The following is a 72,089-nucleotide window of genomic DNA, read 5'->3' on the forward strand; positions in this document are numbered from 1 at the left end:
CAAGAGTAATAAGGAATTTAAGTGTGCATAATCTAAATAAGACAAAAAAAATGACAGGCTATTTCCTAGGAGAAAGGAAAGATAGAAAATTGATAAATTGATTTGCCATTAATGCTCAAGCTTGAAATTAGGAGTCTTTCTTAAATCAAACAGCCTAGATTCATGACAACTTCCTCCAAACTTCATTAATGAGATTAAATGGAAAGAGTAATTTCATAAATCATAGTAGGAAATGCAACTTTCAAAATGCTCTACACTCAAAGATTTACGATGAGGTTTTTCCTTTATTTATTTAGGAAAAGTAAAACAATTTGACCATACCATTTTAATTTTTTGGTTTCAAAAGCTATACTCATTTTGCATTAGAGACTATGAGTTTTCTAATGTTCTGCAAAAAATATTAAACTTCGATACACTTCAAAACTTTTCCAAAGTAAAATATGTAAACCTATAATTACTTTAAAATAATATTTTCTTCAAAGACTTTTCTTTATAGATTTATGACTACAAACCAAAACATCATTAAGTTAATGCTGTGAAAGTATATTACAATCTTCTAAGAGTGCTGAAAGACCTAATTAGCAAGGGCTTTCTATGTTACTTACACATGAATTGTCTATAAATCAAACTGTTTGCAACTATTGATTAGCACATACTTTCAAAGTCTTGAACAAGAGCCTTTAGCTGTCCACTTTCTTCTTTTAAGAGGTTCCTTTCTTCTAAAATTACAATAGTTAGTGAAACAGTGAATAATGATTTTTGTGAATTCATCCTAATTGTTGGAAAGATGGATAGAGAGGAGCCTAAAGAGGTTCAAAAGACTCGCCTAAATATAGAAAAGTATCAAGTCAATGAAGACACTTTAGGTAATTAATTGAAGGTGTGGGAAAAGACTAGAAAATGACTATATGGTACCGTAATGTTGACCTTGCCATGCAAGCAATATACTCTCATGGTGACTTTTATGTTATCTTTAGTGTGGGAATCAGTAGGATTTTTATAATACTTAATCGTCAATCTCATATATCTCATAAGAGGTAATAAGCCTCTCTTATATACAATTATGTTACAATTAGTTAGAGAAAAAATGGGAAACTAACTCCTAATTTATAGCCAGTTACAAATCAGCAACTAATTCTACCATACAAAGATTACACACATTTCAAAAATAGAATTTCCTAAACAGTAGGAAATAAACACGCTTTTCCAGCACTCCTCCTTAACTTGGAGCATGGATATCAATCATGTCTAACTTGGATAAATGTTCTTCAAACCTAACTAATGGTAGACTTTTGGTAAGGAAATCAACAAGTTGTTCTTTGGATGTAACGTAAGATATACATACACATAAGCCCTTCTTCGACCTTTTCTTTGATGAAATGTCTATCCACTTCCACATGCTTAGTATGGTCATGATGGGTTGGATTGTGAGCAATACTAATTGGTGACTTGTTGTCATGATATAACAGCATGGTGTTCTCACTTTAAAGTGATAATTCATTCATGATTCTGTTCAACCATAGAAGTTCACATATTCCTTGTGCAAGAGCTTGAAGTTCAGCCTCAGCACTACTCCTTGCAACCACTGGTTGTTTTTTGCTTCTCTAGGTCACTAGATTGCCCCATATAAATGTGCAGTACCCAGTAGTAGACCTTCTATCATTGGCTGATCTGGCCTAATCTGCATCAGTAAATCCCTCAATTTTCCTTAAATTATTTTTTTTTAAAAAAATAACCTTTTTCCTGGAGTTCCTTTGAGATATCTTAAAATGCAATGAACTGCTCCAAGATGTTCTTCATATGGCTCGTGCATAAATTGGCTAACCACATTAACAGCATAGGCAATATCAGGTCATGTATGGGACAAATAGATTAAACACCCAACCAACCTCTAGTGTCTTCCTTTATCAATGGGGACCTCTCATTTCTTATATCCCAGCTTGTGATTCTCTTCAATAGGTGTATCAGTTGGTTTACTCCCCAGGAAGCCTGTCTCTCTAAGTAAATCAACAATATATTTTCTGTGTGACACATAAATACCTTTCTTTGATCTTGCAACTTCTATACCGAGAAAATACCTCACAGGCCCGAGATCTTTGATTTCAAACTCTTTGGCTAGAACTTGCTTCAATCTTTCTCCTTTGATTGCATCGTCTCCAGTAAGTAGGATATCATCAACATACACAATTAGGACTAAAGTTTTCCCATCTTGGGATTTCCTAAAGAACAAAGTGTGATCAATGTGAGCTTGAGTATAGCCATATCTCTTCACCATTTTTGAAAAATGATCAAACCATACTCTAGGAGACTATTTTAATCCGTAAAGGGATTTTTTCAGTATGCACACATTATCTACACCATAAACATCTTCAAAACTTGGAGGAACATCCATAAATACTTTTTCTGCCAATTCCCCATTTAAGAATGCATTTTTGATGTCAAGTTGTGAAATTTTCTAGTCTAAGTTTGCAGCAATAGAGAGAAGAACTTGAATAGTATTGAGTTTTGCTGATGGGGCAAAGGTTTCTTGATAATTTATTCCATATGATTTCGTGAATCCTTTTGCGACCAAGTGAGCCTTGAACCTTTTGATAGAACCATCCGAATTATTCTTTATTGTAAACACCCATTTGCATCCAACTGTTTTCTTTCCCTTCGGTATTGATACACATTCCCAAGTTCTATTTTTCTCCAGTGCTTTGATATCCTTCATCACTGCTGCCCTCCATTCTAGAATGCTCAATGCCTTTTGAACTAACCTAGGAATCACTACATTAGATAGATTAGTAGCAAAGGCTTGATAGGATGGAGACAAATTGCTATAGCACATGTAGTTTGAAATGGGATGAGAAGTACATGTTCTTTTTCCTTTTCCTAGGGCAATAGGAATATCTAAGTCCTGAACTAGTGTAGAATTACATGGACTTTCAGAGGAGGCATGATCTCCAGGAGGGTTCTAATTTGAAGTATCAAGAACTGGCAGATCCAATGATTGGTTCTGCTTAAGTGTGTGAATTTCTTCATTTTCCTTTCTTTTCCGTCTCTCATAGACAAGTAATTATAGATTTTAGACCTCTTCCCCAGTTCTTTTAGTGAGTGGAGTAGACTCGATGATATAGCAATGGGTGTTCCTGAGAAGGAAATGGAAAAAAAATGATCCGATTGAGGAATGAGAGTAAAAATGGAACAAGGTTGAGGACTAATAGGATCAAGTTGATTTGATCGAGAAGTAGGCATAGGTTGGGGACTTTTGGAAGTGAGAAGGCTCATAGAGGTGGGAAGTGTATCCTAAAAATTCTAAAAAATCTCTTCTATTGTCATACTCTCCCTTTGAAGTGAGTTTTTGGTAACGTAAGGCTAATTCTCAAAAAAGAAAACATCCATACTAACAAACATTTGCCTAGTTTTTGGATCAAAGCACTTATACCTTTTTTTTGTTGGTGAGTAGCCCAAGAAAACACATTTGACTGCCCTTGGATCAAATTTACCTCAGCTATAGGAATGGATATCGACACATGAGATGCACCCAAATATCTTAAATGGTAAATTAGAAATCAGATTGTTTTTGGAATAGATACTTTGAAATACTTCTAGAGGTGTCTTGTACCTTAAAACCCGAGTAGGCTTCCTATTGATGAGGAATGATGCAGTGAGTATATCTTCGCCCCAAAAATTTTTAGGCACATTAGTGGTTAACATTAAGGACCTAACAACTTCAAGTATGTGCTTATTTTTCCTTTCAGCCACCCCATTTTGTTAAAGGGTATCCACACAACTACTTTGATAAACAATTCCCTCACTTTGAAAAAATTTGCCAAGAACAACTTTAAAGTACTCACTCCTATTATATGTTCTAAGAATTTGAATTTGGGTTTGAAATTGAGCTTCGACCATTGAATGAAAATTTTTAAAGACTTGCTTTGTTTTGGATTTTGCTTTTAAGAGATATAGCCAAAATAGTCTAGTATGGTCTCGATGAAAGTCATAAACCATCTAGCTCCTGAAAATTTTGTAATTGGTGAGGGACCCCATATGTTACTATGTATTGCCAAGAATGGTGCTGAATGTTTATATGATTAAGATGGAAAAGATACACGGTAATGTTTGGAGTATTGACAAATTTCACACTGAAAGAAAGAAGGATCTTTATTATTGAAAAGAGATGGAAACAAATTTTTCAAATATGGAAAGTTGAGGTGGCCGAGTCTATAGTGCCACAACATGATATTATTTTCACATAAAGAACTAGAAAAGGATTTGCAAACTAGATTTTGTCTACTTGAGTCTTCCTTATCAAGGTAGTAAAGGAAAGGCAAACATAAACAATAGAAAATCATGAGAAGACACATTCCACCATACAATGTTTGATTATTAAACAATATAACTTGTTTTACTATATTGGGTTTGACTACTAGTATAGTTTAATTACTACCATTATGATGAAAGATGGAAATAACTTTTGAAAACCAATTCAAGGAGAGGAAAACCATACTCTAAAGCCCAAACTTTGAATGTAGCATGACCTAGGATGAAGATGAGCTTATTTGAGACGATCAAAGTAGTTTTATTTTAATTTAATTTTCTTATTTAGTTAGGGTTTCTTAATGTTTTGGTTTTCTTAAGTTTTTAGAAGGTTTTATTATCTGGTTTCTTTATTTAATTAGGTCTTTTATATTTTAATTTTCTAATATTGTTAGGTGGTTTTATTATAAAGAGGGGTTCTTGTAACTCTTTTACATAAATAATTAACAATATAAGTATTTTTCTAAGATTAATTTCTCTGATTTTGTGTAATGAAAACCAAACTTAGGTGTGAATGCCTAAAGATTTTAAAAGTGATTCATAAAATTGTTCTAGTATAATTCTAAAGCCTTATCGTTTGATTTTGTGCTGTCTTGTTTTACCTACCTATTCGACATTATATTTCTTATTAGAACAAGGTTTTCTAGACTTTTGTGAACAGTATTGTTATGTGAACAGTACCTCTGACAGCACGCTTAAACAGTACTATGTAAACAGTAATCTTGCATGAACAGTAATCCTACGTGAATAGTACCAATGATTAAATTGTTTTCAAAAAAAGTCATGGCTACATGTTTTGGAAAGAGTTTTAGGGCAAATTATGTGACAGTCAGTTTGAAGAATTAATGATACATATGCAAGAACAAGTGGAGGATCTTAATGTTTGGGTTAGCAATATTGAAGCGTACATATTTCGATCTAGTGACTCAAGTAAAGATAAACAAGATGAAGCTTCTATAATCCCGAAAGTTCAAAATCAAGAAAAACAGCTAGTTGCTCTAGCACCCCTTCTTATAACGCAAAAGACAATCAATTAAGTGAGAGATATATTTCAATCAACACATGGACATCACAACAGTTTTGAGGGCATCATAACGACGGTAAAGATTGAAGTACTAGATTTTGAAGGTACAGTAAATCCAACTAAATTTTCCGATTGACTTTCTTCCACTGAAAAATGCTTTGATAGTTATAGATGGTGATCAGACAGTAAGATGCGCTAGAATGAAACTAATACGTCTTGCTAAAATTTGGTGGATGAGTTTTGAAGGAGACATAAGGAGAATGACACTCCCATCCATTGGTACTTGACAAGAGATGAAAGCTAAATTTTGGAAAAGATACATGCCTAATAATTATCATGACAAGTTATGTGAGTTGCTCTTGATTTAAAGTAGAATGACATGTTAGTTGCTAAATATATGCAAAAATTTGATAATTGAAAACTCAAAGCCAAATACTTGAAGACCCAAGACAAACACTTGCAAGATTTAAATATGCTTTGAGGTCCGACATTAGAAAGGAGTTGTTACAATAAGCCATCTATAGCTTAGAGCAGGCCTTTCAAGTTTGCTTAGATTTAGAGAAGTATTTTGGAAGTTTCAAGAAATATGATGCAGTACTGAATCACACACCCAAGCAATAGCAAATTGTACATCTAATTACCCTATAAAGTCCAAGCTAGCTACTATCAATGTTGCTAATTTTAGAGAAAAAAAGCCATACATGTTTCAGGCGTGGAGGTGCACATCTATTTTTCAAATGCTAGTTTTTTGTGAAAATCAAGCACTAAAGCTTATTATGGATAGAGGTAGCAGTTCTATGGGAAGAACGAGAGGGGTACTGATCACTATTCTAATATGCTACTGAATAAGAAGAACCTCTTCAAGATTGATCTTGGGTTAGAGTTAGCTAGACTCTGGGATAAATAGACTTTCCTTCTCTATACGTACAGCCTCTCTGTCCTAGATGACGGGGCCTCGAAGAAGTTATCACCTTACTATACGATGCCACCCAAAGTAATAGGAAATGAATGTTGTTTCAGCATCTATGGAGGGCGACTTAAACTTCTTATCGAACCACAGCCGCATCCATATAAGGTAGCATCGATTGATAGTACTTCCATTTCGTCACCCACACTGCATTATTTCTTTTTCATGTGGAATTTATAGTGATTCTATTTGGTGTGATGTGATTCCAATTAAAGTAACACATATTCTTCTTGGATGCATTTGGCTTTATAATAGAGATGTGTTTTATTATGGGAAAAAAAACACTAACTCTTTCATGGTCAACAATATAAGGGTTGTGTTGAAACCTATGATGGTAGCTGAGATGGTGGAAAAGCCAACTAAGGTTTCTAACAACTTACAAAAGTCGCTATACATTCTTACCAAGAAGAAATTTGAACGATTAGGTAATAAGAGATTGACTGAATCACCGGTTCTTCGTTCTATCAACTTGTCAAGATTGAGTTTTCTTAAGTCAGGTGGAATTGATGCAATCTTTGAAAACTGATCAAAGGAAAGGAAAACTAGGTTCTAAAGCCCAAACTTTGATTTGGCATGATCTAAGTGAAGATGGGCTTTGGGACCTCTAAGGATCAAAGTAGTTTTAGTTTAATTTAAGTTTCTTATTTAATTAGATTTCTTAATATTTTGGTTTTTTTAAGTTTTGAGAAAGTTTTATTATTTGGTTTTCTTATTTAACTAGGGTTTTTTATTTTTATTTTTATTTTTTATCATTTTAGTTTCCTAATGTTGTTAGGTGGTTTTTTTATTATAAATACAGGGTTTTTGTAATTCTTTTAGACAGCTTATTAATAATACAAATATTTTTCTAAGATTAATTTCTCTAGTTTTATATGATGCAAACCAAAACTAGATATAATACTTAGGAATTTTAGGAGTGATTCCTAAAATTATTCAAACGTAATATTAGAATTTTTTTCTGTTAATTTTTTTTTTCTTGTCTTACCTACCTATCCTATGTCACATTATATTGAAGTCATAATTCTACCATACTAAGCAGCAACAAGATATCCAAGTAGGGAACCAAAAATTACTGATTTACTTTAATCGGGGAGTTCCATAAAACAGGATTTTTAAAGGAATAATGATAAGGAATTAACTGAACAAGGATAAAATTAAGGAGGATATAGAGTTCTTGTTCACACAAGAAATTTCATCCAATTTCATTCAAGCTTAGTTTATTAGTTGTTGAATTTACTTGTGAACTTATCTCCTTAACAAATCTGTAATTTATAACCTCTTTCCACTGAAATTAGAAAAGATCAATAAAACAACCTCACATGTGATTAAAATATATGCAAAGAAAAGTTCTTCTATGCATACAATGTATCCTGATTTAGTTTTCTCATCAATTCGCTAGTGACAGTAATTCTCTAAACTCAAAATTTAGAAAAAAATGATTATTTTTCTCCCATTGTGATTTTAAAATATTAGCCTATATTTAAATTCAAATAAAAAAGTGTCGAGTGCTTAAAAGTTTCAAATACATCATAAATATTCGTATTTGCGTTTTCAATGAAAATGATATTTGTTATATGCGCATAATTTGAATAATGTTACATGGTTTGCACTTTAGAAATTTAAGGTTATTATATTGTTTGAAAAATAAAAATTACTAATTTCTTTTTGGATATTTTATAAATTTTGTTTGCCTCAATTGATAAAATTTTTTTTTTCTAATAAAATGGTATTTGAAATTTATGTAAAGCCTAAATAAATAAATAATTTGTATAATGTTATATAGTTTAGAGTTTAGATAAATAAGGTTATTATATTTTTCTATACGATAAAAGTAATAATTTCTTTTTGTGAATTTTACAAATTCTAGTTTGTCTCCATTGATAATAAAAAGAAAAAAAAGAAAAAAATTCTAATTCATCTCATACAGAAACTTCTGCAAGTTTGTAATTCATAGCCACAATATATTTGTATACCTATCCATGACTGAAAATGGAATTATTCATAATGCAAAGAAACCAACAATACTGGATTGTGCCAAATTATTCCAAAACACACTTTCTCCTTTTTGTTTGTTTTTTATTCTTCCATTTTCCTCCTAACTTTTTTGTAGCTTCAACCAAGAAAGCAACAAAGATCACATAAATGAAGCATCATGGCATAATGATAACAGTACACAAAAAGAAAATGAGAAACTGAAATGAGAAAAGCTTTCACATACTGCAGCAGCGAGGTGATCAGCGTGTTTTGATTGTGTAGCCAAAAGCCGCATTTAAAGCATAGTAATTATATATATATATATATATATAAAATGTTCAAAATTGGAACTGGCACAAGGCTTAAATGTCTTCATCCATGCTTACTCCATTGAGCATTCGGTCAACTAACTAGCTGACTTGCTAACTTGTGCTTGCGCCTGTTTTTTGTTTACCTTTCTCTGAAAATATTATAACTCCAAATTAGTTCGGAGAAGAAAATAATGCTAAATGCATAGATAGTCTACCAATATATTTAGCAAGCGATAGAAACACGTTGAAAACAATGTGATATTATAAAACCCCTATACATTAATACATTTTGACATCAAGAAAAATTATTATTTTACGGAGGTTATTCATATATGGCAGATGTTATTCAGAAAATAATAATGCTAATCTATAATATTAATGGTGCTCAAAGCATAAAGGATATCCATGCCTAATTTGTCTATGTACAATTGTATCACCTCTTGAAAATCTCGGCATCAAAGCAAATGGTCCTGGCAACATTAATCTACAATTTATTGTAAAATTAGAAACAAAACTTTATTTGCAACAAAACTTTATAAGGAAATTTTAGTCATATATGTAATATGTTAGAACACAGGAACAAAATTTTAATATCAGACTTTCATCTAAATTATCTTTACCATTTATTCACCCAAAAAAAAAAATATATATATATATATATATATATCTCTGCCATTTCTCCCCAAAATTACAACCGTTGGTGGAGCACATTTATTAGACCACAATAACTTCTATTAATCATCCATCATTCGGATTAGGCTTGAGAGCGTATTTTCCGGGCTATACCCATTTAGTTAGATCCACCCCTTAAGCATAGTAAATTCTTATAGCTAACAAGCAGAATTTACAAACTTCTGTTAGGTCCTCGTTTAGGGCCAATTCACAATCCAATATTGACATCCCCATATGTTGGATAATACTTCTCCATCACCAAGTAAAAAGGCACATATATTCCTTTCCATAATTCCAAACAAAAAAAAAATAAGAAGGGACATAGAATAACGGAGAAGGCTAACTGAAATTTTGGAGTTCCATATTCTCTCTTCAACACGAAACACAATCCTGACCCGTAAAAATAAATGATAAGGTAATGTAGCAAATAAAAGAAATTATGCAGTTTACATGCCATTGCTTGCTGTGTAAAAGGCTATTTTACAGCTTGAAGCATGTAGAACAATAAAGAAAACAAAATTATGTTATTGAGGCATTCAAAGACCCTAAATAACATCAAGTCCCTGTGGTTAACTTAATAGATCTAATAACAATTTCATTATTTGCATACATCATCGGTCAAAAAATCATAATTGGAGATTAGGGTTACAATCATATTTCAAGGTATGCATAACAACAACTTCCGGTCCTCAAGAGTCTAAAGAAGTCATGGCATCTCCACCCTATATGATAAGACCAGCCGCATATTTTCACCACATATTTGCAGATTACCAACTTGAGGAGAGCAAGTATGTCCTCTCTATTAGGCTCACTTGTTGAATGTGGCATTAGTGCATTGAGTACAGTTGTTGAGAAATTCAAATCTTAAGAACAGTCAGTTAAGAAAATTAAACCATTTAGACAAGTAATAAGAGCGAGCTCCTCTTAGTCAATTTGCTAATGATCATCTTGTATGTGCAGCGGCCACCTGATACATCGAAAACAGTTGTTTCATGTGAATCTCACTCTTTACTCTTTACCCAGTAATTTCTCCTCATGTATTCTGGTCATCAGCCTAATAACATAAAAAGTATAATAGCTATAAGGCATTGAAACTAGGTTACATTATCACAGTGAGACTAAAACAGTGGCATCACTGGCTTCAATTTTGTGCTACTGACCTCATATTGCATCAAGCATCTTCAACCCCAAGTTGTTTGAGGGAATCTGGACCGACAAGGAATACACGTCTTGATGTTTGATAGCGGAAAACTACTACCCCTTTGTATGCTGTTCTAGGTATGCCATCCTGGAATACAAGGAAAAACAAGAAAGTTACCAACAATTCAATTGAAGAAATTAACACCAACAAAAGTAAAAACAAAAGAAAAGAAAACATGTCCGAGTAAAATTCTACACTACGTTATTTCCATGTAGTTTGGTGTCTGCCAGCATTAATACATGAGAGAGAGAGAGAGAGAGAGCTATACTATATTATTTCCATGTAGTCTGGTGCCTGCCAGCGTTAATACATGAGAGAGAGAGAGAGAGAGAGAGAGAGAGAGAGAAAAATAGAGGAAGTAGAATGGGATAAAGGAGAGGAGCAGCTGAACATTATCACTAATTAATTTGTTTTCCTGTTCAATGCGGAAAACAGAAACACCATCTCTGTTCACCTAATTCAACTTGAAGTATAAAATAATTATTTTCAATGGGACAGTTAGTTCCTATCTCAAGCAGAATATTCAAAACACTAAAAGGTCACTCAATTGACCTCAGAATTCAAGGTACGCCTAAATGAAAGGCCACTCAATTGACCTCAAAATTCAAGGTATGCCTAAATAATTTAGGCATGAAGTAGTATTCAATTAAGTAATGAAAAGAATTAGAGGATTTTGAACATTGTCCAGCACAGTGGATGCTATAAGTAGATAAGCAATTTCCTCTACGCTCAATGATGACATTAGTCCTATGCAGTTTATCTTCCAAAACAGACTAGTTGATCAAAACAAAACAAAATAAATAGTAAAACAAACACAAAAACAATAGGAAAAAAGAAGAGAGGAATCACCTTCCACTCTTCAAAAATACCAAACATGCCGGCAATGCGTTCAAAGTCTTGTTGGTTATTGTACTTTATGCGCACATCACCATCAATGTTGTATACTTTCAGCATGAAATCAGTTCCATAGACAGGTTTAGCTCTTTCCACAACTTTGGCAAAGTGCTTTATGTACTCACCCTAAGATTTGGAAAGTAAAATTTCAACACAAATGTAGCAGAAGCTGCACCGACTCCTGTTGAACTAATATAAAATTACCTCCATTAGGTAGCTCAGATCCATTGATTTCCAGTCAACCTTTTGGAACAGTAAGGCAGAAGGAACAATCAACATAAACAGAATTAAAAAGAAGAGCAAATTACAAATAGACAAAAAAAAAAAAAAAAAAACAGGAAAAAAAAAAAAAAAAGGAGCTTACCTGGACGTCATTTAGCTTAATTGGTTCGAGGTATTGTTTGAAAAATTGCCCCATGCTAGATCCCTGAAGGAAATATCAACAAGATTTGAGTCAGGTATGAGACCCATAGTTATGAGAGTGCCACCAACATCTTATCAATGCCATATTTTAAATCCATTAAAAGGTAATGTCCCCCAAGTGTAGTAAACTTGAAAATATCACTCGTACTCAGTTTCACAGGGCAGGTAAGATATGTCAAGAGAAGAATTTGTGAAGGTGCCATGCAAGGGGCGGTTGACTAACAAGGTTGATATGGGGGAAGAAAAGAAACAAGAAAGGAGAAGCCTTATATCATACATACACAATGTAGAATACCCAGTCTTACCATTTGAGACAAATTGATAATTATAAAGGAATAAAATGAATGCACAAATTGGTTTACCGACTTGCATAGGGGAAGTTATAGATATAATTTGGTGAATCAACAAATGTTACAATCCTTTCACATCTCAACAGCATGATAGTTTGAACTTCGAAAAAAGATGGTCCACAGAAATAGCTTCAATATCAACAATGTGTCCATAAAAAATAAAGAGTTGTTACAACAAACCAATGCAGCACAAATGCAGAATGCATTCTAGCATCAAGGTTTTGACCGATATAGGAACTTAATTACCCATCAAAGATCGTTGCAAAATAAGAAATCCTGAGACAGTAATAAATGAAAAGTAAACACTGACAATGTTGAAACACATACATGCTCGCCAAAATTATACGTTCTGCACACTTCTGGACGAATAAATTGTCGACCTTTGTTATTCTTTTTTAACCTCAACCAGTCATCCCAGTAAGTGAAGTGTTGTCAAAGAAAACTTTAGAGGAGATTCAAGAGATAAAATAAAATGCATAAAAAAGTGATTTATCCAGTCACATGACAAAAATAACAAGGATATGCCTTTGGCCACTTTGGTGATAGCTCATCCCATATAGATCTAGTCAGCATCCAGCCAAGTCCAGGAAAGAAATCTGAGCGATAGAGTGCATCTGCAGAGCAGATAATATAGCATAAGATAATAGTGGTACATGCAAATTTTGTTTCAGATTCATATTTTGCTTTAGCATGCACTAATTGAATTTCTAATGTATGAGCTTGCTGGGAAATTTATTGCAACATAAAATGGATGCAAGTAAAATGCACAGAGAGAGAGAGAGAGAGAGGAGAGAGAGAGAGAGAGAGAGAGAGAGGAGTCAAGAAACATGCGTAATACACGTCTACAGTAAAAGTGATATTAACTCAATTGATGATGTTAAGATAAAAGTTGTTGCAGGTCGGGATAAAACTTCAATGCAAACCCCCCATGAGAACTAAGAGATACCATCAATGTCGTAAAAACTTAAGAGGTGGCAGCACAAACAATATATTATGCCTATTACTTCTTCCACAAGGGGAAAATCCACTAAAACTAATGCATTACCTTGTTGCAAATGAATACGAATAAGCTTGCTCCATCCTAGAATGTAAAACAGTATGCAGTAATAGACTTGAAGGGAACTTACAAGGATCATGAACGAACTGCCTTTGTCCATTATCATTCCAGGAAGAAACAGCCATGATTGACCTACCATAATTTAATACCAAAAGGTGAAGAAAAACAAGAGAACTGGGAGGTAGTTCAAAAGTTTAGTTAATAAATATTTATAGACTAGTTCAACAGAAGACATACTTATCCTTATCAAGGAGAGCAGCTGCAGCCTCAAAGTAATTAAAAAAATCAGGAGCAATTTCCATATCATCTGTGTCATTACAATTATTATCAGTCACTTCTTTTATACAGAGTAAGAGATGATGGAAAAGGGAAAGAAAATGACAAGAGGAATGACAATAGACCTTTCTACCTTCAAGAATGATTACTCGGCTGAAGTTATGCTTGTAGAACAATTCATCCAATGCCCATTTGTAATGACCTAAAATTTAGGTTCAATTAGAACGAAGTTACAGTCTTATAGATGCTAAGATAAAGGAAAAAGCTGAATCTTACGTGCAATCTTGTAGTAAGCAATTATCTCCCCAGGGTGCTCCGTTTTTACCAGCTCAAAATCCAAATGCTGCAACAATTGAAGAGTATCAGGTACCCTGGGCAGGATCCGAGGTTAAGGCTATTCTGGGTGCCGAAGGCATCTCCTCTCGTGAACCCAGAACCCAACACCAAGGCTAAGGTTTTTTAAATCTTTCCAAGCAAAGGGAAAAAACTATAATAAAATAAAAATAAATAAAATTAAAAAGAAGAAGAAGAAGAAGAAGAAGAAGAAGAGAGAGGGATGGTCATACAGAACTTGAATATTATTTCACATTTGAAAATAATATATCCTAATCCAGTCTTCTCTAGTGAAAATATTCTATTTGGTATGCTAGTTGTAGTATTAAGTAATTAATTCCTCAAAGAACAACTTAAAGAGTATATATAGGTGTTGGAAGGTTGTCAACGTCAATATGTATATAGTTTACAGCAAAATCCCTCTTCCACCATGGATCCCAGACAAGTTTAAACAGCTATCAACAAGTCTAAAAAGTGCCCTACAAAATTTGGCAAACCTCCTAACAAGTAGTATTAGTTTCTTAATTTATGTATTATGCAATGTGATTATTTCATGCACACATCTTATTTTGCACATTCCAGGACTCCATATTTGACTTAACCATCAAAGAGAACTCTTGCAGAAAATTAAAACTAGAACACACTAAAGAATTATTGCAGCAAATAGAATACTCCACGTGCATGCATGAACAGAGACAAGTATACAACTATTCAAGAAAATGCCTTTCCAGAATATCATAAGTAGTTTTACATCGTTAAAAACTAGTTTAGCTATTGAAAAGATAGTACACTAACAATGCTCTAACAGAAGGATGAAAATTAAGATTCAAAATGCCATAACAAATTTAACAATTTTAAGAAGACGAAGACACTTAAAGCACGGCTACCACACTACACATTCTAAAGCATTTACTCACAAAGCAATATGATTGAAAGACCAAAGTAAGTCAAACTAAACAAACAAAGTAAACAGAAAGAAGTTTCAGGATGAACCAGTCTTTAACAAATTATGAAAGCCAATTTCCTTTTATTACAGGTTGAAGATATATTACTTTCTAACTTTTCATTGGATTCACTCAAATCTGTCCAACCAATGAAAGTGTAGCTTAAGCTTTGATTAAAACATGAGGAAGACAAACTTTGACTCCAACTTACTGTTTCTTTCTTTTTTCTTTTCAGTTCTTTCCAATTCCAAATAAAAAGAAATCAAAATAAGACAAATAAAACAATATAGAATTTGCATACGCATAATCAATTTTTGCTTTATATATCACAAATTTGCTGATAAACTAAAATAGAGAATTCAAAAGGGAAAACAATCAAGATTACCTTTAAGGCACTTCTTATAACAAATTACAGAATCTTGCAAAAATAAAGTTTTAGTATAGAGATCCTAATTCTTTTGTTTTTCAACACACAAGTGTCAGATATTAACTGATACCCATGCACAGAACAATTATCATTGTACAACATGTTTAAAGAAACAGTATTCACATAAGTATATTATTTACCTGCATATATGTAAGCTGATCATAGCTCAAAGCTTTGCTCTTAACATCTGGATTCGATCCATCCTGCAAAAAAAAAAATATATATATATATATATAACCATGCTGAACCACTGTTTCACATCATGCTTTTCTCAGCCAAAAGTGCTGTTCAAGATTACCTGGGAGACAAACAGGGGATACTTTGATGCAACCGACTTTTGATATCTAGAAAGTTTAACAATTATGACAGCAGGTCAGCTCAATGTGTGAGTCAAATGAACTAGACAATAGAAATGTAATAAACATGATATTTACTTTAAAACAGACTTAATGGTCCTTTCCAGATAATCTGCACGATTACACGCCATAATTACAACTGCCGCCACTGGAACCTAAACAATTCAGCTGAAAATTAGGTCAGCAGAGTTAAGTGACAACTTCTTAGAAGAAAAGAGATTACAAAAAAGAAAAAAAAAAAAAAATAACAGCATCCTGAACCTGTATTTTGTCTATCTGTTTCAGTACACCCTTCCCTGAAAATTAACAAAAAAAGAGAATATTTAGCACTACAAATGCATGCAAGGATAAATCTCATACGATTTTACACAAAAAGTAAGATGCTGAAATGCTAACATCATAGCTTGGACTTGCAAAAGAGAAAAGAAAAATAAAAAAATTTATTTATAGATTGAAGATCAAATAATCAGAGTAAAAAGGAATTTACGTGTGTACAATCTGATTAACACAAACAAAATGGCAGGCTACTCCATGAGAGAGAACAGATTAAAAATTAAAATTGATAAATTTATTTGCTATTAATGCTCAAGCTTGATTTTGGGAGTCTTTCTTAGGTCAAACAGCCTGATTCATGACTAGCTCCAAGAAATTTCGTAAATCATTTTAGGGAATGTAGCATTAAAAATGCCCTCTCACCTATTTTTGTAGTATAGACTCAAAGATTTATAATGGACCCTTTCCATTATTTATTTCAGAAAAGAAGAACAACCTACCCGTACCATTTTATTTTTTAGTTTCAGAAGCTGCACTCATTCTGCATTAGAGACTGAGCTTTCTAATGTTCCCCAAACAATATTAAAACTTCTATACACTTCAAAATTTTTCCGTAAATCTATAATTACTTTAAAATAATATCTTCTTGAGGGACTTTAATTCATAAATTTATGACTATAAAACCAAAACATCATTATGTTAATCCTGTGAAAGTATATTGCAATCTTCCAAGTGTGCAAAAAGATATAATTGGCAGGGGGGTTTTATGTTACTTCCACACAATTGGTCTATAAATCAAACTGTACGCAGCCAGAAACTCAACAGATTTTAAGTGAAAAACAAAAAGGATAATATAGGAAGCACAAGGAAAAAGAGAACAGCTATTGATTAGCACGTACTTTCAAAGTCTTGAACAAGAGCCTTTAGCTCTCCACTTTCTTCTTTTAGGCGGTTCCTTTCTTCTGAAATTGCAGCAGTTAGTGAAACAGTGAATAATAATTTTTCTGAATTCAACCTAATATTTGGAAAGATGAAGAGAGAGGAACCGAAAGAGGATAGGTGCTGGCCAGTCTCTAGTCAACTGAGAAAAAGTAGCATGTATGGAAAGCTCACGGATTCTTAGACAAACTAACAACATATGGATTATGATATTTACTTCTAGCAAAACAATAATATAAAATTTCAATTTGGTTTAGTGCTTGCTACTAGACAATAAGAATAAAGTGCAGTTATGCAAGATTTTAGTGGAGATGTGTCATGTAGAAAGAGAAGAAAAACTTCCATGCTGTACTACTTTATTGAGGTTCAAGACTTGCTTAAATACAGAAAAGGAGCGAAGACACTCTGGGTAAAAAACTGAAGGTGCAGAAAAACCAGAAAAATGACCGTATGATGCTGTAATGTTGACCTTGCCATGAAAGCAACATGCTCTCATGGCATCTTTTATGTTTTTCATCACTATGTTATCTTTAGTATATAAGTGTATGGCACAAGCCACACAACCAAAATGATGGAACATTAAGTGCTAAAAGAAACGTAAATCGTATGAGAATAATCATCACAATTCAATAGTTAGAAGTAGCAAAATATGCCAGCTATATAATGAACTTTACAAAAACTTAATATATATATATATATATATATATATATCATATACATGACAGAAATCTTTATGTGATTAGACCATTTTATATTTCTTTTGACAAGAGTGGATCCTAAACAAAAAAACATAAAGCTGTTTCCTAGGCATTAAACAATTTTAACGAGAATATGACAGCCAATGCACAAGATGTATATCACACCTTCCAGGGCCACAATCTGTCCTTGCTGCATACTAATTTGATCAATCAGTAATCGAAACTGGTTTGTACAGCTGTTCTCTGATTCAACCTGTCCAAAAAAAAAAAAAAAAAAAGATATGAAATTGGCATTTGATAAGCAGTACTATATGAAAATAGCATGTAAAACCAGTCCAACAATTGATCCCAACGTGTTCCCCATGAAGAAAATTTGATGTTTAAATTCACATGTCTAAAGGCATGATCCTGGAATGAAGTCAAGCTTCAAGCTACCAGTATGTGACCAATAAATAAATAAATATGAGAAAGAAAGAAAGAAAGAAAAAGAGGAAGACAGAGAGACTCCTAAAGCATTCATTTCATATCATGGGATGAGAGATGGCTGAAGTTATAGGAAAGGCAAACATGAACTATAGAAATCATACAGCTGCAGAATCAAAGAGATGGGTGAAGAAAATCATGGGAAGACACATTCCAACATACAGTGTATGATTATTAAACAATATAAGCAATACTACATCAAAACAGCATGTAAAACCCGTTGAACAATTGTATCCCAAAGAGTTCCCCATGAAGGTAATTTGGTGTTTAAATTCACCATTGTCTAAAGGCTGATCCTGGGATGAAGTCAGGGTTCAAGCTACCAGTATATGACCAATAAATAAATAGATAAAAGAAAGAAAGAAGAAGAGGAAGACAGAGAGAGGCTCCCCATAACATTCATTTCATATCCGGGTACGAGAGATGGCTGAAGTTATAGGAAAGGCAAAAATGAACTATAGAAATCAAAAAGCTTCTAAATCAGGAAGATGGATGAAGGAAATCATGAGAAGACACAGTCCGCCATATTGTGTTTGACTGTAAAACAATAGAAGTAACTTGTATAAACTTCACCCAACTACTACTAGTACAATTTAATTACTACCATTATATTGAAGTCATAATTCTACCATACTAAGCCACCAACAAATAATCCAAGTAGGGAAGCAAAAATTACTAATTTACTTAATCCAGATGAGCCATAAAATAGTACTTTTAAAGGAGTAATGAGAAGGAACTGACTGAACAAATAGAAAATTAAGGAGAATATAGAGTTAGTTCTAACACAAGAAACTTTATCCAATTTCATTCAGACTTAATTTATTAGTTGTTGAATTTACTTGTGAACTTATTTATTCAACAAATCTATAACTTATAAACTTTTTCTACTTTAGGCAAGATCACTAAAATAATCTCACATGTAATTAAATTATATGCAAAGAAAAGTTCTTCTATGCATTCGATGTATCCTGAATTCAGTTATCTCATCAATTCGCCAACGACATTAATTCTCTAGCTTAGCCACATATACAGACAAGCAGAAGAAATTTGGGCAATTGTGCCCACTACAATCCTAAGAAAATATGATATTAATTTATATAACTCAAAATTTTTAAAAACTTTCTAAAATAATTATTTTTCTTCCATTGTAATTTTAAAATATTAGCATATATTTAAATTCAACTAAAAAAAAAAAAAAAAAGTGTCCAATGCTTAAATTTCAAATACATCAATGTATATTAGTATTTGGGTTTTCAATGAAAATGATCATTTTAAAGGCTAATCCTATATGCATAACTTGGAAAATGTCATATACTTTACACTTCTGCTATATAAGGATAGTATATATTTTCGAAAAACAAAAGTAATAGTTTCATTTTGGAAATTTAACAAATTTTAGTCTGCCTCAATTGATACAAAAAAAAAAAATCTAATAAAATGGTATATTTGTAGTTTATGTGAAGCCTAAATAAATATATAATAATGTTATAAAGTTAAGACGTATAAGGCTATTATATTTTCTATAAAATAAAGTAATAATATCTTTTTTGTATTTTATAAATTTTAGTTTGCTTCTATTGATACAAAAATCTAAATTCAGCTTATACAGAAACTTCTGCAAGTTTGTTCATAGCAACAATTATATTTCTACACCTACCCATGGCTGAAAATAGAATTAAAAGAAACCAATATCACTGAATTGTGCCAAATTATTCCAATATCACAAGTATTATTCAGTTTGCTTTTTGTTCTTCCATTTTCCACCTAACTTTCTTCTAGGTTTAACCAAGTAAGCAATAAAATACACATAAATGAAGCATCAACTACTACTTGCAGCAAGGTGGCAATGATAACAGTACACAAAAAGAAAATGATCAACTGAAATGAGAAAAGCTTTTCACATACCGCAGCAGCGAGGCGATCGGCGTATCTTGATTGTGTAGCGAAAAGCCGCATCTAAAGCATAAATAATTAAAAATAAAAAACGAAACAATACAAATTAGACTCCGAGTTAGCTACAGCAAAAGCAACTAATAAATTTTGGTTCTTAAACATTTTTCCCAGTCATCTAAATTACTTGAACTCGAGCTCAATTTTTCCGAGAAAATTTATTTCAGAATTTTCTTTTTTAATGAAAACATAATAAAAATGAGAAAAATTGGCAACAACTCCATTTGAGGCTGATCAAAAACCGGCGAAAGAAGATTTAATTGGAGGATTTGATGAATCTCAAATGAAGATGACCATGAAAATTTGAAGGGTTTTAGAAAAAACCTGTATATAGATGAATGCCCCCGCTGCAAGCAAAAGGAGGACCCGAAAATCGAAGAGAATTTTCACCATTTTTTTTATTATTATCTTTTTCTCTCTTCCTCTGAAGCTTTCGATCTCGAAGAGTTATAATCGACCAGAAAAATAATTTTAAAAAAAATTAAAATGAGAATTTTAAAGCTGAAAAGGACCAAACGTTCGAAATTGAAACTGGCACAAGGCTTAAAAGTCTTCGATCCGTGTTTACTCCGTTGGGCATATAGTCAATGAACTTGCTGAATTTGCTAGCTTGCGCCTGCGCATATATTTTTCCAAAATGAAAATGTATTTATCAACTAGCTTATATTATTATATTATTTATTTATATTTAATTATACTTATTTAGGATATATTAATATTTTCAACTAACAGCATAAAAATACAAAAAAAAGAAAAGGGCAAATCATGTTGGTAAATATATTTATATACCGGTTGTTAATGTTAAAAAACATACATGGTACGGATTATAGTATTGGTGATTGTTTTTTATAGGATTGATAACGATTTTATAAGAAATCATCGTTAATACTATGAAAAACCGTCACTAATACTGTGGTCCCCATACGGATCGTCCTCATCAAAAAATTTCAGTACATATATATATATATATACAATTTAGAAATAACATCATTTCCAATTTTTAATGGTTAAATACATTAAGATATATGTGACACAGGTTGAAAAGGCTTATTGTCAATGTGATATAAATGCTTATCTAACATACATTTAATTCAAAACATTATTTGTCAATGGTTAATGTGTCTATTTGTTTTTACCTATTTAAAAAGGCTATAGTAATAAAGACTATTTTTATTTTTTGATAAGAATTGTTTTTAATTTTTTAGTAGCCACACCCTCTAGTAAAGTCAAATTTCCTTTTGGATAATTATATACACATTACAAAATATGTTAGCTAAGTTATAATTTATACACATCCATTTTAAAATTTGTTTTTTACTATCTATATTAATAATTTATACTTATTTTATCTTTAATTGCTTAAAATTAAACTTACCTACACTATAATTTATAATTTTCTTAATACATTTAGGCTTTGTTTAGATGATGGAAATACATAATAACAAGAAAAAAAAGGGGGGGGGGGGGGGGGGGCGGCGGCGTGGTGGGGAGGGGGGAAGGGGAAGAGGGGGAAAATATGGAGGAAAAAAAAAAGAATTTCTTTTATATTTGGTTTAATAGAGAAAAAAATTACATGCAATCTTTTCATAGACATGAGAGAGAGAAAGGAGAGATAGAGGAGGGAGAGAGAGAAGAAAATAGACAAGAGACCGAGAAGAGAGAGTTACAAAGAAGGTGGAGAAGAAAAACAGTTGTAAAGGAAAGAGAGGAGAGAAACAGAAACCCCTCATCTTTTAAAAATAAGTAATGTGTCAGGAGAATTTGGTACAAGAAGCTGTGGATACACTTCTTGATAATGGAATCCGTAGACAACCAATGAGGGACGGTCATAATAAGGCTTACAAGTCGTTTTTAGATGTAATTGAAGGCAAAGAAGGAAGAATTCATGAGACTTTGCTTGGCAAACGTGTTGATTATTCGGGGCGTTCTGTCATTGTCATCGGTCCTTCACTTTCATTACATCGATGTGGATTGCCTCGCGAAATAGCAATAGAACTTTGCCACACATTTGTAATTCATGGTTTAATTAGACAACAGTTGGCTTCGAATATAGGAGTTGCTAAAAGTAAAATTTAGGAAAATTTGAAAGAAAAGAACAAAGATATCGATGAAAACAAAAATAGAGGTACTCGAACCCTTGGTACCAAAAACTCATACAATGAATTAACAATTCGACGCTTTCGTCCACTCCATCTCTCCCTCAATTGAAAAGAGATAATTACTATGTTATCACAAAAATAAGGCTTAAAAAAGCCCTTCATTTATTTTTTTAGTGTTTTTTTTTATATTTTTATTACTTTATTATGTATAATATGTATACAATAGTTTATATAATAGATACGGAATGATAATGATATAGAATCAAATTCCATTTAGACCATTTAGATAAAACAAAAGCATTTATATTATATAATTAGATTATGTAAAATGTATATAAAACATATACATATATGTTATATATAGTTCTATAATCATATATGTATAATATATGTATAAGGATATAACATATATGTAGAAAGCAAAGACTTGAAAGAGATATCAACAATCCAATCTACACAATCTACAATAGTCCAATATATAAATCCAATAGAAATTATATATCCAATATAAATGAAATAAATATAAAAAATCCAATATAAATCAAATCTCAAAATGGAATCTATATTTGTTAATATGTTTAACGTAGATTTTTTTAGATTTTTTGAATAGATTTATTTAATTAATATATGTTTAATATATAAATTCTGTATTTTTTTATAATATATAAATAATAAAAAAATAGAAATATTGAAAAAAATAATATTAATTATTAATAATAATAAAAACCTCTTTGATTTTGTCCGGAAGGGTCCTTTATTTCCACGGCTTGGCCTAGTCAGTACCTAGTCAAGTTGGGCCTCTTTTTGTTCAATCATAATAAGATAAAATGATTTATTTAATTTGAAAACAAATAATTTGAAACCAAAACAAAAAGGTCTGTTATTGAAACAACAAAAGTCATCAAAAGACCTAATTTGATATGGAATCAAATGACTCCAAAATTGGCTTGGTTCCAAGATGTAGAATCTATGTTAAGTCATCATTTAGCAAGGCTACTAGGACTTGGTCTCTTTCTTGGGCAGGGCATCAAGTACATGTATTTTTACTAATTAATGAATTTCTAAATGCTGAGTAGATCCTAAAGAGATTCCACTTCATCATGAATTTATCTTGAATTAGGATCTTTTGGCTCAACTTTATCCCAGTTTTGTTGTGAGAATCTATAGTATCTCTTCTCTATATATGATAAAATAGGATGAAACTTTTCTTCAATTCAAAATAATTGAAATTTTTTTTTTTATTATGACAAATGGCAAATAGCGAGTTCCTCCATGTTGTGTCAAATTCACATTGAAAAAAGAAAAAGTTGTTTTCTCGTATGAATATGAAGAACCTTTTTTCGTAAAATCTCACCTACTAATAAGTTTCTATTCCAAAACAGAATGAAAAGGACAATATATAGGATGGGTAGGAGAAATTGTGATACTCAACTTGATCCATGATCCGAAACGACAAGATATAATAATATATAAACAAGATATAATAATATATAAAATAAAAATATAATTATAAAAATGATAATTAAAACATATAATATAAAAAATAAAAATCTACACCAATCCTAAGGATCCATATGATTAATTATGGATCCATCACAACAATAGAATAGGATTTACATCTTTCATTAATAGTTCAAGTTACACACTCCCATAATCCATTTTATCTTCGGAAAATTCACTTCAACTATGAGTGTCAAAAAAATAAAAATAATACATTAATACATTTTTGCGGAGTTGAAGAGAAATATCCAAATACATGTCTTGCTCGTTTCAATAAGCCATATTTGTAGCAATGAAATACTATTGATCCTACCCGATTGATAAGTGATTGATTAAAAATAACTATGATATAATCTTTTATTATATAATTTGTAGCACGGACATATGAGTTGATACCATTACTATCTATAGAAAGATATCGGGTATGAATCTATAGACCTATCTGTCTGTGTACATATATGGATGCATGATCCAGCATGCCCCTTTGTAAAGTAAAAAAAAAAAAAAATACCCTCGATTCTATGCCTTAATAAAAAAAAGTGGCAAAAGTCGGTAATAAGTCATATAGAATCAATGATGGAGTCATGGTAAAATACTTTTATGATGCATTTTTTTTTAACAATTTTTTGGCTGATAAAGAGATCAAGTGGTACAATTCTTTTGTTGGTAGATTGGAGGATTAGAAACATGACTTGCTTTCCAATTGGCTATTTTTGCATTAATTGCTACTTCATCAATCTTACTAATTAGTGTACCCGTTGTATTTGCTTCTCCTAATGGTTGGGCGGGTAACAAAATTATATACAATAAAATAATAAAATCCTAAAAAATATAGCAAACACTAAAAAAAGAAAAAAGAAAAAAAAAAGGCTTTTTTTAAGCCTTATTTTTGTGTAGATATGGTCAATTTGGCAATTTAATTTAGCTATTTGATGAATATGGATTTCCATCAACAATCGGAAACAACATACATTCATCCAACTTTTTACTTACAATTTATTTTTATAAATAAAGCCAGGGAAATTGGATATCTACCACAAAAGACTTTAAAGGATAATGTGAAATTATTAATCATGGAGTGGGAAATTGTTTTTAGTTATTTTGGCTTAATTGTGGGTTGACATACAAATTGGAACTTCATGAATTCCAAAGTGAAAAGCTATTGTAAGTATGTGATGTAGGTTGTGGTTGCTCTTTACTTTTCTTGAAAAACCTTGGTAGGAATGTCCTTTGCAAAAATTTGTTTTTTGATTATTGTTCTTGCTTTAGCAGATGAAGTGAGTTTCTTTTGTTTATATTTTTATTTCTTTCCTTGAACTCTCTTTATTAATATTTAAATCAATTGGAATTATTGTTAGATTTATCCAAGTCTATTAATGTTCCAGGTGTATATATTGATTATTTGTTTTTGGGATTTATGTTGATCGAGGTCAAAACAACTTGGAGACTGTAACATTGCTACTTGCACTCAAGGCAAGCTTTTGTGTCTATGAATATTGTAAAGTTGTTGTATAGTTCTACTCTTAGTGCCTTGGTAGATCTTGTAGATTGAGTGTCATGAGAATGTTTACTTAATATGTGGAAGCCATGAGGCTATTGACAGAAATGCACTTTTCTTTTTTTTCTTTTTTTTTCCTTTTTTTTTTTTTTTTTTTTGCATTGAGTGCATTGAGAGAATTGTATGTATTATATGTACACTTGGGCTTGATTGTGTTAATAATTAATTTACTTATAGGGAGAGAGCACGGAATATGAGGCATACATACGATTCAATCTAAATTTTAAGAAGAAAATATTAGATATTTTGTATATACTAACCATAATCAATGACTTACAAGGTTTATATGTGCTAGTAATAGAATTGGCTTCTTTACTTATTTATGTAGTATGGTCCTGGACACATCATTTCTGTAATATTTTAGTTGGCCCATTGGACTGAAAGACCAGCTCCCTTTAACTTATCTAATTTATTATTATTATTATTAATTATTATTTTATGTGTGTTAAAGTATTGGATAAGCTATGTGACTTGAATGTAACTTTAGTCTTTAAAAGGCTGAAGGATTGTTGATGGTAGGAATGGCAATTTTCCCCACACAACCCGAAAACCGCGGTGCACTGCCTTTAATGGGGCTGTTTTTCCCCCCAAAATTCAGGATTATGAAGCAGGCTCGAGATAAATTCTTAAGGCTCGAATTGGAATCGGCTCAATATCGAAAAATAAAAATCCCAGCTCAAACCCAACGTAGTATATATTTACTTTTTTTTTATAGTTTTATTTAAGTGAAGGAATATTAAATTATTGATATATTATTTAGCTTTTTTGGACTATTTAAAAGCTAACTACATGTAAAAGACTTAAAAGATAATTTTTGAGAAAAACAAAGAAAAATAAAAAATATTTAAATATAAGTAAAAGCTGATGCTTTTAAGCCAAAAAACATAAAGTCGATCACAATGTTTTTTTTTTTTTTTAATTTACAAAGGAAAAACCTATGTTTTTAAGCCAAAAAGTTTCGGATTTATCTTTCTTTTTTTCTTACTAAAATATAACAATGTTATTTTTCAAAAATTTATAAGGACAAAATCGACATTTTTAAACTAAAAAAACATCGACTTTGCCTACCAAAATGTAACACAATAGTTGAAAGGAAAATATAAAAGAAAACAAAGAACGAGATAATAAAAAAATGATAATAATAATTAAAATAATGAGGTGGAAAAAAAAAACAAAAGAGATATGATTTCACATTATTTATTCCAACTAAAGCTAACAATTTGAGAAGAGGGAGTTGGACACGTGGGATGTAATGGTTACACAGTAACACAAAAATGACTTTTTCTGTGGGCAAAACCTCTGACTCTGAGCGAAGCCCGTAATAATGCTAAGTAGTATTTATTATATAATATTATTATCATTATTCAAAGGGTTCTATTCAAAATTACTCTCTCTATTTCCCGTGTCACTCGAAGCCTCACAATTTCTGAGACCGAGTTTGGAGTCTCTCTCCAACAGGGTTCTGTTCAAAATTACTCTCTCTGTTTCCCGTGTCACTCGAAGCCTCACAATCTCTGAGACCAAGTTTGGAGTCTCTCTCCAAAGTCCAAACGTTCACAATATTTTTTTTTTTTAAAATTTACAAGGGAAAAATCGATGCTGTTAAACCAAAAAGGATCGGTTTTGCCTTTTTTTTTTTTTTTATGCCTTGCTAAAACATCACAATATTCTTTTTTAAAAGAAATTTATAAAGTAAAAATCGATATTTTTATCCAAAAAATAACGATTTTGCTCAAAATTTATGTTCTTTTGCTTATTAAAAGATCACAATGTTTTTTTTTTTATTTTAAATTTACAGGGAAAAAACTAAAGCTATATATATATGTTTTTTTACTTACTAAAAGATTACAATTATATATATTTATATATAAAATCGTAGGTGGCCATGCGGGGAATGGATTGCTCCGTCCCCGATTGAAAAATCCCCATCTCCATCCTGTCTCTAAAAAAACAGAGAAAATTCCGGAGATGAGATGGAAAACTTCCTATAGGGAGGGGATTTAAAAAAACCAGTTCTGCCCTGTCCCGTTGACATTACTAGTTGATGGTGCAAGTCTGTGAGAATACAATAAATTATTTTCTATTAAACCAATTTTACAATCTTTTTGGAATACATGAGAGAGACAGGTTTAAAGGGCAGTTTGTTCATTAAGCACTGCTATTATTATTATTTGTTTTCTATTTTGTATAATCATTGATCATGACTCCAATAGTTGCTTTTGGAGGTTAGTCGTTCTAATCAGTTTATTTATTTGATAAAGTGAAAATATTGTGCGTATGATCTATCGGTTTTTATAGTACTTGATTAATCTATTTGAATATTATTAGTACTAACCATCGGTATCAGAGTCATATGCACAAATTTCAAGATATGTTTTATGGACTATATTATATTATATAAAAGCTATGATATATATATATATATATATTTATATAGACATCCATTTGATTTGTCATTTGTGGCTTACGATCCTTTGTATGGTTTGTGATATTCATGCTTAGTTTCCTTTAAATATTGCTTGTTGAGATAAATAAATAATATTCATGTAATTTTTTCTTCACAAATCGAATGTATGTTGGAATTGATTTTAATTCTCGAATTATATTGTTTGGAGACCGATTACATCGTTTGATCTTTATAATACCTCTGTTTGTCTTAAAATTGTTTTTTGGCCATTTCTACATGGAATGGAATGCATTTAATACCTTGATTTGGTCTGAAAGCTTCTAAACACTGTTGAACCCATGAAAAAAATGTTGCCAATTTTAAGGTGTTTGGGCATTGTTTTTGGTCTATTTTGGCCAAAAGTGAACTTGGATTCTTGTTGCCCATGGTTGGATGATTTTTGCACTGTTGATTTGGCTGGAAATAGTGGCTATAGTAGGGAAATTTTCAGTGGGTTGAAAACCAGATCGTGTAACTTGTTTTGCTGCAAACGGGTTCACTTACAAACCAAGTGGGAGGAAGAAGATGAAGTCAATAAATGTCATTTGACTCCTCCTTTAGCCAAATGACATATTATCTGGTATGAGCTGATGTTAGCAACCTAATTTCAAAAAAAAAAAAAATTTATTTATTTATATAAAAAATTTCATTTCCAATTTTATTTTATTATTTCCATTTTATATTTTTAATTGCCCATGGTCAAAATTGAATGTGTTTGGTTTTTTTTAAATAAGCTTTATGCCTAATTGATATAAAAGCATAAAATTTTGAATACTCACTTGCTGTGGGGCTATTTTGTCTGCATTATAGGTACTAATAGAATATCGATTGATATAGTAAATGGAATCTTAGGTATTTACCTTTTATAGAACTTAATTTATCCGTAGAACTTAATTTATCCAATTTATGGGTACCAATATATAATGTTGGCATAGTGGATAGGATATTTAAATATTTCTTTATCTCTTGAAATTGTCAAATATATTTATTTTCTCCCTTAATGAGCCAATGTTTATATGGGGTGATTATGCTACCTTGTTGGTGGTTTAGTTACTTTGTAGGATGTTTAGAATAGCAGTGCAAATTGATTGGACATCATGAATTGCAGGTTCTGAGTTATCCTGTTGGTAACTTAGTTCAATGCATTTAGGTGATTTTGTTGACTATCACTAATTTCTATATGTGTATCTTTTGTGCTACATAGACCCTAGTGATATTTGCATTTTTTTGTTTCTTATTAAAGGGATGGAAAATAGTATTTGCATTATTTTATATTATTAAATGCTTTCTTAAGTTTGCTAGTTTCATAGCTAGTGGCATCCTTAATATTCTACCAAATATTGCCATGATGAAATTGGATGTGGCCAATTACTAGAAATGGAAGAAAGCTTTGGTAATGAAGTGGACATTCAAGAAACTTGATATGACATTGGAAATGGATCGACCAAGTGATAAGAATCCACCCGTGCCTGCACAACCGACAACCCGCTGTGGTGCTGACCCGATACGGATGAAGACCGGACGATCATTAGGGCTCAAGCTAAAAGTTTAAGGACAACTATGCTGCCTTTATCTAGGGAGTAATTCATTCTCAAAAAGGCTTGTCCATACCCGAAGATACAGAGTCTGTTTTAAGCATCCAAGTGGTAGAGGCTGATGTGGACCCGAGTAGCTATCATCAGACATCATACATTGGACATTTTACACTGGACAACCATACATCGAACATCTGACATTGGACATCGGACTTCAATCGGACATCCATACATTAGACATCTGACATTGGACGTCAAACTTCAGACATCAGACATAAATTAGCTTGGACATCAGACATAAGTTAGCTCAGACATTAGATATAAGTAAGCTTAGTTGTCAAATTAGTCAACTCGTTTCCTAATTTGCATTTGACTTTTTGGTTTTTATTTATTTATTGGCTGGAAAAATCAACTTAGGAAAGTTATTATTTTATTATTTTCATTGTAAATTAATTAATTCCTAATTCAAAATAAAGAAATTAATTGATACAATTTAGTTTAGGAAAGTAGTGTAAAATTCAGCCAACTTGTTTCTTTTTCTTTTGGTGGCCGGTTTTACTTAGTTAATTAGGGTTTTATTTTGTAACTTTTTAGCCTATTTAAGGGCTTGTTTATCAGTAATATTTAGTACCTTATTCATATAGAAAATTATTTGTGAGATTGAATTCTCTTTGTTCTCTTTCAACACCTAAAACATCCTTAGTGAATGAGTATTTTAGTTTTACTTATCAATAGAAAATCCATCACCTATTGGGGCATCTTTATTATACTAAGGTTTCTAATTATAGGTTGGTTAGGGATCAAAGTGACCATTAGAAGTTGAACATAATTAGATCCGGGTTAATATAATATGGGTTTAGGCGCAGATCGTCCTAGTTTCGTATCATTTGGTATCAGAGCCAAATTTTGTTCAGGTTTGATCTATCTTTGTTTGTTTTATTTTATTTTGTGTTAATATGCAATTTTAACATTAGGTTATGATTGCATCTATCTCACATACGTTCAGCATCTTAAAAAAAGAAAAACAAAATTCCTAGTTAAATTAGGTTTCTTAGTTTTATTGTATTTTTTGCTTCCTAGTTTGTTGGTTGCTTTTCATCATTGTTCTTCTTAATTTTGGTTTTTGTTTGCTATTTTAGTATTAAATATTTGCATTCATATTCAAAAAAAAAAAGAAGAGAGAGGGTTTGCGGCAACATATACAAATTTGCAAAAAATTACAAATTTGCATTTTATTGTTGGAGGTCATAGGTTTGGTGATTATTTGGTGTTGGAATTGCAATTTTGATGTTGATTCTTGCTACTGCAGTTGTCTTATGTTCTGTGAGTAAAAAAAAAAAAAAAAAAAAAAAGAAGAAAAAGCCGAATATAAACAAAAAAAAAAAATCGGTTTGTCGAATTTGGTGTTGAAATTTATTGCTGGAAATTTCTTGGAGCTACTGAATTGTTGATTATTTATTCAATATTTGGAGTTTCTGGAGAATTATTTTGGTTGCTGGATGTTTGAATTTTGGGTGCTTAAATTATTTGGATTAAAATTAGTTAAAGAATTTGATACAAAGCTAGAATTACAAGAACAACAACCAACACTATTCTTTAATCTTGTTCGAATTGATTCTTGTTCCTTTTTGAAATTCTTTTTCTAAATTTTTATTCTTGAATCCTAAATTTCTTACAATCTGTTCCAATTCTTATTGATTCCAAAATTTTCTTTATTAATTTGCTTTATTTTGCCTAGAAAAGCCAAAAACTAGGTTTTATTAAATTCATCGGTATTGCTTGTTTATTGCTACTTTTTTATTGATAAGTTTAATTAAAATATACTTGTGATCTCATTGCTTTTTTGTGGGTGTTTTAATAAGAACTTTGAGATAATTTTTTGAGTGGAAAAGACAAGAGTGTGTGAGCTTAAAAAAAGATAAAAGCCAAAACTAGTGTGAAAACACAAGTGTCGAGACCTTGATTGAGTGAAACACATGAAGGAGTGATTTTTGTTGAGAATTTATTTTATATAGCATTATTTATACTAACATGGCAGATTCAAGGTTGAGGAGAAGTGATCCACCACTAAGAACTAATGAAGAAGAATCCGTAGGATTCCATGGTGATTCTTGAGCTACAGGGAGTGGTGAGCAAACGGATATGAGGGCTGTATTGGAATAATTACAGCATATGAATGCTCAATTTGACCACATAAATCAAAGGATGGACAGAATAGAAACATCTTATGGTGGACCGAATTTGAGGCAAGAGTTCCATGGAGGTCAAGGAGGCTGTGGACGAACTAGAAAGGAGTTTGAAGAGGAAAATTTTGGAGATGATTTTGAGGAAGGAATGGATGAAACTTTTGTGGTCCAAGAGAAGCTAGGCTATGGGAGGCATATGAGAGAGGAGGTAGATGATGATCTTGGCAACATCAAGGTAAACGTACCATCTTTTATGGAAAAAAGTTACCCGGAGGCTTACTTGGAATGGAAGGAGCAAATGGAGATGATTTTTTATTGTCATAACTATTCGGAGGCCAAGAAAATTATGTTGGGAGCAATGGAATTTGGACATTATGCACTCCAATGGCAGACTAATGAGCAAAGTACTCAAAGAAGAGTTGGTGATGACTTGATTACTACATGGCGACAAATGAAAGGAGCCATGAGGAAGCGATTTGTACAATCACACTATCGTATGTTGCTGCATCAAAGGCTTCAACCTTTATCTCAAGGAAATAGGTTTGTGGAGGATTATTACAAGGAGATGAAGATGCTTATGATGAGGTTAAGCATGAATGAGGGTAGAGAAACAACCATGGTGAGGTTTCTTGGTGGTTTGAATAGTGAAATAGCCGATAAACTAGAATTGCAACAATATGTGGAATTGGAGGAGATGTTGCATGTGGGTATTAAATTAGGGCATCAATTCAAGAGGAGGGGTGTAGTCACACGGTTTGGGGGTGTTTCCAATAGCGTAAGATCAAATCCAAGTGCTTGGAGAAGCAATCTCATTTTTGAGGCAAGACAAAAACCGAAGCTAGGTGAAGAGAGCTCCAATCGGCCAAGGAAGGATACAAAAGCCAAATCTATCCAAGCACCAACGAATGAGGTAAAATCTTATCCTAAACCTTCCAAATCTAGAGAAGTTATTTGTTTTAAGTGTCAGGGACGAGGACATATCGCTAGCCAATGCCCGAATAGAAGAATCATGGTGTTAAAAGATAACAATAAGCTAGAGTCGGAAAGTGAGGAAAGTGAAGATGAAGCCGAGCAAAAAAAAGAAGACTTTGAGGTTGAAGCTAAAAATTTGCATGCATCCAATGCCGAATTAAATTTGGTTTCTAGGAGAGTGCTAGCTATATATAAAGATGATGACTAAGTTCAAAGAGAAAACATCTTCCACACCCGATGTGAAATCCAAGGTAAGATTTATAGTATGATTATTAATAGTGGAAGTTGTACAAATGTAATTAGCAACATTATGGTTGACAAATTAGGTTTAACAACTATTAAACATCTAGAACCTTATAGATTATAATGGCTTAATGATAGTGGTGAGATAAAAGTGAATAAACAAGCCAAAGTAAAATTTAGTATAGATAAATATGTGGATGTTGTATTGTGTGATATTGTGCCTATGCATGCTAGACATATTTTCTTAGGTAGACCATGCCAATTTGATAAAGATGCTACTCATTATGGTCAAGAGAATTGTATTGTTTTTAGATTTAAAGGCAAGAAGGTCAAGCTGGAGCCATTAACTCCCAAGGAAGTATATAGAGATCAATTACAAATACAACAAAGGAGGGAGGCCGAAAAGCTCAAGGAGAAAGCTAGTATGGCACCTACAGCTTTACCATCCATTTAAGAAGGTAAGTCCAAACTTGCTGTCCAAGGTAAGTGTTGTAAACCTAAACTTGAGGGGAAAGAAAGAGGAAGGCCGAGAATGATAAAAGACATGAAAAAGCCGAGAGTGAAGTGAAAGAGGAAGAAAAAACCGAGAGTGAGGGACAATCCGAGAGGAAGAAAGAAAAAGAAAGAAAAGAGAGGAAAAATAAAAAAATTTATTTGAGTTTTGGGGATGTTAATAAAGCTATCTTGGGTAAGAAACCAGTGCTGGTCATGATTTATAAAGATAATTATTTGAATGATCAAGCTAACTTTGAAGAACTTGAATTGCCATGTTCAATTTTTTCTCTTTTGCAAGATTTTGAAGATGTCTTTCTGGATGAAATTTTCAAATGGATTACCACCTATTAGAGGGATTAAACATCAAATTGACTTTATTTCAGGGGCTGCCATACCAAATAGACCTGCATATAGAAGTAATCCCGAAGAGACAAAGAAGCTACAAAGGCAAGTAAGTGAGTTGCTTGAAAAATGTTACATTCGTGAGAGTATGAGTCCATGTGCTGTTCCTATTTTGTTAGTGCCTAAAAAAGATGGTTCTTAGAGAATGTGTGTTGATTGTAGGGCTATAAATAATATCACCATTAAATATAGACATCCAATTCCTAGATTAGATGATATGCTTGATGAATTGTATGGTGCTTGCATGTTTTCTAAAATTGATCTTAGGAGTGGATATCATCAAATTATGATGAAAGAATGTGACAAATGGAAGACCACATTTAAGACTAAATATGGTCTGTATGAATGGTTAGTTATGCCTTTTGGATTAACTAATGCACCTAGTACCTTTATGAGGCTTATGAATCATGTTATGCGTCCATTTATTGGTAAATTTGTGGTTGTGTATTTTGATGATATTTTAGTGTATAGAACATCTTAGGTAAGTTTTAAATATTCTTAGGAAGGAAAGATTATTTGCTAACATGAAAAAGTGTGATTTTTGCAAAGATGAACTAGTTTTCCTAGGATTTATAATAAGTGCTGCAGGTATAAAACTTGATCAATCTAAAGCTCAAGCCATCCAAGATTGGTCGACATCAACATCTATCACACAGGTGAGGACTTTTCATGGTTTGGCTAGTTTCTATGGAAGATTTGTTAAGGAATTTAGTACCATTGCAGCGCCTTTGAATGAAGTTGTAAAGAAGAATGTTGGCTTTCAGTGAGGGGAAGTACAAGAAAAATCCTTTAATTTGTTTAAAACAAATTATGTAATGCACCTTTACTAGTTTTACCAAATTTTTCTAAGACTTTTGAAATTGAGTGTGATGCTTTGGATGTAAGTATTGGAACTATTATAATGCAAGAAAGAAGACCTATAGTCTACTTTAGTGAGAGATTAAATGGAGCTGCACTAAACTACCCGACATATGACAAGGATATGTATGCTTTAGAAACATGGCAGCACTGACTAATGCCAAAGGAGTTTATGATTCATACGGATCATGAATCTTTAAAGTACCTTAAGGGCCAAAGGAAGCTTAACTGAAGGCATGCTAGGTGGATGGATGATACGAACCTAGGACGACCTACTCTTAAACCCGTATTATATTAGTCCGGATCTTAATTAGGTTCAAGTTCTAATGGAATTGACCCAACCCCTAACCAACCTGTGGTTACAAACCTTGGTATAATGTAGACGCTACAATAGGAGATGGAAAACCTATTGATAAATCAAGCTAAAACAACCAATTCTCTAATGGTGTTTTTGGTGTTCTCAAAGAACAAAGAGATAATTAATCTCACAAGTATTTTCTCAATCAAATCAAAGTTGTATTATTATTGAAAAATAAGCCTTTAAATAGGCTACAAAGCCACAAAATAAAACCCTAAAAACAAAGGGAAAACCGGCATACAAAGTAGTTTCCTATGGTGGCCGAAATTCTCACTCATTTCCTAATCTAATTTGGATTAATTAATTCCTTTATTTTGAATTAGGAATTAATTAATTTAAAAGGAAAATAATAAAATAATAACTTTCCTAAACTTATTGTTTCAGAAAATAAATAAATAAAAACTAAAAAGTAATGGTAATTTCCTAAAACAAAAAGTAGAATCAAATTAGGAAACCAAAATACTAGCTTTTTGACTAAGTTGATTTTGACCAATCTTTGATTAATTTGAACTCCAAATCAGCTTCAATATAATTTTTAGGATGCCAAATAAGCTAAGTATGAAGTACCACATGTTGCCCATGCTTGGAAGAGGAAGAAAAAGCCAACTTAGCAAAATACAGTAAAGCCAGCACCAAATACAATAAAAAACAGGCCAAATTTGAAGCTGTCCATACAACCCCTTTCTGAGTGCCTTTGAAGCTAGCTTGACTTGATTCCATATCCTCTTAGACATATGTATTGAATCCATAAAGAGTTGGAACCATTTCATGCTGCCCATTGTCCATATTTGCACCAAAACTGCTACTCGGGTCCGTATCGGCTTCCACCACTTGGATGCTTAGAATAGGCTTTGTATCTTCGAGTATGGACAAACTCTGTCGAGATTGATTACCCCTTGTATAAATGCTCCCAGGTTGTCCTTAAATCTCTTAATTTGAGCTCTTGTGATTGGCCTAGTCTTCATCCGTGTCGGGTCAGCACCCCAGTGGGTTATCGGTTGAGCGGGCTCGGGGGTAATCACATCAATGGAGTTTATTGAAACATTTTCCTATGTCATCCTCTAGAAAAAAGGTAAGTAAAATATGGTTGTCGATGCATTATCCTGAAGGTGTGTAGTTTTAAACAATTAAAGGAACTTTATAAGAATGATAGCGACTTTGGAGAAATATTTAGAGCTTGTTTGAAACATGGATTTAATAAATTTTACATATTTGAGGGGTATTTGTTTAGGAAAAACAAACTTTGTGTGCCTAATTGTAACATTAAGGAGTTACTAGTTCAGGAAGGTCATGGGAGTGGTTTAATGGGTCATTTTGGTGTTTTTAAAACTTTATCCTTGTTGTAAGAACATTTTTATTGGCCTAACATGAAGAGAGATGTTGAGAGAATATGTGAAAGATGTTTGAAATGCCGAAAGACCAAGTCCACATTGAAACCTCACGGTTGTACCATCCATTGTCGATTCTTTCCTATCCTTGGGTAGATTTGTCTATGGATTTTATTCTTGATTTGCCTAAGTCTAGGACAGGTAAGGATTCAATATTTGTTGTTGTGGATAGATTTTCTAAGATGGCACATGTAATACCATTTTATTACATGTAATAAAACTGATGATGCATCTAATGTTGCTAATTTATTTTTCAAAGAAATTGTGAGATTGCATGGAATGCCTAGGACTACTATTTTGGATAGGAATTCTAAGTTCTTAAGTTATTTTTCAAAAGCTTTGTGGGCTAATTTAGGTACCAAGCTTTTATTTTGCACTACTTGTTATCCACAAACTGATGGACAAATCATTGTTGAGAGCATTAATTAGTAGAAATTTGAGAACTTGAGAAGAATATTTACCACATGTTAAATTTGCTTATAATAGGTCATTGCATTCGGCCACTAAATATACACCATTTGAAATTGTTTATGGCATTAATCCTTTAACTCCATTAGATTTAATATCTTTACCTTTAATTGAATGTTCTAATCTAGATGGAAAACAAAAAGCTGATTTTGTAAAGCAGATTCATGAGAAAACTAAGGCAAATATTGAGAGGAGGACCGAGCAATATGCAAGAAATGCTAATCAAGGCCAAAAACAAGTTGTCTTTGAACCTGGAGATTGGGTTTGGTTGCACTTAAGGAAGGAGAGGTTTTCCGAGCAAAGAAAGTCAAAGCTTATGCCACGTGGAGATGGACCTTTAGAAGTTTTGGAGCAAATTAATGACAATGCTTACAAACTTGATTTACCAGATGAGTATAATGTTAGTGCTACATTTAACGTCACTGATTTGTCTCCTTTTGCTGCAGGTGATGACTTTGATTTGAGGGCAAATCCTTTTCAAGAGGAGGGGAATGATGAGAATTCGCCCGTGCCGCACGACTGACAACCTGTTAGGGTGCTGACCCAATACGAATGAAGACCAGGCCGATCACTAGGGTTCAAGTGGTTTAAGGACAACCTTGTTACCTTTATCTAGGGAATAATTCATTCTTAAAATGGCTTGTCCATACTCGAAGATACAAGGCTTATTTTAAGTATTCCAGTGGTGGAGGCTGATATGTACCCGGATAACTATCATCAGACATGGTACATTGGACATTTTACATCAGACATCCATAGATTGAACATCTGACATTGGACATCGAACTTCGGTCGGACATCCATACATCGAACATCTGACATTGGACATCAAACTTCGGACATCAAACATATGTTAGCTCGGACATCAGGCAAACATAAGTTAGCTCGGACATCAGACATAAGTTAGCTCAGACATCAGGCAAACATAAGTCAACTCAGACATCAGACATAAGTTAGCTTAGTTGTCAAAGTAGTCAACTCGTTTCCTAATTTGCGTTTGACCTTTTAATTTTTATTTATTTATTGGCTAGACAAATCAACTTAGGAAAATTATTATTTTATTATTTTCACTATAAATTAATTAATTCCTAATTCAAAATAAAAGAATTAATTAATACAAATTAGTTTAGGAAAGTAGCGTAAAATTCGGCCAACTTGTTTCCTTTTCTTTTGGTGGCCGTTTTACGTAGTTAATTAGTGTTTTATTTTGTAACTTTTTAGTCTATTTAAGGGCTTGTTTTATTAATAATATTCAATACCTTATTCATATAGAAAATTAGTTGTGAGATGGAATTCTCTTTGTTCTCTTTGCATTAGTGAATGAGTGTTTTAGTTTAACTTATTAATAGGAAATCCATCACCTATTGTGGCATCATCATTATACCAAGGTTTCTAATCACAGGTTGGTTAAGGGTCAAAGTGACCATTAGACCTTGAATATAATTAGATCCGGGCTAATATAATACGGGTTTAGGTACAGGTCGTCCTAGGTTCATATCACCAAGGAATCCAACCATTGATAGTAATGTCGTAACCAAGAAAATTTATGAGAATTGGAAGCCCTCCAATAAATGTTACATGATGATGATGGAGAGCTATATGGATGAATCCATACATGCTTGCATTCTAAAGGTGACATTGCCAAGAAATTTCTTGAGGAAATTAGGAACAAGTTCATCAAGTTGACATGAAGGAGAAGTATCATTACTTAGATTTTCTAAGCAACACCAAATATGATAGGGTTAAAGGTGTGAGGGAGTATATCATGTTACTTTCCTGCTATTATCGATGTGCATATGAATACTTTGTGGTTTGATACTGAAATGACAATTAATGTTACTAATTCATTGTAGAGGCTATAAGTCAAAGAGTGCTAACCAATCTTGAGCAACATGTTTACATGGGAGAGAGCTCAATAGTGAATGTGGACATCTTGGGAACAGTCAAATTGAAATTTACCACAAAATATATTATTGAGTTACAAAAAGTTTCTTATATACCTTCAATAAAAAGAAATTATTTGTTTCTCTTTGGAAAGTCAATTTATATCAACTTGATTTATTTGGTAGTGGTCTCAATTCTTCTGTTAATATTGTTATTACTCCTATTGTTGCTTCCAAACACCCAAAAATTAATTATAATTTTTCCATATTGTGGTATATGAGCTTAGGGTATATTTCTAGGCACAAAATGGAAAAGTTGATGAATGATGAAATACTTCATAACCTTGAATTCTCTAACTTGTCAACCTGTGTTGAACATGTGAAGGATAATTCAAACTTAAGAAGAATAATATTGCTATGTGTGGAGATGTTTTTGAATTAATCCACACTGATATTTGTGGACATGTCACACCAACTATCTTGGGAGGTTACAGGTATTTTATTACCTTATTTAATGACTTCTTTTGTTATAAACATGATGAGCTTATCAATGAGAAGTCAAACTTTAGTTGCCTTCAAGGAGTTTAAGTGAAGATGGAGCTTTAGAAGAATAGGAAGCTAAAGGCTAAGAGATCTGATAAAGGTGGTGAATTCTATAGCAGATATAACAAGATTGGACAGAACCTTAGGCCATTCACACTTTATTTGCATGAATGTGGCATTGATTCATAGTGTACAATGCTTAACACTCGTCAGTAGAATGGCATAGCTGAAAAGAAACATTGTACTATGTTGGACATGGTGCAATGCGCAAATTATAATTTGCCAAATTACTTGTGGGGAGAATCTTTAAGGATAGCAGCTTACATACTAAATCAAGTGCCAAAATAAATTTGTTCCTAAAAGTCCTTTTGACTTATGGTTAGAGGAAGAGCCTAACTTACAACATTTTTGAGTATGAGGTTGCAAAGTTGAGGTACAAATTTATAATCCCCAAATCAAGAATTTGGATCTAAAACCATTAGTAGTTATTTTATTGGATATTGTATACGATCCAAGGGTTTTAGATTCTTTTGTTTATCTAACACCACCAAGTTCATTAAGTTAAATAGGGTTGTTTACTTTGAAAAAGATTTTGACATTGGTGACAGTATGGGCCCAAGGGAGCTTAAATTAGAGAATAAGGTGCTTTCGTTATCAATCTTGATGTTCCTGACCAAGATATTGTTGATCTGGTCATTGATGAACCAGTGGTTGATCAGGGTGAACCCGTTGTGAAATTCTCGCTCTAATCAATGTTAATGTGTCTTTAAGGAGGTCACAGAAGGATAAAAGCAATTTAACATAAATGATGAGTCAAATCCAATCACTTTTAAGGATGCCACGAGTAGTTTGTACTCAAATTTTTGGTTAAATGCAATGGAAGATGAAATGAAAGACTTGATTGATTTACCAAAGGGTAGAAAACCTATTGGGTGTCAATGGATCTTTAAGATCAAGAGAGAATCCAATAGTCAATTAAAGAGTGATAAGACTAGACTTGTTGCCAAAAGATTTAGGTAAAAGGAGAGAAAATACTACACATAGACGTTTTCTCTTGTATCCACAAGAATTCTTTTAGAATTATTATGGCGATTGTAGCTTATATGACTTGGAGTTGCATCAGATGGATGCTAGAACTACTTTTTTGAATGGTGATTTGTATGAGAACATGTATATGATTCAACCAATTGGTTTCCAACAAGTGAAGCATGAGAATTTGGTTTGCACACTTAAGAAGTGCACTTATGGTCTTATGCAGGCTTTGAGGCAGTGGTATTGTAAGTTTGATGAAGTTATCACCAAGAATGGCTTTAAGGAAAATATTGTTGACATGTGCATATATATATATATATATATATATGAAGGTTGGTGGGAGGAGCTTCATTATATGTTGATGACATAATTTTGGTCACCAATGACACTGACTTATTTATGGAGATAAAATATATATTATGTAATCATTTTACCATGAAAAATCTTAGAGACGCTTCTTTTGTTTTGGGCATCAAAATTGTTCAAGATAGAACTAGTCATGTGTTGCAATTGTCTAAGAGAACCCACATTGATAGGATCTTAAAATGGTTTGATATGCACATTTGTTTTCCTGGACGTGTACCATCCATAAAAGATGAAAAATTTTCTAAGAACGAATGTCCAAAGAACAATAAGGATAGGATGGTGATGCAAGATGTCTAATATTATTCTACAGTTGGTAGTTTGACGTATACTCAAGTTTGTACATAGCCTAATATTGTTTTTGCTGTGGGTGTGATTGGTAGATCAATTAGCATTATTGGTCCTATTTATTACCAAACAATTAAGAAGCTCTTTAGGTATCTTTAGGGTAGTAAAAATTATAAGTTGACATATCGATACATCAATTCTTTTGATGTAATTAGTATAATGATGTAGATTATTAAGGCTGTGTAGATGATAAGAACTCTACCATAAGAAATATATTTATCATCGCAGGAGGAGCTGTGTCTTGGCAGAGTGCCAAGCAGACTATAACAGCATGCTCAACTTTTAAGACAGAGTATGTGTTGTGTTATGAAGTAGCTCGTCATGCAGTTTAGCTTCACAATTTAGTTCGTGACTTTGAAGTAAGTGACTCCATTTGAGAGACCTATCGTAATGTACTATGATAATACTGCAACAGTGTCTCTCTCCAATAATTTAAAAGGTATACAAGGTAAGAAATACATTGATGAAAAGCATTTTACAGTGAAGAAGAAAATTGAAGAAAGCTTCATTATTGTTGTTCACATGCCGACTTATAATGTGGTGACAAATCCATTAACCAAGGGCTTTCCAACAGACATATTTAAGGAGCATCTATCCTGCATGTGGTTATCGAGTAGTTAAGTCTTCTATGGATTATATAATATGTAATAATGTCCATATTGAGTATTGTTTATTTCTTTGAGCATACATTGTTGAGCAATACATTAATGTCGAATCATTATTTATTTATTTATAGGATATTTGTTACATATATTATTGCCTTTATGTTTACAGGTTTATTTTAAATTTTTTAGTTTGTATATGTATATGTTGATCCACAGGTACCATGATAAGTCCCTACTGCCTAGTTTGTGTATGTTGTTGTATCCTGTCGGTATACAATGCTCGAATGAAATGGTATCGTATGTTAAGAGATTGCACGTGGTAAGATAAATCCTTACTACTTAAACTAAGCTTATGGTATGCAAAGTATTCAGTTGAAATGCTATAGAGTTTTGGAAGATTTATTGAGACAATCTTTACTACCCAATCTAGTATGTTATTGTGCCCTGTCAATACACTGTATACTTAGATAAAATGGTATTTTATTTTAAGAGGTTCTATAGTAGGTGAGTCTATTGTTAAATGTAATGATTAATGCAATTCAAATAGGAGAATGTTAGATATTTTGTGTGAACTAGCTATAATCATATTTTGTGTGAACTAACATAATCAGTTACTCACTTATAAGGATTATTTATGCTAGTAATTGAATTGGCTTATTTACTGATTTGTGCAGCAAGGCCTTTAAGCAACATTCTCTATAATACTTCAATTGGTCCATTGGACCGAAGAATTAGTTCTTTTTGGAAGTCTATTTAACTTATATAGTTTTTTTTTATTATTAATTATTATTTTGTGAGTGTTAAAATAATGGATAAGCTATGTAACTTGCACATGACTTCAATCTTTAAAAGGCCGAAGGATTATTGGTAGTGCAAGTTTATGGTAATACATTACATTATTTTCTATTAGGGTTTGTGACCAATTTTACAGTCTTTTTGGAAAACCTGAAAGAGAAAGAGGGTTAAAGAGCAATGTGTTCCTTAGGCATTGCTTTCTCAATTATTGGTTTTCTATTTTGTATGATCACAAATAAAGATTTCAATAGCTGCTTTCGAACGTTAGTGGTCATAATCAATTTAATTATTTGATACAATGAACATATTATGTGTATGTTCTTTGGGTGTTTATAATGCTTGATTACTCTGTTTGAATATTATTAGCACTAATAGCAAATTATCTATTTATGTCTCAAGCGCTATAACAAGTTTTAAACACACATCGAAAAGTAGATGGAAGACATCCAATTTAAGGCCTATTATGAAATCGATTATTCATAGAATCTCTATTCACTTTTTTGTACAAATATTGCCACTATTACTGGTGAATGATTTGATTGAATTTTTTTTTACACATTACTTTTATATACTATTTTAAAACAATATTAGTATATATTGTTAATCATTTACCTTTTAAATATTTGTATTTCTGATTTATATTGGTTAAATCATTTACCGCAAAACAATATGGCCATTGCTTTCGCTTTGTTTTTTCAATTCTGTTAAACTTATCTTGTTCTTCCCTTTGCATAAGTTTCACGAGAATTGATTTATTAACCAAGCAAATTAGTGATTATGGTTGGGATAGACATCTAATGTAGCAAAATTATATATATATATATATATAGTTTTGTTCTTCTGGTGGATAAAGCTCTTGTATCTTGATGTGTCAACCTCCCACAACACATTGCCATTTGTATTAAATATGTACGTTTTTATTATATTATTTTATGTATATGATTTATTGGTTGATCAGTTGATTACAAATATATATATATATATATATATATATATAAAGTTTTTGGGTTAATTGCACTTTGCTACCCAGAAGTTTCAAGATTCCAAGAATTGCATCATGAAGTTTGGAATTATTCGAATTGAAGCTTGAAGTTTCAAATTTGTTCCAAAATGGTTCAATTAGCTAACATGATTAATTTTACCATTAGATAATACATGCTGATATTATAATCCATTTTTCAACAAAAATATATAAAAAATATATATTTTAAAAATATATTTTTTTATTTTCCCATTTTATACTTATAAGTTTTTATTTAAAAACTTTATCCATTCGTATTTTATTTAAATTAAAATTCCAAAAAAGAAAATATTTTTGGACTAAAAATTAGACAAAAAATAAAAATAAAAATTGAAATTTTTGGTCTAATAAAAATATTTTTATTCGACAACAATTGAAATAAAATAATTTTATTAGACCAAAAATTAATAATAAGTTTTAGTGCCCAAACAAAAAACAATTAGATAAAAATAAAATAAAATTGGAATTTCAGTGTAATAAAAATATTTTTATTAATACGAAAATTAAATAAAATAATTTGATTAGACCAAAAATTAATAATAATTTATATGCTAGACAAAAAATAAAAATAAAAATTAATTTTAATTTTTATGATTTTTATATTTATTCTAATAAAAAATAAATATATTATTATTGATTTTATTTTTATTATATTATTTTTATTTGGTCTAATAATTTATTTTATTATTTTAGATCCTTATCTTTTTAAGAAAAATTGGTTGATTTTATTTTTAATCCTTTTATAGTTGTTCATTCTTTATAGAATTGAGTGAACGTGTAAACATATCTACCATCCTTTTCTTCTTAAACCAAAATAACAAAATCATAAAAATTATAATTTATTTTTACTTTTATTTTTAGTTGAATCTTAGGTCCAAAAATATTTAATTTCTATGGAATTTTAATTTAAATAAAATAGGAATAGATACTATTTTCAAAATAAATATAAAAAAAACCATAAATATAAAATGGAAAGATAAGAAATTTATTTTTTTCAACAAAATATTTTTTGTTGTTGAAAAACAAATTTTGACAGAAGTAAGCTAACATCATCTAACAACAAAATTAACATTATTAGCCAATTAGATTGGTTTGTAACAAATTTAAAATTTTAAAATACAATTCGTGCAATTACAAAGTTTGGGATTTAATGCGTGCAACCCTAAATTTCAAAGTACTTATGTGCAATTAACCCTAATTCTTTTTTTTTTCTTTTTTTAAACAAGAATAATACTTTTAAATTTCCCCAAAAAAATAAATAAATAAACCAATACTCTGATTAAGAAAGTAGAGTCAGATACATCAGCTAGCACATGGATTATATATATATATAAAACCATATTGGGCAATAGCATGAAAGAGCAATTTGTGCTTGTTTGAAGTCCACGTATAATGTAGCCATACCATACAGAATTTGCTGACTTAGATTTCCTTCCCAAACCATGTAAAATAGCATTTCATCGAGACCAAATCTCCCAAGAAATAAGAGCATAGGGTTCCAACTCAGCATTGTCAAAAGTTGTAGCTACCAACATGCATATATATATATATATATATATGTGTGTGTTTGTGTGTGTGTGTATGTGTGTGTGTGTGTGTGTGTGTGTGTGTGTGTGTGTGTGTGTGTGTGTGTGCGCGTGTATCAAATGAATGAACCAAATAAGGCTTTGCAGAAAATTATTAATTTCGTTAGATCCCCAAAATACCGACATGCACATTGTCTTCTACGTTAAACTTGCAACGTCCACACTGTCCAACCTTAGCAATTTTCCTTTTAAAAAGATCCAACAAGCAAGTATATAAATTATGTGAAGCCCTTCAAATAAACAGTTTTAACCTTGTTGGCCAGGGTGCTTCCTCCATCCAAGACTCAAACCTCGGAGTACGGTGGTTAGTTTTCACTATCTAAATTTCTATTCCAGATGCTCTCGTCTGCAATAGAAACTTAAATACGGGTTAGCCTTGCTTAGTATATGAGCAGCACAGTGGCATGCTAGTTTTCACTATCTACATTTCTGCTATGGATGCCCTTATATCAGTTAGAGTTGAACACATGTATTTCTACCAGAACAGGGGATACTTGTTTACAAATAAGAAAAAATATTACCCCCAACCAAAAAAAAAAAAAAAAAAAAAAGAGAAAAAAGAAGGAAGAAGAAAATTAATTTTATTTATTAATTTCAAACACTATTGTATATTAATAAAACCATATAAAAAAATGAACTTATTTACAACTTTTGATATATTAATTTTTGTTATTATAGCTTCTTTTTTTTTTAATAAAGAACACTGATAAATGTTCATCCGTAGAATCTATATATTAAATGGCAATATAAATAATTATCATTAAATGGTTTATTTTTAAAATTTTAAAATAAAAAAAATTAAATTAAATATGCGAATTAAAATAAAATTTATCACATTATATCATCATCACTAACAATGACAAATAATAAAATTTTAATTTATAAATGTGTTGATGGCAAATAATTATTAAAAAGTAAAAGAATTAAAAGAATGTTGAATTTGGGGTAGGAAGAACGTACTGCACTGGTTATAATTCATTAGAAAGCAAAAGGAATGTAAATAGTTGTTGATTTTTAAGTGTATTTTGATAAAGTCTAGCATAGTTGATGAAAGTTTTGTAGAAGCCTCTTCACCAAATCATTTCCCAAAATTTTGATTATATATTTATTTTACGCTACAATGGAAAAGCACTATAAAGCGGTCGAGTCTGTGGAGCCCGCACAATCTGGTACATTGCTCGATTGTATCTGCTCACGCGCATAGGATGGTCCGCTCGGCCAGCACCTCACAGTATTAACAACGAGTGAAGATTTTTATAATTGTTTCAATTAATTGTATTTTGATATTTTTTTTTTTTAATTTTATAAATTAAACTTTTAAGTTTACAAAGTGGCAATTTAAATGATTTATTATTCATTTTGTTATAAATTGATTCAATTTTTAATCTAACAAAGCGATGAATGATAATTATGTTCATGGATTTCATGCCATCTCATTGCTCAATCCAAATATCAAAAAATCTCTCATCACTTTAACTTCGCTCATGTTAACAAAGCTATTATCTATTTGATTGTCAAATTGAAAATTGAACAAATGTGAAAAAAATTTTAAATTTGAAAATCTATATTACTATTTTTATAAATTAAAAACTTAAATTGTAAAATTATGAAAATAAAAAACATTAACTTGCAATTAACCTTGTAATTTTTAAAATTTTAACTAGCATCGATTTTCTTCTTTCATAATTAAATTCCATATTTCAAGAATCAATAAATCTCAAATAAATTTAAAGACGTTGAAGACTAAACGATTCTTAATTTGAAACCTTGCATAATTTTTTTTTTTTTTTTTTTTGGTTGGTTTAAGCATGGTTATATGATCATCATCATCATATTTCAAATAAAAAAAAAAATCATCATCATCATCTTCATCATTTATTTTTAATGATAACGGATTGTTGTAACTTGGAAGGGGCCGAAAAATAGGATTTTGCCGCATAAAAAGCATATTACCCACATCTTAAATGGTTTTGATAAAAGTGTATGGCACGCCTAATGAACGAATTAAAAGATGGCCAAACACATAAAATTAAGAAAACCCACTAACCCGAAAATAACAATTAAAAAATTAAAACAATATTTAATATCTCAAAAATGATTGGTCGGGCATGTCACGCTTTCTATCTTTTATTGAAATTGATTTAACCCGCCTCCCAAAAAAATAGACTAATGTCTTTTCACAACCAAAAAATAAACACTAGACTAATGAGTAATAAATTATAACCAAATTCCCAGTAGCTCATTCCCTCTATTTTAAAAACACTATTTAAAACAAATTTTTTTATTTTGATTTTTTTGATATAAAAAATTCATTGACATCTCCAAATATAAAAAATCAAAAAAAAAAAAATTTATTTTAAAATTATATAAATTTAATTAAATATAGTACATGTTCCTACACCACTATTATAATATGAAACATGTAACCATTATACTATTTAAGAGACACTAACTATTATAATATTTAAAATGATAAATATTTACAAAGAAAAAAAAATAAAAACGATAAATAGAAAATTTTGTTGAAGGACATTTTTAAATTTTACTAATTATCTAAAAAAATGCTTTTTATTATGTAAAATGTGCTACTTTAAAAGAATCCCTTGGGAAAAGTCTGCTTGTCATGCTAAATATTTTTAGCCACATTAAAATGGCATTATCCTATCATGGAAAATCCAGTGGCTAAAAAGTCTTATCCACAATTACTTTTAGCCCCAAATAATTGTTGTTGCCAAAGCTCATGACAATTGCTCATAACCCTCTATATTTGGCAGAACTTTTGTTAGCCGCAATGAATAATTGTAGCAAATCAAACTCTTACATGTTCTTTTCTTCTTTCTTTGCTCAAGATGCCTAAAACCAGTAACACTACCTCCTACGTGCGATGAATTTTCATGCAGAAGTAATTTACTATCTAAATGCATATTCGCTGAACCACATATAAGTAAAAGAGCCAAACACAAAGTTTAGTGCACTGAAAAACAACCTGGGCCACATGTTCTATACCTTCACATTCCAACAAAGAAAAGAGAATATTTCACGAGTCCAGAAAAAGGGGATCCTTCATTTGGTGTCTCAAATCCCAAAGGACAACTCACCACATAGAAATACAGCTCATGGAGTATATATAGATATTAAAAAGTTCTTAAATTTTACATGAACATAATTGATGATCAAGAAGGTAAGAACAAACAGATTTAGATACGTTTATGCCAAATTGAATATCCAAATGAGGCTGGGAACAAAGCTCAAATATGATTTAAATCGCACACTCTAAATGAAGTTAATACATTTATACGAAAAAAGAATGAAACAGGGGAAATAGGGAAAAACAACAATAAGAAATAGGGGAAATAAATCGAAAACTGCACTCAAACAGATGTTCATTAACAAAGCATCAAACTAAAATTAACAAGTTAAAATACTTATAATACTAGTCCAAGTTCTCCAAATTAAACTCAAGTGGTTAGTTCTCTGAATTACACTCGTGATGATGACACATTAAGTCTTTGAATATACCAGTGCCAATTGGAAACTAGTACATGATATGTCTGATTATTCCATATTAGGTCCTGTTGGTAAAATGGTGCACAGATACATTACTCTCTCATATATTGATCAAAATGCAACAATGGTACCATATTCAAAGGAAAAAATGAGATCAAAAATAATTTTTTTAGTATTTTGAACTGCAATTACCGTCTAATAAATAGAAACAAGAAATGACAGTCAAGACAAACAATTACAAATAAACTCTAAAACTACAAACTGGGAATTAATCAGTAAACACTTCAAATTAATTGTTTATGATGATCTGATGAAATGGGAATGGGTACAAAGCTTTTTGGGTGGAATTGAAAGTATACCTCTGAACCAATATGAATTGCACCCATATGCTGAGGACCTGTATCAGGATGACTTGACTTGCAACTTTCGAACTGGGGCAATTTATCAACTGCCACATTTATTCTTGTAGTTCCCTGTTTTGGTGAATTCCAACCACATACATAGGTTAGTAAAAAATCTCAAATCAATTATTATTAAAGTGATAGAGTTGGTCTTTTTCCTGTTGTGTCATTTGTTAATATTTTAAGGATAAAAACTCATGATGCAACCGTACTCTATATACTATAAATTATGTCTTTACTTGATTTAAAAAAGCACTTTAAAATAAAAATCTATTAAAAATTGCTTCTAGATTCTAAAAGCAGTTTAAGATGGTATGAAATATTTATGAAGGGGGCCTACAGAGCTGTCTGTAGTCAGAATATTCAATAGTGTGGTGCAAATTGCCAAGAAGAACATTACTGCTGTTTCACACAAAGAAAAGCTGTAATTTACTTTAAAATCCACATAAATGCTTTTCCCCACAGTTCACAACAAATACCATATTAACACCAAAAGAACAGGTAACATTTTACCTTCAAAGTTTTATAAGGGGTTGCTGTGATAAGACAACTGAAGAGCGCACTCGCATTCCATCAGCCAGCAATACTGAACAATATCTGTTCAGTTTGATCAAAGATTCTACACTGCACTTTCTAAAGGGAACCATGAATAACTAACTAACCACGTTATCTCTGCCTGAGTCTTCAACCAATAATTTTTCAAGCTAAAACAGAAGATCCAAATACCAATTTTTAATAATACTACAGTAAAGTCCAAACAGATGAACAATATCAAAGAGCCAATCAAGTAAAGTGCAAACAGTTTGAGTATTGAAAGACAAAATATCCTAGCTCTTTCACACTGAACCATGGATAACGAATTAGTCTAGACAATATGGTTCGATTCACGATTCGCATAAGCTAGACACCAAGGTGCTCACAAACACACAAATCACAGTACACAGTACAAATTTTACAAACAAAAGTTACCAGTTAATTTGAGGGTACGGTAAATAGAAACAGGAAATAGCATGATTAGCATTTTGATTTCTCCATTGGACTTAAACTAGCAGAGGTAGAAAAAATTATAATTCACTTACACAATCAAATGGGATATCATGATGTAAACTTGTTTCAACAATTAACTTTTGTCAATACTATAGGATCACAGATGAACAAGTAAAACTTGATTCCCGAAAAACATACCTCTGCGCTTGTTGTGATGCGATCCCAGCTTCCATAGCAGCATTACCAATAGCCATGGAAACTGACCCTATCCCACCTTCAACATACCTGAAAAACATAATGGTGGCTAAGAGAGAGAAGTGGGAAAAACCACATTTATTTCTAGGAACCACACAAATTTAGGAACAAATTATATTGTTCCAAAAAATGAGATCCATTTTTTTTTTTTTTTTGGTTGTATTTTGACAGCAAGTTGGATTTTCAGGCAAGTTCTTTCCATTAGCACCATATATTATACCGGCTGATAGTGTAGTAGCTCTTGTGGAGTTTCATATTCAGTGATTGTCATTCTCCAGAACATGCTAATGCCCAATAATACCCGCCCAAATTTAACTTCACACAGATAGTCAAAAAAAGCTTCTATTCAATGTCGAAAAATGAATGCTTAAATACTTTCCAAATGAACTCAGCTACATAGCAAATTAGTAAGAACACTCACAACCACCAGCAAGATTCATATATATATATATATATATATATATTATATAAAAGCTAGACATGCTGAACAAATTTTCCACAAAAAGTAATGAAAGACAAAATACGAGTATTAGAAATAGTATATATTCAGATCAAAGGCAAAATAAGCGATGAAGATGGATATGAACTAAATCTACAGCTTCTAAATTACAAAAATGGATATGAACTAACAACTAAATTTCCATCAAATGTCTATCAAAACTAAATTAATAACCATCAAAACAGAAATTAAAAGTTCATTTCAGATTGAAAATAAATGTCGAAATCAAACTTAGATTCAATTGAAGAAGAATTAGAAATCAAATTGAATAAGAAAATAGCATTCTAACCTAGACTTTTCAAACAACCAAATCCATTTGTTGTCTCAATTATCTACCAGCTTTGCTCAATCCGAGGATTTAAAATGCAATTTCAATGGGTTTTTATTTTATTTCTATATTTGTAATGAACTTATGCTTATTGGATAGGGAGATTAAAGCAGAAATTGCTGGGTCCAATGAGCCAGAGGAGAGATCCTCTAGGATATTCCAATGGCAGCATGTCTGGACAATCTTAAAAAAATTCCCCAGCACCAAAATGCTTTTACTAAGAAAGATCTAAAGAGATATTTTTTAAAATCATGTCTTTCAACCAAAATCAAACAAAGAGAATAACATCAGAAAAATAGCAAAATGATATTTCATCCAAATCGATCTAATCCACAAAAACACATGCTTCTTTTTCTAAGTGAACAAAACAAAATAACTTCAAAACAAGGAAGTCCTACAAACATGCACCAGGACATGTGCCACTTTTGAACCAAAATTTTGAGCTACTGGAGAAGATTTTAGCCCAAAATAGGAGAATCTTACTGGATCTTAAGTGCAATGACATATTACCATACATGTCCAACCTCCAAAAGATGAAACGGATAGATATAGTAGTCTATGGTGGAACTAGAAAGAACAAACCAAGCAACATCTAAGCATTCAAAACTCCACAGTTGATAGGGATGGTGAAAGTTAATCCCTGAACATCATTAAATGTATTACTAAAATCATTTAGTTTATCTATCTGATTACTTTAGCTCTAATCAGAACTAAAAAAAGGTACAAAATTCTACAAATAGATTTGAAAGAAATACAATATCATAACAGTCAGATAAAACCTAGAAATTTAGCTTGGTAAGCACTAGATAGAATGAAAAATTAACCAACTCATGGTGGCCTATTAAGAGAGATTCAAGCAAAAAAGGTGCTCTTCGAAAAAGTATATACATACAGCCTTCATCTTCTAAAGCCTTGAAATAAATCCCCATCCAGAATGAACCACTGCACATGAACCTTCTAACTCTGAGATGCCAAAACTTTCCAGAACCACATTGGTCCAACATTAAACAATCTTCGAGTTGCAGAAAACATAATGTTGGGATTAAAGAATGTTCTGACCCCAAGTCCGAGTGAAATTGCAGTCCCAGCATCATCATGAAGACATGGATGGTAGAAGTTATGAATCACTTCAGACAATATAAAACCAAGTCGAAAAATTGTGTTTGCTTCACTTCAAATAATACAAATCTCAACCAACTTGGTTTGTTACTGTATGGCCCTTGGCATTCTCCACTGTATCTATTACCTCCGACTCTTTGGAATATCCCTTCTCTTCTTCACTAGCTTTGCTGAAAGTTTTGGTGATATCCTTGTCATTGGCTTTTCCAACATCATCTACCATACTGTCTTCTTTAGTTTTTTCACCCACTATATTGTCTTTCTTAGCTTTCTCACCAATCTCTACAATCTCTTCTTCTTTGACATCTGTTATCACTTGAAGAAGTTCCATAGGGGTAGCGGCAGGGTCCAGCTCCCGGCAACCTTTAGGAGCATTAGGAGCTTCTTGACCAGTGAGCAAGTATGAAGGGACATGATGAGAGAACCGGAACATCTCTTCTCTTGGAATCCTTCTGACCTCTCTGGGGTCCAAGTGCCGGTGAAAAACTGTCTTGAAACCGGCTACCTTGATCAGGGGAGTAACGGTAACACCTAATTCTTCACTATAGTCTTCAAGCACCTCCACCATGTCATATTTATGTATTACTTCATCTGCTGTTAGTTCATTCCAATCAGGGGACCAATTCCGATACAGAGCCCAAACATCACCTTTCCTGGGATATATACCAATGGCTCCACGTGCACCTTTTGACCATCGAACCTTGTGTGAAAAAGAATTAAGTGAGTTATTGATTTCATATTTGCCTACTCTGAAATCTCCACATGTTTTTGAGAAACCAGAAGCAACCCAGTTTAAAGGACCCAATTCAGTATTAGTTTTTGAGTTAAGCCAACTGATACGCATTTTGAATGGATTCAGAGACACCACACTATGAATCATGGCATAATACCGAGGCATCCCATCATCATCATCATATGCAGCCCATACCTGATTATCTTCAAAAGACCTTTCAGTTCGATCCTTGTCAAAATCATGAAAATCTGGGTCAGGGACATTTATTGTCATTGTTTCTAGGGTTTCTGCATCTAACTTGGAACCAGAAGCACCAGGAACTTTCCTAGAAAATTCACCAATCTTTGTATCCACTGGCTCACCAGACTTGTCTGGAACAGGGCTTGTGCTACTGTTTCTCACAGTTTTTTCTGCTTTCTCATTTTGATTCCCTGTTCCATTGACTCCAGGTTTAGCTAATTTAGCTGAGTTCCATTCCTTCAGTTTCTGGCCAATTTCCTTCCTAGCCTTCTCCATGAGCATATTCTGAATTTCAAGATGGGAAACATCCTTCGTAATACTAAGCTTGGTGATTCCACCGACCCTACCTGCTTCTGATTTGGCCTGTTTAGATCCAGACAAGTTAGCTGCTCCAGCAGCTTTACCCCCCATCTGATTCATAACATCCCTTCCCTGGGTGCTCGCATTAACATCATCCATCACTCTTCTTCTTTTTGCAGCACTAGACTGCCCCATGGATGAAGCACCACTTGTCTTCTTAGAGGAATGATGCTTCCTTCTCAAAGCCTCCTCTCTTTTTGTTGCAGCCTGTGCCTCCTCTCGCTCTCTCTTCACTTTCTCATAGGCTTGCTGAACCATGCTTGCAGCTTGAGCAGCTGCTGACGCAGCAGTAGTTCTCGAGAATGGACCCCATTGGAAGTTATTTTGGTTATATGGATCAGTCCCACCAGCTCCCACCTTTGGTGAGGTTGAGCTTGTCTTTCCAGCATTCGATGTGCTTTTATTACTTGTTTGATGATTTGAATTCTGCTGTTTCTGTGAGAAAGTCCATGTGGGAGGCTTTGAACCATTTACAGGAGGTGGGGCTGTTTCTACAGCAAAAAATGCCTCATGGCAATTGGGGCATAGGAGATTATGATTGAGATAAACTCTAAGGTACTCATATTGCATCTTGCATCGATGGCACACTGTCCAAAAGGTATTGGGTTTTGGCTTATAAGATGGAGAAGGAGTTGAAGAATGGCTTGGTCGTGTAGTACTCTTTGGAGGCCTTGCATTGGATTTCGTACTTTTTGTGAAATTGTAAAATCCATTCGTCCCTTTTGATGTTGATGAACCCCCAGTCATAGGAGCTTTTGTTAATGATTTTGCGTTCCTCTTTTGGTCATATGCTATTCTTTTGGCTTTATCAGACAACAAAGTCCATGCCTCAGAAATAAGTTTAAATGCTCCCTCAGCTCCTATAGATTTGTTCTTATCAGGATGAAGCATAAGTGCCAGCTTCCTATATTGTTTCCTCACCGCCTCATCGTCAGCTTGTTGTTCTACACCAAGTATCCCATACCAATCTGCTTCCCCGTTTATTTTGTTCTCAGCAGAAATGTATACATCAAGTGTTGCTAACATTTGGGGAATTCCCTCAAGCCCGGGAAACAAATTTTGAGCTTTCAAAGCAAATTTCTTTGCACCCGCAATGTCCTTCGCCATGAACTTCTTCTCAGCAATCTCTTTTGCCCTGGTAGCTTCATCTTTATTGCAATCCATTTCCCAAGCCTACCCTATTTCTGTTTTATGATTGTCGATATCAGCAAGGCCGCTGCACAGTCCAACAATAATCCAGCTACCCCACTAATCGGTAATCAACTCCATTATTCTGGGTTTTCTCATACTTGCAAGGTTAACCTGCCCTTGGCAGCATAGATCCTATTCCACAAAAACATGGTTCAAGTAAGAAAAAACTGCCATGGAAGAAGGCATAGAAGCCGAAACATGATGCAGCAAATACACAAACATTAAATCAAAACTGGCGAAATATAATCACAAACGCATCAAATCAAGTCCAAAACGTAAAACTTAGTTTTAGACCACTGTTTACACCATAATCACCAAATTCAGATACCCAGTTGTCAAACAAATCAGAGGGGGTGGATACCGGAAGCCCAAAAAGAGAAAACAGACCGCCAGTGTCCGTCGGTTATTTAACCGATAGCAAATTTTCACCCTGTAAAAACCGACCGGTCGGTTCCAGTCGGCCGGTCGGTTCAGGTGGGTTTCGATTTCGACGACAGTGCATAAATATCAGGCATAAATTCATCAAGAACAGTGCATAAATTCATCAAGATTCTAAGACAGCAAAACCCAAAATTCATCAAACAAAATCAATTTTTAAAAAGAAAAGGAAAAAACTCCGAAATCAACCAACCTTATACAGTGCTGGGCGTACCAAGCTCTTAAATGAGAACAGAGAGAGTGGGAGGGTGAGAGACCGAGAGATTTAAATATGAGACAAACAGAATGAGAGACCAGTGCTTGACGACGATGAAGCTTGACCAGTGAGAGACCAGTGCTTGATTTATAAATATGAGATTTAATGAGAGAGAGAGAGAGAGATCAGCGGCGTCGAATGACGATCATGGAAGGCACAAAGAGTTGACGATTGACGACGATCAGTCTCGGGCGGTGAAGGTTGACGCCGGCGTCGAGATAATCAATGCTTGGAGCTGGGCGACGACCGATCTGGTGGGATGAGATGCTGTTGTGTCCGTGAAAAATGGGGGAATTTTTTCAATATTAGGGATTTAGGGTATAAATTTCTTTTAGACAAATATAAAATATATAAAGAAATTTTCCCATTTATTATATTTCAAAAGCTAAAATATAAAAACATAGTTGAAATTTAAAAAATCTCAAATACTTACATTTTAGCATGTTAATTTCAATTTTTAAAATAATTAGATTAAAAGGAGAAAATGGAAAAAAAAAAAAAAAAAGAAGTTAATAACATTATATTTAAATTAAAAGATAAGAAACATTTAATGGGAAAAAAAAAATATCTGTTTGTAATTATTATTTTAATAATTAATAAATAGAGTAGAAATGAAAGGGTATGACACACAACCAATATTTTCTTACAGTACTAGTAATAATAAATGTAATTTTAAGATATTCAAAAATTTATTAAAAACTTTTTCCTTCTTATCTATTTCCCATCAATTTAAAGAAAAAATTAATTAAAATAAAAAGTTAGATTTTTTTTTTTCTGTTTCATTTTAAATATCCAAGATTAAATATTTTTCTCCTTAATTTTTTTCGTTATTTTATTTCATCAATCTAAACTTAGCAAAAGTTCTAATGAAAAAGCGAAGCGATATGATCTGATGATAAAATATTGGCTAATTATATATATATATATATATAAAGGAATATTTTATTTAAAACCCGAAAGTTTTGAATATATATAAAAATATCTCTAAATTTTTAATAATTTGATCTATATCCCATGATTTTCAGTTTTTTTTCTACTTGGTTATATTTAATTTATTATTATACTTTTATTAAAGTTAAATTACTATTTTTTTTTTTGCAACAATTAATTTGAAAACTTGAAACTTTTTTATATTTTTATTTAATTTGTATTTCAACTATGTGATAATTTTAATTCTTTTTTTCTTCAAAAAAATATATAAATATTTTAATTAGTAAAGCTTTTTTAAACAAGTTAAATGTTTGACAAATTTATTTAGTTTAATATAAATCCAAACATTACAATATATTTGACAAATCATAATATATTTTAATATATTTAATTAAATATATTTGATATCTTATCATTCAGTTAAAAAGCTTATCTAATCAAAATCATTATATATATTTTTTAAGTGAAGAAAAATTATCATGTCGTTTAAATAAAATTAATTAAAGATATATATTAACAAAATTTTTAAATTTTCATATTATGGGGTGTTTGATAAAAAGAAAAAGTATTAAAAAAAATTGATTTTTGGGAATCAGTTTATAGGGATTCAGTTTCCTGAGAATGAATTTTTTTGAGATTTTTTTTATAGTGTTTAGTTAATTATAGAAGAAAATAGGACTTATAAGTAATTAAATAAATTTATACATTAAAATTAAAGAATAAAATTGTATGTAAAAAAAATACGTAATATCAGTTTCTCAGAGAATTTTAAAATGACACCTCTTAGTAGGATCCACTTTCCCTATCAGTTTCCACATTACTATATTTATTTTCTAATAAGATTCACAAATTCATTTTCTTAAAAATTATTCAAATAAGAAAAAATTTTATTTTCTAAGAAATTTTAAATTTCCACTAACTTTATCACTACCCAAACACCCCATTAATTACTACAAAATCATTAAAAATAAATAAATTTGCTATTAAAAAAAAAAAGGTGTCTAAGGATAATTTAATTTTACTAAAAATATAAGCTTAACTTACATAGTTACATAGGAGACAAAAAATGTCGATGATATTATAAAAAACTGATGAAGCTTCTGCATTTACCCCAGGCCTTAAAATTCCCTATAAAAAATAGAAAAATTATAGAAACATACCTTTTAGTTTCAAGATTTTTCATATAGACCCTTGATTATTGATTTGTTGCAGAAACATACCCTCATGTTTTATTTTTCCTTCATATACTTTGTTTTGTCTTAACATTGAATAACAACTTTGTAACTCAAAGTTTCCTTTCATTCTATTGCACGTGTTTGTGCATGGAACATAAGGTGTTAGATGATCTTCAATTGGCTCTAGCTACACAACATAATATTAGTTTAATTTATGAAACTAAATGAAGGATTAACATGTTGCTAGAAAAAGAGGAAACTATGTGGCATTATAGATCACACTTGAATTGGTTACGGCATCGGGATTAAAATACATGCGTTTTCCACAATTACGCACCACAACGAAGACGGCGTAACATTATCATGGAGATCATGAATGTTGCTGGGAAATAGGAAGAATGACATGATAGAGTTCCTAGAGTGTATATTGACTACTTTTCAACAAATGTAGAATATAACATGTAGTATATCCTAAATTTTTAAACCTCAACTTATCAGTACTTAAAGAGTTGTTATTTAAAAATATGATTGATTTTAAATAATCTCAAATAAGTTTATTTTTCCCTTTTAAGTTTTAATATGCTAACAAATTTATATAATCCGTCAATATATTTTTAAAGTTCACTCAATCTTTTGGTTAATAATAAAAATCTTAATAGGAAAATCATATTCAATTCTAAGGGGGTATATTCAGTTTATAATTTGAAAATTTTTAAAATTTTTTAGAGGTTTAGAATCATTCGATTTAGATTTTAAGGGAGTTCATACAAGTTTAATGACATTCAATTTAGATTTTAATAGATTTTATAAAAGTCCATTAAAATACAAATATAATCAATTAGAGTTTTGTAAAATTCTTTTAAAATATACAAATATTTAAAAAATTGTTGATTTTAAAAGATTTTAAAAAATGATAGATTTAAATGAATTTAAAAAGATTTTAAAAATAAAATTATGAAGAAAATTATTAATATAAAACACAACTTGGACCTTAAATATTTGAATAAGTTATATATTTGACAAATTTATTTAATTAAATATATTTGAAAAATTATAATATGTTAAAATACATTTAGTTAATTCTATTTGATAACTTATCATTTAGTTAAAAAGCTTATATAATTAAAATGATCACATAACATTTTTTAGTTGAAAAACCATCATATAATTTAAATTAAATTTTTTAAAAATATAAATTGACAACATTTTAAAATCTTCATATTAATTATTGCAAAATCATCCAAAAAAAAAAAAAGGAATTTAAAGTTGAAAAATTAATTATGGAGACAATCAAACAATGGCGGATTGATTGGGTGGTTGTAGAAGAAGTAAGACGACACAGAAGAAGGAGTGCAGAAGAAGAATTGGATGGAATGGTGAGTTTTGATTTTTTGGTTTTTTTTATTTTTTTTATTTTTTTTTTAATTTTTTTTCTCCCAAAATAATTTTTGAAATTAGAAGAAAAAAAAATCAAATAATTAATAATATGAGTAGCATGCGATAACCTTATGGTGAAATCTGTGTGATTTTAATGGAAATGGTAATAGAGGGTAATAAGTGTTCAAAAATGTTTTACAACCTTAGGAGTTAATAAAATTAAGAAAATACTACAGTGCAATTTGACCTTTTTTTTATTATGAAATATACGAAAAACATGTTAAATCTGTATTTGAATACCTGTCCAAATAACATTATTTCTTATTATAAACAACACTAGTATTAATCCCGAATGATACACGGTATGTATAAATGCAATAAATAATTTTAACAATTAATTATATTTAAATTGAATCAAATTAATTAACTAAATAATTTTTATTATAACAAAAATTAAAATTAAACAGGAAATATTGTTCAATAGTTATATTGTTTTTAGGATGTATATTGACTACTTTTCAACAAATGTAAAATATAATATGTAGTATATCCTAAATTTTTAAACCTCTACTTATCAGTACTTAAAGAGTTGTTATTTAAAAATACGATTGATTTTAAACAATCTCAAATAAGTTTATTTTTCCCTTTTAAGTTTTAATATGCTACCAAATTTATATAATCCATTGATATATTTTTAAATTTCACTCAATCTTTTGGTTTATAATAAAAATCCTAATAGCAAAACTATATTACATTCTAAGGGGATATATTAAATTTAGAATTTGAAAATTTTTAATTTTTTTTTAAAGTTTAGAGGCATTCGATTTAAATTTTAAAAGAGTTCATACAAGTTTAATGATATTCAATTCAAATTTTAATAAATTTTATAAAAGTTCATTAAAATATAGATGTATTCAATTAGGATTTTATAAAATTCTTTTAAAATCTACAAATATTCAAAAATTCATTGATTTTAAAAGATTTTGAAAAATTATGGATTTAAATAGATTTTAAAAGATTTTAAAAATAAAATTGTGAAGAAAATTGTTAATATAAAATACAACCTTAACTTTAAAGATTTCATTGGATTGTTATAAATTCTTTATGAAATCTATGAAGTTTCATAACAATCCATTAAATGTTTTAAATTCTATAATTTATTTTAAATTTATTAAACTCTAAATTAAATACACCTTTCTTAGTATAATATAAAACAAAATATTTCATTTAAATTCCTAAAATTTTGGATAAATATTAAAAAATCCTTCAAATTTTTAATAATTTCACTTACACCCATAGCTTTAATGTCTCTTCTATTTTAGTTATTTAAATTACATTTATATTTTTAGTTAAGTTAAATTACTATTAAATTCTTTTTTTATAATAATTAATTTGAGACTTCAAAACGTTCTTATATTTTAATTAATTTTCATTTAAATTATGTGATAATTTTCATTTAAAAAAAAACTATATGATATATTTTAATTAGATAAGGTTTTTTGAATAAGTTATATATTTGACAAATTTATTCAATTAAATATATTTGAAAAATTATAATATGTTAAAATACATTTAGTTAAATCTATTTGATAACTTATCATTTAGTTGAAAAGCTTGTAGAATTAAAATCATCACATAACATTTTTTAGTTGAAAAACTATCATATAATTTAAATAAAATTAATTAAAAATATAAATTGACAAAATTTGAAAATCTTCATATTAATTATTGTCAAATCATCCAAAAAAAAAAAACAAGAATTTAAAGTTGAAAAATTAATTATTGAGACAATCAGACAATGGAAGATAGATTGGTGGACTAGTTGTCCAATATTTGGTAAGGAATATACCGGAATGGATTATTTTGTAATTATTTAAAATAATTATTTTTATAAGTGAAAAATTAAATCATATATTTATATTTGCAAAAAAATATTATATTTAATTAAAGTTTTAAATTTGTATATTTATATTTACATACAAAATTTTAATATTTTTTTATAGCTACAAATTATATTAATAAATTTTACACACACAAATTATATCAATATTTTTTTTAAATAAATAAAAATTAAATTATAACACGTCATGCTCTTCTCTTGGGACTCTTTCATCTAGCAATAGACACCATAGGATAGGGTAAGGCAAAAGACGAACAGGTGATCTTCCAACCAAGTGTGTGACGTCAGAAGTTGAAACTAAAGAAGGTTACCTGGGAACTGAACTCTCTCTCATATTCTTTGATAGGATAGTGGCAACAAGCTTCTATAGATAGGGGCAGAAATTTCATGTTCCTCCTATTCAGACACCAATAGAATAACGCAACTTGAGTATTCTGTCTAACCAAAGTAGGTCTTTACCTTGCACAAACTGACCCAGCTGAGCCAACATAGAACTACAAGATAAGCCAAATTTCTAGAAAATATTATTACTATTTCCATGAAAAAAAAAACAAAATATACAACATAAGAAATATTATGGCTGGCTATGTTCCAAAGTTTATCTAATCTTAATTTTACGAGCTCTTCCCAATTTGACTAATCAAGGCTCAAGCCAACAAAAGAAAAACCCAAAAATAAGTTATATAGCAGTTATCTTGCATCGTCTGCATACCAAGCTAGCATGGAAACCACCTTTAAAAGAAAGTTTTATAGCATTGTCCATAGTACATAGGTTACTATCCTTTCCTGCTCCTGGATCAAAAGAGAAAAATAACATTTTATTCCAAGTGCCATAAAGTAAAAGCTAAAATAAACCAGAAAGGTACTAACTGGACCAATATAATACATCAAAAAAAAAAAATATATATATATATATATATATAATTGAGGCATTGAGTTAATGTTTTATAATTCATGAAATTCAACCTGATTCTTACATGCATCGTTCATAAGCAATCTTGGTGTCAAAGCTACTAAGGCAGATTGCGAATGCCTGAAATGCCAAAATTGGATATCAGCAATCCATGATAAATAAGTATTTCCCAACTTTTTTCCAAACTGGAGAATTATACTCACTTCACATTGTAGTCATGAAGATTGGGAGAAAATGGACCAAGAGGAAAGTCTCAATAGTCTTGGTGAAAATAGAATTGAAGTTGTGTACATTATTACGTAAGGTTCTTTCTTACTTAGGACTGAACACATAGCAGAAACTTCATCATATAGATACCTCTGCATACCAGTGACCAAACATCCTCAGCTATATACAATGCACGCATGAATCAGCATCATGAACAAAGAGGAAAGCTCAATAGTCTTGGTGAAAATAGAATTAAAGTTGTGTATATTATTACGTAAGGTTCTTTCTTACTTAGAACTCAACACATACTAAAAACTTCATCATATAGATGTTGTGATCTTTTGATCATGAAAAGCAGCTATGTCTCTACACAACATCTATATGATGAAGTTTTTAGTATGTGTTGAGTTCTAAGTAAGACAACTTTTTTGGTATGTCTCTACACAGCTTCAAATTCTCTAGTATGACAACTTTTGTAAACATATCTGCTGAATTCTCTTTTGTGTGAATCTTCATTAATCTGAATAATTTATGCTTAGTCACATCGCGTATCCAATGATAGCGGATATCAATATGCTTTGTCTGAGAATGATACATTAAGTTCTTGCTCAAATCTATAGCACTCTGGCTGTCACAATGTATCTTGTAGTCCTTCTGCTTGATACCCAGTTTATGGAGTAAAAACTTTAACCACGTCATCTCCTTACCAGCTTCTGTTGCGGCAATGTACTCTGCTTCTGTGGTGGATAATGCTACACACTTTTGCAATCTTAACTGCCATGACATAGCTCCTCCAGTAAAAGTTTAAATATAACTTGAAGTAGATTTTCTACTATCAAAATCTTCGGCCATATCTGCATTTGTATAGCCATGTAAAACTGGATCACCTCCCCCGTAACACAAGCATACTTTTGATATACCCTTAAGGTACCTGAGAATCCACTTGACTACTTCTAAGTGTTCTTTTCCAGGATTTGAAAGAAATATGCTCACAGTACTAATTGCATGAACAATGTCTGCTCTAGTACACACCATTGCATATATTAGAATTCCCACCACTAAAAAATAAGGCTCTGAAGCCATCTCCTCTATCTCTACTTTGGATAAGAGGCACGATCTCTTACTCAACTTGAAATAGTTCGCTAGTGGAATGCTGACAGGTTTGGCCTTATCCATATTAAATCTCTTTATCACTCTTTCGACGTACTTCTCTTGAGATAGTCATAACGTGTGATTTTTCCTATCTTGGACTATTTGCATTCCTAAAATCTGTTGAGCAGGTCCCAAGTCTTTCATATCAAATGACTTGGAAAGCTTCTTCTTCAGCTGACTAATTTTTCTTTGCATCTTGCCCAACAATCAACGTGTCATCAATATATAGTAAAAATGCAATGAAGTTTCCATCTAAAAATCTTTGAATATAAACACACTGGTCTGCATCAGTCTTCTTATATCCTTGATTCACCATAAAAGAGTCAAACTTCTTGTACCACTGCCTGGGTACTTGCTTAAGGCCATACAAGCTCTTCGTTAGCTTGCAAACGAGGTTCTCCTTCCCTGAAACCTCAAAACCTTCTGGCTACTCCATATAAATCTCCTCATGTAGATCACCATAAAGGAAAGCTGTTTTCACATCCATCTGCTCAAGCTCTAGATCTAAATAGGCTACTAAATCGAAAATAACTCATATCGAAGTCATCTTTACCACTAGTTAGAAAATCTAATCAAAATCAATTTCTTTCTTCTGAAGGAAACCTTTGACGATCAATCGGGCTTTATACTTCACCACCCTTTCGTTGCCATCTTTCTTGAGTTTGAATACCCATTTATTTTTCAGTGCCTTCTTTCCTTTTGGAAGATCAACCAACTCATAAGTATGGTTCTTCTATAAAGATTCCATCTCATCTTGCATTGCATGCAATCATTTTTCTTTGTCTTAATGGGAATTAGCTTCCTGGTCTTTGGCTCCCCCTCTTTAGTACGTAGGATACATTGAGATTCTGGATATCTCCTTGACGGAATACAGTCTCATTCAGATCTTCAGAGAAGTGTACCATCGTTTGACTATTGTGATGGTCCTGCAGCTTCTGGTATTTGAGAATCTCCCTGCTCAATATCCTTTTCTCTCTCTTGTTCTGTTTCTGGTAGTTCTCCATGCACCTTGTCGTCATCTGTGGCGGTTTGTGCTAGTGCTAGATCAGGAACTAAATCATGGGCATTGGTACTAGAAGACTTCATTGTTTTCTCAATGTCTTCTATAGTCTGGTTTCCTTGGAATACTACATCCCTGCTTCTGATAACCTTTTTTGCTTTAGGATCCCATAATTTGTATCCTAATTCTTTGTCTCCATATCCAAGAAAGATGTGTAGAGTAGTTCTTGCGTTAAACTTTTGTCTAAGCTCCTTGGATACATGTGCAAAGACTAAATATTCAAATACTCTTAAATGAGAGTATGAAGGATTCTTACCAGACCACACTTTCTCCAGAATTTCAAAATTTAGTGGTACTGATGGCGATCTATTAATCAAATAGCAAGTGACATGAACAGCTTCTCCCCATAATGACTTTGTCAGCTTAGCCATACTGATCATACTTCTGACCTTCTCCATAATCATCCGATTCATTCTCTCGGCTACACCATTATGCTGTGGGGTGCGAGGGACCGTCTTCTCATGCTGAATACCATGTCCTCTACAGTGGACATCAAACTCTCGAGAAGTATACTCACATCCATTGTCTAGGCGAAGACACTTCAACTTTTTTCCTGTCTCACGCTCTACCATGACATGGAACTCTTTGAAATAATCTAAAACTTGATCCTTCATCTTTAGGAAATAAACCCACACCTTCCGAAAAACATCATCTATAAAGGTCAGGAAATATCTGTTACCACCTAAAGATTCCTCTTCTAAATGGCCACAAACGTCAGAGTGCACCAGACTAAGTAACTCTGATATTCTCATTGAAGAGGACTTAAATGAGACTCTATGTTGCTTACCATACAAACAATGATTACAATGATCTAGCACAGCATCCTTGGAAATAGTGATAAGCTTCTTATTTGTCAAGGTAGACAATCATTTCTCACTTATGTGACTGAGTCTCTGGTACCATAGATTTTGAGATACCTTTCCTTCTATAATGTTCAGACTATCTGCACAAATCTTCATATGAGTCTTGTAAAGTGTTCCACAAATATGTCCTCGAGCGACAACCATAGTACCTTTTATCATTTTCCATGTACCATTGTAAAAGTGGTTACCGAAACCTTCCTTGTCAAAAGCTATTCCTGAAAGCAGATTGAGCCAAAGGTCTGGAACATGTTGGACATCCTTTAAAGTAATTATATGTCTAACATTGGTCTTTATTTAAATATCACTAGTTCCAACGATCTTAGCGAAGCTATTATTTCCCATTTTTACTGTGCCAAAGTCTCTTATTTTGTATGTTTTGAAAAACTCTACATGCAGAGTAACGTGATAGCATGTTGCAGTATCAACTATTCATTCAAATTTTTGGCTTGAAGTGTGAAGGCATGATTCTTCATGTGTGGAACAATATGCCACTTCTCCTTTGACAGTGACTAAAGTATCACCATCTTTCTTCGGCTGATTGCTTTTCTGTCCCTGCTCTCGCAACATCTTCTTGTAGTACTTCTTCAAGTGTCCTTCTCAGCTACAATAATAACACTTGTATATTGGCCTCCTTCCATTTGTGGATCTACATCTGCTTTGGATCCTGCCTCTCCCCCTGTCATGAGTACCTTCTTGCTGTCTCTCTCATTTCTCTGTGACAAGGACATGTGTTTGATCATTATCAGTGTCCTTTCTCATAGCTTGCTTATTAAATAAGGCATCTGTTATCATAACCATGGTAAGTTTGTCATTCGGGGCCGAATTGCTTAAAGAGATGACTAGTGTCTCCCAGCTATTTGGAAGAGAGCTAAAAAGTAAAAGTGTCTGTTCCTCATCCCCTAGTTGTAAGTCCATCGCAGACAGTTAGTTTACCAAGTTCTGAAACATACTGGTGTGCTCGACTACAGAAGTTCCATTCTTCAACTTCAAGTTCACCAAATGCCTCATCAATAAGGCTTTATTCCGAGTAGTCTTGGCTTGGTACATGTCCACCAGCTTCTTCCAGAGGGTGTGTGCGTCTGTCTCCTGTGCAACATAATAGAAGACATTGTGGTTGATCCATTGTCAGATTTGCCCGATCGTTTTCCTGTTCATCTTCTTCCATTCTGCTTTTTTGAGGGGATCTGGATTCCTTCCTTCAGCATCTAAAGGGTCAAATAAATCCTTGCAATTTAGAATATCTTTTATCCGAGGTCTCCAAAGTGCATAGTTGGTGGCAGTAAGCTTGATCATAGCTCTCGAATATGACTCGTCCATTGACATCTTGTCCTACAAAAATTGGAGCTGAATTCAGCAAAATAGAGTCCACCAATGTGTCCGAAACAATAAAAAACATTGGGTTTGACTCTTCTCAGGTCATAATCTGAATCTTCGAAATTTGGGACCAAAGTGCAATTTTCAAAAGTTTCGGGTCAAACTGCAAATATCAAAACTTCTAGAAAAACCTACAAATACCAAAAATATAAGGATATTTTTGCAATTTTAGAAAAGTATTGGACCGGTGCTGATGTGGTTGATGACGTGGCAGAGAGCTGGCTGATGATGTGGCAGGGTGATGTGGCAGGGTGATGTGGCATGGCTAGGCTCCGAATTCGTCTCTCGACTCGGCTCGGCTGGGATGCGTGGATGGTGCATGTTGGTTGACCAGCATGTGAAAACTTGCACAGAAAATTTGACCAGCACGTGGGGGTGCATATAAAGGCGGATGAAGGTCCGGTTGGACTTGTTCTCTTCGTCTCGACGAGATCTACCTTCTAGTATGGTCAAATATTTTGTTTGATCGTTTTGACAGCGAACCCTATACCTGGATCTTGGCTCTGATACCACTTCACGAAAAACACACAAAACTAATATAGAAAAATAAAGAGAGACAAAAGCATGAAAATTAAGAAGAAAAAGATGTACTATAACTATAAAATTTATACACAAAAAACTTCTCTCAGCCTTTCTCAAAACCTGTATTGTCTATACTGTGTGTTATATGATACAAGATTGAAAATAAGCATCTATTTATAATACTCTCTCTAGGGTTTCTAAAATTGAAACCTTAATGGGCTTGGGTTTTAGGAGATAAAAGGGTGGACCCCCACAATAGATACCTTTACATACCAATGACCAAACACCATCAACTATATACAATGCATTCATGAATCAGTATCATGAAAATTATAATTTATTTAAATTATGAGCAATTATATCCAATTTATAAAAAGCAAATAAAAATCAACAAGATTGAAAGGTAGGTACTAATCGTATATCATTGCCCTCTCGGTTGAGTAAGCACAAATGGCTCTTTTTTCTTTCTTATGCCAGAGTGGTGGAACATCTTGACATGACCACTAGCTGAAATTAATTTCTACCAAAAGAAAAATAGAAATTCAAAGAAACACATTTACCAATAATTAATAATACAAAATCCATGAGAAATTTCACATAGAACAAGTTGTTGAAGTGTGGCAATTTTGCCACTTGATGGTGCATGTCACCGGCTAGCATGCACACCTTGGTATCAAATCATTTCCTTTTATGAGTTTATATTTTTTTTGTATGTTTTAATTTATGCAAGGTATATTTTGATAATGTTTTGTGCCTAAGTTATGTATGAAAAAGTATAGGCAAAATTATGCACAAAAGAGTAGGAATGTTATGCTTGAAATGCCTATGGTGCTGGATTCATAATTTCCAGCAACATTGTTCCACTATTTATCTTATATCTTAGGTTGAAAATGGTTTTTTGGGCTGAAATTTTGAGGGATGTCTACAGACATATATAGAAGACTATGGTTTAAATTTCAGGTCAAAATGACATGGGAAAGTCCATTTTCTATTCTAAACAGATTGCTATATCTGATGGGCCCAGTATGCAGAGTATGGGCCAGTTTTGGAGCTGTTTGGCCCATGATCCGGTTCCAGAACTTTCCTAGCTCTTGGAACAATATTTATTGATGACCAAGGATGCTTCAAACCAAGTTTCATAATCAGATACAAAGGGGAACTAAGTAGGTGAAGCTAGTTTGGTTGTTTACCCAAACTAGTTAAACAATAGGAACTTAGTTCAAACCATGTGCCACTTTTTACTATATTTGGAATAGACATGTTGCAGCTGGTTTTTGACTCTTTTGTGTATGAAAAGTTAGGTGTTGACCATTTTACTTTTTAAATTTCAAATACTTTACTCATTTTGTAAGCTCACATGCTTGGCATGTGTGAACTAGTTGTAATTTCAAGCTTATATTGTAAAATGAATGAAATGGCTACACATCTAAGCCTTATTTTCAAAAGCCAACGTGTTCCTCTTCTTCTTATCTCTTCTTCAACACCTTAGAACACTTTAGGAACCCTAAAAACCAGAAAACACCATAACCAAAACCTAAAAACACAACTCACACACAACCATTCCCAAGAGCATCACCAAAAGCTTGCTTGTTGCTAACACTTCAAGCTAGCTTGCTCTTGGTCATAACCTTCTCACCCCAACACAAGTAACCAAAAAACTCTGGCCCAATCACATGGTTTAGACTGGCTAGCCTTACACATGCTCAGTTAACAAACACTAACATCTAACAATTAAAGAAGCAGATAACAGAGAGAGCGAACAAGTTGACAAACACTAACATCTACAATTTACTACTTTCATCGACATGCGAACAAGTTTTCTTGGGATTTTTTTTCTTTGGGTGTCCATAAGCGATTAATGTTTCTCTGAATTCATTGTCTGTGTTCTAGATTCATAATTAATGTCCGTGTTCTATATATTACTTTGGGTTCATTATCTAATGTTTTAGATTCATGATTAAAGATATTCAGTGTGTTTTATTTTTATTTTTTTTATTTTTTTTGGTTTAAGGGTTTCATTCTCTTTTTCATTTTGGCCATTGTGAGAGAGCTTCATTCTCAATAGCCTTAAAACATGAGGAGTTTTGCTGAAAACCCAGAATAGTGGAAGTTACAGTTGTCATAGACCTGTGAATGCTTCATTCTCTCTCTATTCTCAGCTATTTTTTTTTCTTTCCTTTTCAATTCCATATAAATGATTAAAAAGAAAACACAATATGACAGCAAAAAAGATGAATACATAGATGAGAATATGAAAAAATAAATGAGAGAAAGGTAGAGAAAGCTGACACAATAGATTTAGAGAAAGAGAGAAACTCACGGCTGTCTTTGATGATTGTTGTGGCTGCTAATAAACAGATCTACTAGTTCTTAAACAATAACACAAAAAAAAAAAAAAATGAAGAAGAAAAAGAAGAAGGAGAAGGAAATCTCACCATTTTTGTCAAATTTGTGCAAACAAGAAGAAAAGCAGACTTGAGAAGAAGAATGATTTCTATATAGGGTTTATAAGTTAGATTGTTAGGTGACCCATGGAAACAAATGGATCAATTATCTCCTAAGTTAACTAGACTGTTTCTCCTCCTTTGTGACAACCTGTCCTATTCCTTTTTTTTGTTTTTTTTGTTTTTAGATTCCAAACATTTCATTGGGACTGTGTCCAATTTTGACCTGGCCAGTCTAGTGAAATAAACATATCCTAAGGAAGTTTTTGTTACATCGGACTAGCCAGGTCAAGACAGGCCACAGTTCTGGTATAGTGTTTGGAAAGCAAAATGGAGAACAGGACAACTGATCCCATTTGATCAGCTTATCCCCTTCGAAGGGGACTGACCTTACCCATCTAAACTCTTGGGTCACTTTTATCCTCCTATTTTCGAAAAAGCTCTCTTCCTCTCGCTCAAAAGTGTCTTTCGTGGGACCATTCTCTACTTCTCTTCAATTTCTCGCCTGACCGTTCTCCACCCCTCTTCGATTTGAAACCCTTGGTGAGTATTGTTCTTCTTCTTTGATATGTTCATTTTCCTTCTTCTTTTTCTTCTTCGATCTAATGTCTTCTTCTCTTTATGTGTTCTTCTTCTTCTTCTTCTTCGATCTGCTATCTTCTTCTTCTTTTTCTTCTTCTTCGTTTTCCATTTGATTTCTTTAGGGCTTCAATTTGCAAAATTAAGGCTTCTATTCTGCACAAATTAGGGCTTCGATTTGCAAGGTAGAAGGCTTAATTTTATGGTCTATATCTATAGCTTTTGAATATAGAGAGTCATCTGAAACTACTATGAATTTTAAAGGTAAGATAGTTAAATTTTGCTGTTATAGTCAATTGTTGTCATGTATAATCAAATAGAATGACCAATTCATTTGGATCTTTCTTTTCATATTCTAAGCTAAGTTTTTTTCTAGTTTGGTCACACTTTAATTATGGCATCCTAATGTTTTGCAAACCTTGTTTTAGGCTTTTCCAATGTTGTTGGTTTTTGTTAATTTGTCATGTTCTAGGATTTAGGAGAGGAATTTGTCAGATAATTCTGCTAATATATGTGTCTTTGTTTATAGTGGAAAGATTATACGTTAAAAATTTGACTCTGTGTCATATCTGAACTCGAGGATTGTTTGATATTACTTTGGCTAAATTTAATTGTTTCATTTTCAATTTGTGGCATTCGAGGGTAGTGATTTTAATTTTGTTTTCACATACCTGGTCTAGCTTTAAGACTTTACAAATGACATTGCTGTTTCTAAAAATATGGCTGTTGCATCCTCTGAAAAATAAATATGTGCATAATTATAAGTTTGGTTTGGTGGATTATGATAATTAGTTTCTCTGTAGATATTGCTCACTATTTAAGATTTTGTACTTGACTACTGATATGGAAATTGTTGTTAAAATAAAATATGTGCTTGGTAGGTAGATGTGAGATGGCTGAATAAGCCATTTTTGTTTTTGGAAATGAAGTATTGGGGTACTGATCCTTTACAAATGAAGTCAGAACCAATCATAGGGCACACGTTATGAAATTCAAAGACAATTTGGTTAGCTTTATCCAAGGAGTGATTCAATCTCAAGAGGGTATGACTTTATCCGTAGATCCAAAACCCATCTTGTGTATCCAAATTAAGAAGGTGAAAATGGACCCGGCAAGCTGTTTTGGTATATTTTTGGATCTTGGACAGCAAGAATGGATCTAAAACTTCATGAACTCAATTAATATCACCAAAAGGCCTTGAAATCATGTCAATACAGAGGCAAAAGCAATCAAAGACCACATTTGCGCATAGACTTCTTTTTGTCCAAAATTGCTCTCTTTTGGTGTTGGCTTTGACTTCTTTTTTTGTTCAAGTAAGTTTGACTTATTCCAATCAAGAGGCAATATATGAGAATCATTATTAATCCTATTTTGCATCCTACATTGTAAAATAGGATAAAGATCCTAAACTAGCTGGAGATTGGATAAAGATAGCTTAGCTGTCAACTAGTCAACTAGTTTCCTAATTTGAGTTTGACTTTTTGTTTTAGGAAACTATCATTTATTTTGGATTTTATTTGTTTATTTGCTGGACAAATTAACTTAAGAAAATTGATATTTTATTATTTCACTTGTAAATTAATTAATTCCTACTTCAAAATAAAGGAGTTAGTTAACTTAAAATAGGATTTGGAAACTAAGTGAAATTCGGCCACCATTGTTTCTCTTTGTCATTGGCCAAATTTTACCCTCATAATTTAGGGGTTTTATTTTGTACTCTTAACCTATTTAAAGACTTATTTTTCAATGAGAAAGCAGCTTAGATATTATTCAGAAAAATATTTGTGAGAAAGAATTCTCTTTGTTCTCTTTGAACACTTAAAATACTTAATAGAAATCAAGTGTTTTAGTTTGACTTATCAATAGGACATCCATCACCTATTGTGGTGTCTTCATCATATATCAAGGTTTCTACTCACAAGTTAATTAGGAGTTAAGGTTTCCATTAGAATCTGAACATAATTAAGATCCAGACTAATATAACACGGGTTTAGGAGCAAGTCGACTTAGATTTATATCATTTGGTAGCAAAGCCTGGTTTTGTTTGTGTTTGATCTATCTTATTTGCTTTATTTTGTTTTGTGTCATTCTACAATTTTAACATTAAGTTAAGGTTGTTTCCTATCTATCCACATTCTGCATATTAAAAAAAAAAAAAAAACAAATTTTTTGTCTTCATAGCTGAATATATTCTTTATTTTATCTAAATTGTTGCTTCCTAGTTTGTTGGTTGTTTTGCATATTAGTTCTTAGTAATTTGGTTTATTGTTGATTTTTCTTTGCTGTTTTAATCTTAATTAGTTGCATTTATATATTCCCAAAAAAAAAAAAAAAAAAGGAGTTTGAAAACATATTGCATAAATCTACAAATTTTTGCAATTTGTTCTTGTTGAAAGTTGGTCTCGGGTTTGGTGGAATTTTTGGTGTTGGAATTGCAATTTTTGGTGTTGGTTCTTGCTTATTGGAGTTGTTTTTATATTTTGTGAGTAATTAAATAAATAAAAAAAGAATTAGAAAAGCTGAATAATAAAAAAAAAATTACTGCATAAAAGGTCGGTTTTGAAGTTTAAAAGGTTTGAATATTGTTTGCTTGAGAATTGTTGGAGTTGTTGCTGTTTCATTCAATATTTATTGCTGGATTTTGAATTTTGAGTGCTAAAATTGTTTGGATTAAAATTGGTAAAGACTTGGAAAAAAAAAAATTACAAGAACTACAACCCACAACTATTCCATATTTTGTT

At 31.8% G+C, this 72,089-nt stretch overlaps 3 protein-coding genes across 18 annotated transcripts; 1 reads left to right on the forward strand and 2 right to left on the reverse strand.

Annotated features, from left to right (window-relative positions):
* Positions 1-9,755: 9,755 nt before the first annotated feature.
* LOC107427172 (alpha-1,3-mannosyl-glycoprotein 2-beta-N-acetylglucosaminyltransferase) lies at positions 9,756-20,482 on the reverse strand. Of its 2 annotated transcripts, none has more exons than XM_048481171.2 (19): positions 20,179-20,482; positions 19,810-19,860; positions 17,587-17,674; positions 16,684-16,746; positions 15,773-15,807; positions 15,590-15,666; positions 15,454-15,499; positions 15,296-15,358; positions 13,728-13,794; positions 13,585-13,653; positions 13,413-13,482; positions 13,246-13,307; positions 12,642-12,732; positions 12,446-12,539; positions 11,710-11,772; positions 11,550-11,588; positions 11,301-11,471; positions 10,411-10,538; positions 9,756-10,217 (listed from the first exon to the last, which is right to left on the reverse strand). In XM_048481171.2, exons 1-18 carry the CDS (start codon positions 20,245-20,247, stop codon positions 10,422-10,424), a joined length of 1,335 nt encoding a protein of 444 aa, XP_048337128.2. In that variant the 5' UTR covers positions 20,248-20,482; the 3' UTR covers positions 9,756-10,217; positions 10,411-10,421. The 2 variants fall into 2 exon arrangements, with proteins under 2 accessions (XP_048337128.2, XP_048337127.2); XM_048481170.2 differs by having other exon boundaries at positions 9,756-10,304; positions 20,179-20,481.
* A 1,118-nt stretch (positions 20,483-21,600) lies between these two features.
* Positions 21,601-21,930, forward strand: LOC132799417 (DNA-directed RNA polymerase subunit beta'-like). The gene has a single exon (XM_060811222.1). The coding sequence runs from the start codon at positions 21,601-21,603 to the stop codon at positions 21,928-21,930; it is 330 nt and encodes a 109-aa protein (XP_060667205.1).
* Positions 21,931-47,720: 25,790 nt separating this feature from the next.
* LOC125422906 (uncharacterized) lies at positions 47,721-55,183 on the reverse strand. 15 transcript variants are annotated; one of them, XR_007241420.2, is made up of 7 exons: positions 54,790-55,183; positions 51,408-54,290; positions 49,632-49,718; positions 48,960-49,150; positions 48,787-48,848; positions 48,405-48,518; positions 47,721-48,110 (listed from the first exon to the last, which is right to left on the reverse strand). XR_007241420.2 is itself a non-coding variant. In XM_048475416.2 (2 exons), exon 2 carries the CDS (start codon positions 54,129-54,131, stop codon positions 51,705-51,707), a length of 2,427 nt encoding a protein of 808 aa, XP_048331373.1. In that variant the 5' UTR covers positions 54,132-54,290; positions 54,790-55,183; the 3' UTR covers positions 51,084-51,704. The 15 variants fall into 15 exon arrangements, 1 of the variants encoding a protein (XP_048331373.1); XR_007241425.2 differs by lacking the exon at positions 47,721-48,110 and adding an exon at positions 49,909-50,003 and having other exon boundaries at positions 48,185-48,518; positions 48,960-49,070; XR_009640834.1 differs by lacking the exon at positions 47,721-48,110 and adding an exon at positions 49,909-50,003 and having other exon boundaries at positions 48,185-48,518.
* Between the last annotated feature and the right edge of the window lie 16,906 nt (positions 55,184-72,089).

Source organism: Ziziphus jujuba, chromosome 9 (assembly GCF_031755915.1).
Source record: "Ziziphus jujuba cultivar Dongzao chromosome 9, ASM3175591v1".
Taxonomy (NCBI): Eukaryota; Viridiplantae; Streptophyta; class Magnoliopsida; order Rosales; family Rhamnaceae; genus Ziziphus; species Ziziphus jujuba.

Excerpts from the sequence above, each read along its gene's own strand:
- LOC107427172 (XM_048481171.2), bottom strand. The coding sequence starts at position 20,247 with ATGGTGAAAATTCTCTTCGATTTTCGGGTCCTCCTTTTGCTTGCAGCG. Across the intron at positions 13,308-13,412 it reads GCTCTCCTTGATAAGGATAA|GTCAATCATGGCTGTTTCTT; the intron begins GTATGTCTTCTG and ends AAATTATGGTAG. Across the intron at positions 11,472-11,549 it reads ATCTGAGCTACCTAATGGAG|GGTGAGTACATAAAGCACTT; the intron begins GTAATTTTATAT and ends TCCAAATCTTAG.
- LOC132799417 (XM_060811222.1), top strand. The coding sequence starts at position 21,601 with ATGTGTCAGGAGAATTTGGTACAAGAAGCTGTGGATACACTTCTTGAT.
- LOC125422906 (XM_048475416.2), bottom strand. The coding sequence starts at position 54,131 with ATGGATTGCAATAAAGATGAAGCTACCAGGGCAAAAGAGATTGCTGAG.